Genomic DNA, 72,089 nt, shown 5'->3' with positions numbered 1-72,089 from the left:
GCGTGGTCAATATACCGACACTTAGACGTATAGTTAGTTTTCAATCCAAATATTTGAACTTCTACATACAATATTATAATATTTACAGCAAACTAAGTATAGGACGTCAAAAGTAGTCTGAACTTATAAGCAATTTTTAATATTACGAAATCGGACATAAAGTAAGTTATTTTTAGATTATGCATGGTTTGTAATCATACTAGTAGTCTATTGCCAACTTCTAGGAGATACACTCGATTCCAAAAATTGACTTACATATGACGATTTGCATAAATGTGGTATACCACATAGCAAGACACTTTTTACATAAGGGAGGCACTAATTCTGTTATTACTGATTTTTAGAATTTTCAAATACATGATTAAGTAAGTAATATACAAATTTATAATTAATAAAATAGTAATTAAAATGGGTTTATTTAGTAAAAATCAAATAAATAAATTAGAAGAAATCTTGTGGAGGACCATGCAATAGTAATCAAATTCAATTTTAAAATCTAAACGCCTTTTTTCTAGAAGAAGGTGAATCAATAGTTATTCAATGTTCATTTCAACGTCCCTAAACATTGTTTAATTTAAATGTGTATTATATTATTAGGTATATTTGTGTTCAAACAAGTGTAAATGAAAATTGTACACACCTATCAGCTATGTAAAAAAAAAAAATTGGCAAAGAAAAATAAATGAATATAATTTATTTAACCTCACATGCAAACGATATCAATCCTAATGAATTTATATCATAATAATTAATAATAACTGTATCTATATAAGCAAGTATATTTAAATGTTTTGTAGGCCTGTGAAAAGTCCAATCTTTTTAATATTTTGATCATGTCTTAAAAACATTTTTAGTTCATTATTTTCTAAACATAATTTTCACATAATTACTATAAAATATAATTTAATTAGATGGGTAAACCAACAAATTGTATTTAAATACTAAAACACAATTTCTTAATAAATTAAAATGCAATAGTTTAGTATTGGTCACTATTTAACCAGTTTCTTCTATTCATGTTCACAAAAGAAAAAAATGATAAATTAATAATAATAAGATATTATTGAAAAAAAATAAAGCTATTTATACGTACACTGACGTGGAAATGTAGACAGTTTGAGAGAACTCATAACTGTTTACTGCCGGATATTTTATTTTTAAAGTAAACACAGTACTTACAGTTATTTTAGTCTCAGATTTTAATTTTCCATAAAGTATACATTATTTGTATTCAATGTTTATGAAAAATTAATTAAAACAATTCGATAAGAATTATGATATAAATATATAAATATTCATATTCATATGAATACAACAGTTGTAAATTTAAACAGATTTATCTAACGTAAAATATACATTTTTCTGCACTCGATAAAATGCAACATTTAATTTAAACTATTCTCTTGGCAAATATCATGTTGACGGCGCCTACCCTTATACTTAGACATTTCAGCCCCTGTATCGTTCATTTCTATATCACCAACTACTTTTATAATTATTCTCATCTACGCCGGCCGTTTGATGCGTTTCGCCAATTCAGACACTAGCTCCAATTTTTGAGCAATTTTGAAATAATTATGGGAATTATAAAAAACTAGTTGATTTGAAATATTTAAAAAAAAAACCCGTTTTCTATAAAAATAAATAATAAACATTGTACTTTCAAATATGTATTTCATAATTCTATGTTAATTTTTCCGTGACCAAATAAACTGTGTGACATCGTATGCATATTTTAAAAATTACCACCAACCGTATTATTATGCAATTTAATTTCAATATTACCTACCTCTTAAATTTATTAAAAATGTTGAGGTTATCACTACTTATAAGATGATGTTTAAAAAAATTATATAGTTGTTCAATGTTCGTCATTATTAACTCATACATGGAAATAAAAATGTATTCTCTAAAGCTTACCGCATAACACTTAAGTGCCTATGTGTACTATTTATTATCAAAGTCTAATTTTCAAAAAATAACATTTTAATGCCTTTAGTAGGAACTAAAAATTGTATTTGTTATTATTGTTTTATTATTTGGCGAAATTTGGTTCAACTTACTTAATTTCACCTAATTACCAACAACATTATATAAATATATAATGGAATATACAGATACACCATCCTTAGAAATATAGAATGATCCCGTATCATTTGTTCAAGATAATTGTTCGTATGAAATTATAATGTGTGTTCAATGGCTTCCTCAATATTCCTTCCATTTAAAAAATAAAATATTACAGTTAAAAATTTAGATCTCAAACAAATAGGGAAGACGTTGACAGTGCTACTGTCCTGTATTAGTATAAAGTGTAGATGCAACCACAAAGGGACCAAAAACAAAATTAAACATCGTTTTCAATCATATTAATAATATTGTGACTGCCATGATATGGTTATCGGACCAGTACCACTTGTTTCGTTAGGTACGTAGTTTGTTGAAAATTCATTTAGGTACTGACAAATCTCAAATATCATCTGCAAATAAAAAAAGAACGGAGAAAAACTCTATTATACGTTCTTCGTAGGCGTTTTTTTACGACCACAATAATAAGATATGAACGACAAGTCACGTTCATAAACGGCGGAGATTGTGTATATAATATGATAAATGATAATTATATTATCATAACATGATGTTCATATTTTTCAGTTAGCAATTTTTCAGCTTGAATAAAGCTTTTAATTGTAATACGACTATTAAAATGCCCTCTTTTTCTTACAGATAGATATCTAAAAATATAATTTCAACAAAGTCCATTTTATTTATAAACTTTCAAAATTTTAGGTAAAAAAAATTTGATATTTAAACGAAAATGACTATTTTTCTTTTGGCGATTTTAGTTATTATGCTGTAGTTAAAAAAAATATTATTCTTATGGACTTTACACTTTTGGCCTTTATGTCCAACTATATTATTATTTTATATACACAACTGAACAATGTATAAAAGTAACATTTTAGTATTGAGACTAAATCTATTCTATTTTTATCACTGATTCCATCGTTCTTAAGTTAAAAGTACAAATTTCGTTCTAAAGTGCATGGGTATTAAATAATATGTTTAACAATAATAAATGATATTACAATAATTAATGATATAATAAATGCGATGTTTTGACCAGAATTAATTCAACATATTCCACCAACTACTACTAATAGAAAAACAAATAATTATTGATAGTAATAAAAATAAAATATCCTCAGATATAGAGGTTATACACTGTCCCCATTCGGATGCATTTATATTTATCAATGAATTCAAATTTTATTCTCGATATCCATTTTAAAATGACTCACAAAATGACAATATGTAGGTATTACAGGTTTCATCGAAGCTATACAGCAGAGCGAGTTCTTTGGTTATTTGCATTCGCTTTTCGTATTGCAAGTCATGCAATACTTGCAATGTGCAGTAAGTTTAACTCGTACGAATAAGCTTTGTCGGGATATATTATGCAGTAAAAGTTTGAAGTTGGACAAGATCGCAAAATATCTTAACTGCATGTGTGTGTGTGTGCTGTGGATATAAATATTTATATTCAGATCAATTGCGTGATAAGACATTATCCTGTCGTGTCAAATATCAATTAATTCGGATATTATACACCTAATAGTATTATATAGGCACGGCGTACCTATATTTCTATCCTCAAAACATGCTCAGACGTATTTACGACATGACATGCAGCTGACGTCGGTGGATATGATTTATTAAATATATATTTAATATTAGTTCGGTATGTTATACAGCGTGGGGATCGGTGGGCGCGTTGGACGGGTTAGATAACAAATTCACCGCGCTGGTCGCCCATATCAATGAGTCATTAACAATGACGTATATAGTACAAGTGAGATAAAACCAAGTTCTGAGATACGAGCATGTCATACGTATTGGCCGATTACTTACGCATTGTATATTATAAAACTATTTTTTTCTAAAACGAAATTAAATTTCTTTTTGTAAGTCTATAACCGAACAATAGGTACCCAGAATTATCCCGACGTAACACGACCGTTATTGTGGCTGTTCTCATTGTAGTCATATACGTGTGATAGTTATTAAGTTATAGTACTGGTGATATTTTGATAAATTATACATTTAGTACTAGTATTTAGGTTACCTATCTTATTTGGGAAATAGAAATTAAATAATACATTTTTGAGCGTTTTAGATCCAAATTATCTAAAAACTAATGAAAATACAAATTTAAAAAATTATTTCACTAAAATAAATAATAATAAGTACCATTATATTAATTTAATAACTATGATTGCTAAACAAATCAAGTCTCTAGTATTAATGCAGTTCCAATAAAATAAAAAAACCAAAATAAAATAGATTTTTATTTCCATCAAAATAAGACAATATACCTAAGTACAACACTTGAAACTGTATAATACATGGATATAAAGTGTAGAAAGTAATAATTATACAAAACAACACATTGACTAGACAGCAGTTCGACATCATAATGATATTAATACGTTAATTTATTTATTTTATTGTTATGTATTTATTATTTAGGTAGTGTACATATTTAGTTCTTGGGTAGTCAAAGATTTCCTAAAAAGAACATAATGCAAATTATTCATACTCCAAATTTCTAGTGCTGATGAGTGATGACTGATGAGGTAGGTACCTACCTTATAGTGCCTTGACGATGACATTGTGAATCAGACCAAAGAGATGGCGTAACTTTCTCGAAATATTGTAATTGCAACAGTTATGTAGTAGCTATAATGACGTATCACTATTAATTAATAATTATTATATTATATACCAATAAGCTATGAGTTATGACTAGCTGGTAATGTGTTATTCGTAATAACTAATAAGTGACACTTAACATGTTAACTTTAAATGTTTAAATTAACAAAACAAAATAAAAACTATTTGTTCAGTACTAATTGATGTTAATATATAAACATTTTAAGAAAAACATTCTGTTTTTGACCATGAGACACAAAATGTGTTTACTCTTAAAAATAATGTAAAATCATTGAGCTAAAAAATTCCCTTGAAATTCTTAAGTGAGAAAATACTATTTAGGCCACACTTATTTCATCTCGAAATCACAAAAATATTAAGAAAATTAGTTTATCCAGCCTAAAAAAGAGCACCTCGAATTATGCTACTTACGCCCTAATTAATTGTGAGTATTACTATACGTACTTAAACTTGTAGACTACTAACAAATTTTATTTTTTGTTCATTATTCAGCTCTATAGGTATTGAAAATGTATTTCTTAAAATCGTTGGAGATTGTAGTAACGTATGTTTTGGAAAAGTATAAGATTTTATTCTCAACAGTGAAAGCTGCAAGTATTCGTAGTTTGAATAATAAACACAAAAAATGCTCTATTCGAGTATGATTTATTTATTGTGTGAATTGCATACCTACGGGTAATTCTATATATGATATAATAGGCAAATATTTATGGTAAAAATATGATAATATAAGGATTTTGCGCGTTTCACTGTCACATTATTTGGCACCAAAATATTTTAATATCTACCCAAAATAATAATAAATTAATTTCTACGAATATTTTTGCTGTTGTTTATGTTCCTATCGTTCAACTACAATCCGTTTACGTTCCAAGACTTACATGACGATGATTTAAATGTAAGTCAAACTCATAAGGAATATTAATAATGTCAATACAAGACCGGGTAGTAGTCGAGTGTGTTGGTGGCAGCTGGTAAAATAAAAATATTATACAGGGCCGTACTTAGGAATTTACCGCCCTGGGGAAACAACAAAAAAAAAAAACGCCTTATTATGTCAAATACAAATTTAATACAATTTCAGAACACCCCTTTGCTCCACCTCCTAAATACCGCTATTATATTGTAAAATACTTTTATTCCAATACCTATGTCATAGGCATACATTCCAGGATGCTTGAAATATCTATACAATTTACCCAGAGGTTATTTTTGGTTACCGTAAAATGTTTAATACCGCGAGTTCTGAGAATTTTAATTTAATATTATATTGTGTGCACATTTATTTAAAAGTCATTACAGCAAGTTGAGGATGTATTGCTGATGTTAAGTGTATTTTTTTCAATGTAATATTTTAGGTATGACTAACGTCCTTCCTTTTACCATGATTTATTACATTAAGAAAACTTCACTATTCAATATTTACACTACATCGTAAACTAGGGCCACTGACTTTCCAATTAAGCAACGTACTGTATGAAAGTCATACTTTGAACGAGTACCTAGTTAATTAGTCATAACTTATGAGCGTTTAAAGTTTTAATGAGTAGTCGAAAAACCTTTTTGTGTTGAGTCTTGTGCCACTATACCTACACTTCGCTCAAAGATAAACATGTAATATTTAAATAAAACTAAAAATGTATGTAAAAAAATATGTTTCATAAAAAATAACTACTTTTTGAGTATATTTTAGTGTCTGCCTTTAAAATTATCAGCCTGTATTCGCTCTGTATCGCTCTGCTGGCTGTTACTATGTGTAATAACTAATATATCGAATACTTTTTTTTAAGAAATGTGTTTTTGAAATCCGAAATCTCGTGTATGAGTAAATAAATAAAATATAAAATATATACATACACACATAAATATATATCAAATAAATTACGGTTACACTCGAAAGTTGCACTCGTGCTACATATTGAGTCATAAAATAATACGATGTGTAATAATATTTGTATATACACGGTGTACAGTGTACCTACATGAATTATAATTCGTAAGACTCAGTGGTGTGTATCCTATAATCAACAAGTTGCGCAAGCAACACCTTAAAAACGCGTGGATGGGTATCTGGCTTAGGACGATGAGAGCGAGATGTACGAAGTTGATCCAGGAAACGACATGTCATCGGTATAGCGAGACAGTAAAAATAATAAACAAAAAACAAATAACAATACACCAAATGTGACTACCTAATTTTTAGAACATACGTAAGACTTATGTAGAATCTATACCTATGGGAGAATAGAATAGTCAAATGTTAGGGATCCCCAATTTTAATTCCTTAATTTTTTGGAATATTTCAAACAATACTTTCCTAGTTCAAAATGTGTTTCATAAAGATTCGAATATAAATATTTGAAATCGAAGAAATTTGTATTAGATAAAAAAATGTAATATTTATATTTTAAGGTCATTTATTTTTACCCAATATCGTGTAACCGCTAATCAAAAGCAAATTCACTATTTTTTTTACAAACAATTTGATTTTTTAAGCTAATAATCTTTGTAATTGATACCTTTAATCAAATAAAATAAAATAATAATTTTTTTAAAACTTTAAAACTTATAATTTGACTAAATATACTAAGATAATATCTATTTTCAAACAACAAATAAAATACTTTTTAATACAAAAATGATTATAATATTTTTTTTTTGAGATTTATTATTTTATGAAAAAATTTTACAAATAAAATAAAATTCATTCAAATTATTTAGAAAAAGTTTTTTTTAATTCGGTATCTGCATGGTCTAAATTTTTTTGGGGGCATTTTTTAAAAAATATTTTAAGGTCATATTTGCATAATAATTAAAATATTTCATAATATATGAGTTGTTATTTTTGCTGCGTCCTCTAATAAATTTGGTATCTACTACCCAAGTAACGTCCACGGACCATATCGTATTGATACAAATAATCTATATTTTATTTTGCATATCTTTGCATATTTTAAGCATTACATATATTAAATTAAAAACATGTTTTGTGGTTAATGTAAAGTCTCGACTAATAAAAGTCTATATTGTAGAATATTTTAAAGAAATTAAATGCATATTTTTTTTCTAACATAATTAATACACCATTTAAGATAATAAAATATTTTTAAATCATATAAATTCAGGCATACATATTTTCACCAAATATTTATTTTACTATTTTTTACATAAAATATAATTAACAACATATTTTTTTTTTTTTGTGCGATTTATATTTTAAATTTTAAGCTTTGTATGGTTTATTTTTTTTATTCATAATATATTATGATAAAATGTTTGGTGGAGAGTAAAAATTTCGAAATTTTAATAAATGGTTCTTTCAGAAATTTTCCTAACAGAAATTTAAAAATCTCAAAAATACAAACGAAAATATTTTTAAAGGCATTTCAAGTTAAAAATTTGACAAAATTGGATATTTAAACAAAAAATAATGATTTTAGTCGCTTTGCTGACATTAAATAGTATCCGCTATGGCTGACGCTTTATGTTACTACGTAATACGTCTATTATTATATTTTTCTATACACATGATAAACATATTCAAAATGTTTAGTTTAATTATTTGATCAATTTATCAATAGCACACCGCGGAGTTATTCACTTCGTTTTTTGGTATTTTATATTATGAAATTATATTATAATGAGTATGTGATTAGTTTTCGGCAAAAAATGGTTTAACAAACCATATTATTATAAAAAAAATAATGAAGCAATAGTATAAAAACGTACTACATTTGTATTAGGTAAAATATAAGGTAAGTAACTTAAAATATAAGTAATATAATAGAGCTATTCCTTAAGGGTGCCTTTTTAAAAAAAATTTCTTTGTATGATTTTGTAATTTTTACAAATATGAGACAGAGAGTTATAATATTTATATTGCATACGATTATAATTTATAACCATTCGCTTTTTTAAGTATTCCAGATTTCCATCAATTATATTCAAACAATTGTTTTTTGATAGTAATTTATGTTTTATTATTTTACATATTAAATGTCCATCTAAAGGCTGCATTAAGGATGTTGTATGTCCAATATATCAATACTTTCGGAAATGCCGTGAGAATTGTTTTTAAAATACACTAGATGATTTCTCATCAAATACAAAGGCCTAAGTAATGGTCTGCCTTAACCTTCTGGTACTCGTTAGATAATTTTTCCATCCATACGGTTTTTTTTCTTTAGAGCTTACAATAATTATTTTATGCCGTTTAAAAGTCATATAAGTCTAAGAAAAAATTTAAGAGCGAGCCACATAAATTGTTTTTAAGGAGTTTAGAATAGGCAACTTTACATAGTTTTTTTTATGACAACTAAGATTCGTTACGTTTCAATAATGAATTTTGACGTACATTTACAAGTTACTCTAAGAATTTAGATATCGCTTTTAACTTTTTAATGATTTCGCTATCACTAAATGTATTCAAAAATATGATTTATATTTCCTGGCATTATTTATTTATTTTTTTTTTTTATTGATCTGAAATATACATCGACAACTAGGCCATTAGTACAAGAATTTTTTGGTCACATTGTTAGTATTTTAGTATTTACATCATTACATTAAATTAAATTGTACAATTCTGTTTTTTTTTTTTTAAGAATAAAATTAAGTTTTTTACTTCCTGTGGGTTTGGTCCTAGTGCTTGGCAAATTTGTTTCGGAGATGTGGTATTGATTTCGATACTGGTTATATTTTTGACATTCTGTGATGATGTGATTGACCGTTAAAAGTACATTGCAATATTGCATGAGTCACATAGTGGAGGATCGCCTTTGTTCATCAAGTAGCTGTGCGTTAGGTGTGTGTGTCCAATTCGGAGGTGGCTTAATATGGTTTCTTCTTTTCTTTTGAGTTTAGGATTTTTCCATGGGTTTATATCATTATTTTTAGCATTATTGTATTGGTACGATATTATAGCAGTCTCTATAGCTGTAGAATAATTTTTTTTTCATAAAATTTATACAATTATACGGAATTACGTATACATTTAAATCAATTTTATAAGAAAAATGAAAATAATAAAAATCAAAAACATAGTGAAATAAAAATAACAATTGACAATAGCGACAAACAATACCTACAAATAGTTCAAACAGAAAAGACGAATCCGTATTAAACAGACTAAGAATATGCCACACAAAGCTAAAACACTTAATGGCCAAAGAAGGCCCTAAAATATGTATCACAAGGAAGTTATAATTTTTTCTGAAAAATCAGGATTATATTAACTAATTTAGTAATATATATTTAAGAAAAATTTGTAAAAAAAATGTTAACACACTTTATGCTAATAACCGCTGTTGTTGAAGCAAATACCTGGATCAAAAAAAAAATATTTTTTTGTTTTTCGAACCATCAGTGCTGAGTGCTAAAATAGGAGGGTAGGCTTTGAAGGTACTAGAATTATTTATCGTGTAAACGAGCTGCTTTTTAGTATAAGATTTTGTCATATTGTTACCTAATTAAAAGTGTCCATATTTGACATTCGAACCGGGCTTCGCCTTTTGACCAGTCAGATTGTGAAAATTATTACGATGGTCTCTTGTTAAACGTGTTTATAGTTAACGTATACTTTTCACACTCTTACTGTCGTCCCTACCGATTAACTGAGTGTTGGTATATTTACATTAGTGTTACCTATTGGTTTACTTATATATATTATATATTATATATTATATATTATATATTATTATCATTAAGTTAATTTTTATAGGAAATTGAACATTCAGCTGATTATATTGTGAACCGGAATGTATATTTTCTGATGAAATTTAAGTACTTATTCTACGTATTTGGCAACAATATAAAACAAGATATTCGCATATTGCATAAATGTAGTTTTATTTCAAATTATTTATCTCATTTTCGTTAAATAATTAGGTAAAAATTTAAATGTTGAATATAATTTTCAGCTTTTGTCCAATTGTTTTCATTAATAGTCTATAACATTTATATTTTGTTTTAGATTCTGAGTGGAGTGAATTACAGTGATGTATGGTTTTTAAATTTTTATTTTTTTAAATCTGTCATCACGTTTTGGGGCCTTAAAAGTGCTTCGATTTTCTTCAACAGCATCTTTTACGTAGGAAAGTGAATCTAGTTGGTACTTAGAGGGATCAGAAGTAATAAATGCCTAATAGTTTTCAAAAGCAGCAGGGAAAACAAACATGCCATCAAGGAAAAGCCGGAAGTTTGCGACAAAGTCGATTTTGGTCTATGGTGTAACTCTAAAAAAAATGACCGTAGATACATTCAATTTCCACCGAATGTTCATATCTGCGTTTTCTATAGACCATTAAATTCTAAAAATATTTTGACTTGTGTTGAACTATTTATAGGCATATTAAATTGTCGATTATTTTTTTTTCAACTTATGCCAGTAAAAAAATTTTCATCAAAGAACTTGAAAATGTTATACAACGTTACTTGTAAATCAAATGTGGGATAGAAAAGTTAAATCCGAGTTAAACCAGAAGTATGATACGAATAAATAGTGCACATTATAATAAGCCCGTGGGTGTCAAGTGAGGTTGGGAGGGTACAAGACGAAACAATTGTTCCTTCTTCCAAATGAGTTTAGTTCAGATGGCCCAAACATTTATATTGACATAATAATATTATGATGTAATGTAATGATTTATAATTTGTACATTTTAGACTTAAATAATATGATATTATAATATATATGATAGGTTTCTTTATAAAAAAAGTCATAGTTTTTTAAATTATATTCAGCCCTTTCTCTCCCTAAAAAAATGTCTGCGTACACCCAGGAAGTTTATAACTCTTAATACATTGGTAAAATACAGCCACAAATGTCTGCCACGGGTTAAACGGTTTAAATAATGGTAATCATAGTAAAACAATAATAATAATTGTGAGTTGATAACACTGACTTTAAAAATAATATTATCATAGTAAGTGATGGTGTATGTTGATAATAATACTATACTATACTATATTATAATACTCCACAGTCCATCAGGATACAGCTGTTTGTGCCGCGTTACGTAACTCGCTTTACAAATTTATAGTTGAATTTGACAATCTAAGACAGTAGTTCTCAATCTTTTTAATACCGTGACCTAAATTTCCCCCAAAAAATCTTTCGTGACCCACATTGTTTCACTTTTCAACAATTTGTGAAAAACAAAATTTCTATTATATAAATATGTATACATTTTTATTAGGTATTTTGTTTTTTTATGGGTTTAGAATTAATATGAATAAAAGTATAATTAATATAATTAAAATGTACTTTTTATAATGAGGTACCTAACATAAATATCTTGGAATTTATATAATCCAAAAAAATGTTAACGACCCACCAAAAATTGACTGACGACCCACACTTTGAGAAACGCCGATCCAAGACTATGAATATTGCAATTAGAGAGGTGGGGGCACAGACTTAAACCAGCTACGAAATCTATGTCGAAGGACGGCTTGCAAGCATTGACACTGAAAAACTGAAGAAAAAAATGTTTAAAAAGCTGATTCGTCGGCAATACCGCTAAGTCCGATGCCGGATAAACCACCGGAGCAAGTGGGGCATACACTGTGGCCTCGTCACTTTGAAATATAGTTGGGGCCTCAGATATAATGGACATCGAAGTATCATAAATGGTAATATGGCATTAGCAATAAATAAATAGCAATTTATTCTAATACATACAGGTGACATACCTACCAACAGTGACAGTTTTCAGGGAAACGTCGACCACAGAGAAACATTTTAACACTCACCATATAATATTATGTTTAATTTCTCTGGACAGCTAAAGATTTATTTACAATTTTACACATCATAATTAATTGTGAATTTGTATTTTTAATAAAAATAAGTAGGTAAGTATTTTAATGGAGTTTTTTAAAAAATTCTCAAAATCTTTTGCGCCGGGGTTTCTATAGAGTTTTAATCTTCAAGAGTTATTTGGTAATGGCTAAGTCGTCGAAAATAGAACTTAAAAAATAAGTAGAATAGTCAACTTATTCCAGGGAGTGGTCAGTATACTCGTTAACGAAGGAAGATCGTTGGAAACGCTGAGAGCTTTTAAAAGCTTTTACCTTGAATGCTGAGCTAAACCTCTGATTAAATGTCACGAATTAAAACAATAAATGAGCACTGAAGTCTACCCATTTAGATACTAATTCAAATATACCTAAACATATTTCAAGTTTGTTATTTAATGTACCAAATCAAATTGTTAATACTACAAGTCTCTAATAAAACCTACAATATTGTACAAATAATTATGACATTTAAAATTTTTTTTTTCTAAATTTTCTCGACCTAGTTCAACTTTCAATCCTGAAAGATTTCTGGACATATTACGCAGGTACATCATAGATCACACGAAACGAGAAATTTTGAGCTCCCACCAAGATTCGTCGTGCTTGAGAATGTACCCTTCTGACGTAATTGCGTCCAATGTATTATAATATTATAAGTTAGGTATAAATATTGTAATATGATGTGAATCGTGTCTCGAATAAAATTTGGAACGGAGTTAGTAAATTTGGAATTTAGATATCGTAACATAGTATTTTGTTTTATAAGTATTTACATTTTTTCCACATAAGTTGAAGTTTTTAAAAAATAAAAATGTTTTTTCTCTCTCATATTTTTTAGGACTTTCAATATTAATATACTTATACTATTGGAGTATGGTTAAAATCGTTGGGTATTTTTCTGTCAGGTAAACTTGAATCAAAACTCAATGACAATAATACATTAGCTAGGGTCAATATTAATAAATCATGTCATACTATTACGGCAATATTCCGTTACGTGATCGGCTTATACCGAAACGGGTAAACATTAAAAATACATAATATTTTGTCGTTTGGACTTTCCGTCGGACGCAATATAATTATTTACCTACACGTAAAGAACACGAGCCGCGACTAACATCATAACGATAGGTACCTACCATGCCTTTTATCGGGACTCGACTTACAATCTCCCCTGAAAATCAACACTTGTACCCGTGGTTTCGCCGCAGACCAGTTGCAAAAATGAGCGTTGTTCCGGTTCTGTTAGATGTGAAATATATTATATACCTACGTAAATATACGACAGACAATAACAGACACACACACTCGCGCGCATAAACATCAAGCGTGTTATGTCACGAGAACTCTATATTATATTATATTATTATACGACTGCAGCGGTGTTAGACGAAACGTTGTTATTTAGTCAAACGTTCTAATAAACAACCCATACTTTCGAATTGCCTGCAATAATTATTATTACGAGTATATTGTTGTTTGTGCCGCGCGCGATTGTTTTGATTTGGTCAGAGACAAAGCCTTGGTTGGATACTGATTAGTACATCTAATCCATAGGTAGTGTAATGTAGGCGAACAAATAACAATGTCAAACAGTCACGATGAGAAAGCGAATTGATGCAAGTCCCAACGGTCATTTGACTAAGTTTTCATCGAAAACGCGGCCGCGTTAATAATATAATATATCATATATTATACTAGATATTGTGGCGGTTAACCTACACTGTGCTGTATAATATTCTGTTAATATTATGTTTAAACCAACATTACAGTTCTAACTTGGTTTTTGGAGGTTCACTTGGTAATTAAAATATTATATAGGTATACGGTCTTAAACTATACCGCGTGGCCCTGATCCAATATGCCATTAACATTAATACCGAAACAACTACGATATAATATTAAAGTTGAATTCGACACTCCGGTTAAGACGCTTGTGCGGCCATTATCATGTGGTAATATTGTTTTGTATCTGAGCGATTTTCCAGTTACCTACGGCTATCGCACCGAGATCGTTAGACGTATGTTTGTAATAAATAATAAACAAATCAATTCACACCACGCTGACAGCACTGCTACCTAATCACCGTATCATAATATTATCCGACGTGAAGTCTGGTGAGAATTTGAAAACGTTGTACGCAACCAGTTAGGTACTTTATAGTGTACCTAGCCACCTGTAAAAATCCCGAGTCTTTGATCCAGTCAATATTGCTGTCTACCTTAGTCGCTAACACATAGCGAAAAACTCAAATATTTCTATTCCTATTTTATTTAACTGTGTTATATATTAAATTAGTTTATGAGTTAGGTATCACTACAAAATATATATGTCTAAATGCTGTAACGTATACCTACGTATATGTATAATACATTATAAACGAATCGACAAATACACGCAGATGTGGATATGTGATATAATACACAAATACAAAACATTGTAAAAATAATATTTAAAGTACTAAAGTGTCAGGTTAAGTTAGTGTAGTATAGGTACGTAAGTACAAGGATGAGCAATGGGTATACAAACAAATTATAATCAGTGACCTGCATAGTTAGTGAAGAGCGCGTTACAGTGGTATTTGTATGTATAAACATATTTTAATTTTAAAGTTCCAGTTTAATGACAACTCAGTTAAGTTGTACAACGATTAATTTATTATTATTTTTTTTTTATTATTATTATTTACTATACTAGGGAAACAAATAAGAAAGACTGCCGTGACATATTTGAGCGTAACCGTAGTTACGATAGTTACCACAGTTAACAGCTTATAACTACGAAATTAGACTCAACAAATTTAGCATTAGCATTCAAATAAATAGGTTTATATAAAAAAAAAACCAGAATACTCGCTCTGCTGTTTAATAGCTTTCGAGCATATCTATATAATCATTGCAGATATGTTTGAATTTGAATTCCAACTTATACGAAAAACGATTCTGAGCAGAAATTGCATCAGTGTCTATTTCTAAGGACATTATATGATACTCTACAATGTATCATTTATTGTATTATTACTATCGAGTATTATAATCCAACATCGACGTAAAATGATGCGAGTAGGTTCGAGCCGTTTGTGATGTAAGGCTTAAAATATTTTAGTACAAGCATTTTGTCGATTTAATTGTGAAAACGTGTTAACCTCACTATTGTTATTTTTCATGTAAATACTCAGTTTTGTCATAACTTCACCTTCAAATGTTGAAAAAATATTGGGCGTATGTGTTATCAATGTTTTTTTATCTACTATAAAATTAACTTATTAGAAACCTGGTATCAAATGTTCAAGCTTTTTGAATTAGAAACAAAAAAAATCCAACATATATAATGTATTTACCTGAACCTATAACTAAGTGTCAAAATACTTCGAAAGTCACTTGTTGCATAGAAATTATTCAATAATTGTTAATATAACCGTTTTGTGTAAATTACAAGTTAGACTGCTCAGAATCAAAAACCACTTTACAGTAAAAGTAAAACCAATTTATTCGTCGGTTCAGTATCTGAATTTACAAAATACATACTACAAAATAAACATAAAAAACAATTTTAATTACCGTGATAGTGTTGCTCATTTTTTTTTTTTTAATTGAGTTAAGGTTTCAACCTCAGAGGTTATTAGCATGAAGGTTATTAGTCAGTTTTTATTGTAGAGGAGAGTATGATTGGTTTGGAACACGTGTATATGGAACGAGGATTTGTCACTAAAAACCCGAGTGATCACCCATCCGGGAGCTAGTGACGCCAGCCGATGCTTGACCTCAGAACACGTGAGTGACTGTGGTGGTCACCCACCGTGCCACACCCAGCCACAACAGTTTTATTATTAATTACAAATAGGTACTACATTTAATAAAAGTTATAATGATCATTGGTATTAGGTAAACATATTACAACTTAAAAGTAATAATCTAACAAAATATAATAATATGAGTAAATATTGGTTATAGAAAATATTTTAGCTGCATAATTCTGATTATACCTACTTATTATAAATATAATGTATAGGCACTTAATACGCTCATATTATATAATAATAATTAGTAATTTATTTTTGTTATATCATTATAATAATTTTGATGCGATCGTCGATTACAAAAACTTTTAATTTTTCTAAAGACTATTTCAATTGAATATATTATTCTTATCATTTTGTACATCTTATTCTTTAATTTAAACGAAATAAGTAATAATTAAAATTTCAAAACAACAAAAATTAAAAATTAATTCTTTGTAATTCATTACGAACATTTATAAGTAATTAGATCAATATAATATGGCATTGTTTTTTTTACTAAACCTGTTAAATGTAGGACAAACACATAGTTAAAAATCAATTAAAATGTATTAGGTATTACTTGTTAATTACTATAAGAGCAAGTTATTGCTCAATTTATTTGACAGTGGTAGTTTTATTAAATTCCAGAGAGTCATTTGTGTGGGAGGAGTTAATGTAAGTTTCAATAATTTGATAAGGCATTTATTTACTTTTTCCATCGAGATTAAGAAATATAAATTATTATTATTATTATTACATTTCGATCATTACACATATTATATATTGCAATATAAAATACTGGTTTTTCAAAGATACAGGTTAGTTAAATGTTATAAAATAAACGGAGAAAAGAAATAGAAACATAAATTATATACTATAGGCGTGTTAACAAAATAGAACAATAACCATTGACTATCCAATGACCACTACAGCATAACATATTATAATATATTGTTACCTATATTATACAATAGTCGCTCGTAAATTAAATTATTATATCGATATTCATTTTATGAAATGTAACAGTTTTTCGATGATTTTTTCTTTGTCAGCTGATTAAATATTATATCAACATTGAAAGTATTGAAAATAACATAACAAAGGTCATACGACTGTTGGATAGCTAGTACTGCTTTTTTTTTAAAGAAAAAAAAGGGCGGTATCTTTTATACTCTTTTAGTCGTCGGTTTAACAAGTCGCGTATTTAGAACAAATGCGTTTATTTACCACTCGCCGACAACTTTCGAAACCCATAGGTATTTCAACGTCTTAAAAACGATTGTGCAATGAGAAATTGTCGGAAATATAATGTGTTTTTTTTTTTTGTTAGGTATTAACAGATAATTTTATCAAACTATTACGTTTTCTATACGAAACTCGCACTTGCGCTCCTCTGAAAATCTAGAATATCCCTATTCTCAAAGTATTTTTATAGAAAATTATAAATATAGATTATGACTGTCAGACTATGTGATTGCCTTAAACAAGCATTCAAAGAACACAATACCACGATAATATAAATGTATCACTTAAAGTGATTGTCAAGTGCTAATCGAGAGAATAGAGAAGGGAGTCTACAGTTTACGGGAAACTATACTTTTTTGCAAACATAATGTAGACTACTAAAAAAAGTATATTAGGTTTTTATTTGAATTTCTAAAGTTGTCCCCCAAACCTAAGATATTCTAATCAATTATGAAATCCTAATAGATGTTTCTAAGTCTTTTATTATTTCATAGTTTCATAATATTGTTTATAATATTTTAGCCTATAGGGAAATTTGGGGGGGGAGGTCCACTTTAGAAATTCAAATGAAAATCTATACTTTTTTTTAATAGCTTTCAAGCATAGAGTTTTGCATTAATTAATGTTGTTTATGCACTAAAATATATTTTAAAAATATCTTCACATTATGTTTGCAAAAAAAGTATAGGTTCCCATTTGAATTTCTAAAGTTGTCAATCCAAAACCCCCCTAAAATATTGTAAGCAATTATAAAATTATGAAATCATAAATTTTGAATCGCACTATATAATATAATATATATAGGTATTCAAGTTTTTTTCTTATATAATGATGATGTGTGTTGACAACTTATCATTGTTAAGCTAGGTACACCAAAAACGACAGTTTTCCAGTTACTACAAAATATGAGAGTGAATATCTAATTTAAAAAAATAAACTTTCGTTTTTAACTAAACATTATTAATATTTCCCTAAAAATTTATAACTCAATAAAATTTATTTATTTTCTGAAATAACTTTAACTTAACTTAGTTAACTAACTTAAAATACGTTGTTAAAAAAAAAATTGATAACATTCCCAACCCGGAATAAAATAGACCATGTCGTTGCGTTGTGTACATACTAATAATTTATCACAAATTAAACGGCTTTTAAATTAAAAGATTTGTGTTACTTACTGTAATCACTAACAATCGGCATCAGAAATTACATAGATTTAAAAATATTTAATTTAATGGTGAACGTCAGTAACCAATTACATTATTATACTTCACCGTTATACATACGATTTATTAATAATTAGCTCGATAAATGCTCTCACCTATTTTTCTTTTTAATGGTACATTTTTTTTTTTAATTTTGATTTTAGAATTTTGATACAACTAAAAGACCATATTATAATTTCAAATTTGCATGTATTTAATGCCATTTAATAAGTATCATGTGGCGATACAAACTTATTTTTTATCAAAAGAGAACAGTTGTAAGTAAAGTAGGCATTGGCGCTCGTAAAAGATTTGTAAACGTAATAAATAAAAAAGGTACATAATAATACTTATAAATTATAATGTATATTCGGCCTCATTAACTAGTAATTATCAATTTTTAAAATCAACGTAAATTCCACTATTTTGTCCATTGTCGGAAATATCAAGTAGACCTCTAAGACAAAATCGTTGATGAAAACCTCCCGTAAATGAAGTACTCTAAGTATACCTCGAGGTATACCTACATTAAATTCCAGGAACTATTTTCCAAATTAAAATCAAAAGATCAACTAATAATTATATACTTATCAAATTATAAACATCTATTTTTGTTTTTATAAAATTTGATGTTGCATAATTATTAATGTAATACTTTTTAAAAAATATTAGAAAGTACCCATATTATATAGTTGAAAAAAACTTAAAAAATAATTATGTACCCATTTATCTATTTTAGACTTGATCGGAACGATTAGTGTATTGATCATAAAATATGTGTGTACGTGTGTGTGTGTGTGTGTGATATATCCTTTTAGAACAGTTATACATTTATTATTATAACTTATAATGCTTCAATATATTTTTTGATAAGAATGTTTTTTTTAATGTGTTGATACAAATTGTAAGTTCGGCTCAAAAGTTTGAAAATGCAATACAAGATCCCTCATATTGTTTTTTTAGAAATTCAAATAATTAAAAATACTTACTAGGCATGATTTTTTTTATGAACATTTGAAGTACAAATTTTAACAAAAATCTTCAAAATGACGAAAATTTGAAAATTATTTGGTATATGTTAAAATATATAAACTTCTTAATTTTCATACCTAAGGCTTGAAAAAATTTAATACGAGATTTCTCATGAGTAGTTCTTACTTTGACTAAAGAAAATGTTTTAGTGGATATGTGATCAATTAGGAATTTATAGTAACAATTAAAAGTGGAAAAAAGCCTCGAAAAAAGGTTTAAAATAGCAAGTGATTAATCGATAGACATCATCGAAAGAAGCGTACCATAAGTGTGCGTATAGGTGTCGTTCAATTTTAATCGAAATAATTAATATTGTAAATGGGCAGGTATACAACTTTCAAGCAGAAATTACATTAATTTTATTACAACGGAAATATAAGTGTTTCCTTTTCTTTTTAAACGATGCCTAATGTCTGCGCACCCGTACACAATATATTGTATATTATATATGTGTATGACGCCTATAATGTAACCCGTATATGTATATGTACTATAAAAGAATCGCCAAGAAAAAATTTCGCCAATTTGTCAGTTGATTACCCACAGACTGTTTAGTCGAATGATTATTATTTTCTAGCGTATTTTTCTGACATAACAATATAACTATAACAAATCATCATCTTAGTTCCATAGAGTTACACTGTACCCGGAAATTCACGCTTCTAATGATTTAAACGCTTTTTACAACTATGTATACTCATACAGGCAGGTACCTCTTTTCCACGGTGAGATGATGATGGGTACCTATCACATATTATATTATACACTACACCCCACCACCCCTCATTTTACGGTGTAAATTATTACCGGTTGTTAGTCTATTATTTAAACGTTTGAATAATAGAGTACTTACAAATGTTTATTATATTAACAAAATGAAAATATAAGTATATGGAATTGGTCAATATATTTTGATAATCAAGAACTAAGATATACTTACTTATATATATCTACTGTGTGGTAGGGCTGCATGAGAAGCCGGCGGACGAGGATAGATACTCGTATGTGTGTGGGTGCGAACGGACGGCGGCCTACACGCAACTCGTCGCGTGCGAGATTGCCCGAGATTGCCCGATTGCGGCCCAAAGTAAATTTTTTACCTTATCACCTCTTCCGATTGCAACCCGTCCATAGTAGGTTTGAAATACTATTTAAGTGGTTATCAAAACTAAATAAATACCCGGATTGCGTCCGATACGTATTTTGACATAAATATAACCATCGTATTCAAAATTCATACGATCACCAATATTTGGCGTGGTAATTTCCAATGGTATACGGAAAAAAAAACCAAGGAAAAAAAACCACGGAAAAAAAACCAAAATAAAAAAACCGACGGAAAAAAACCAAAAGAAAAAAAAACTAAGGAAAAAAAAACCAAAATGATAATATAATCGATATTGTACATCAATTTGTACATCTCCATGTATAATATTGTTTTCCGACATATTTTAAGGTATACATATAACCTTTGTGACAAAGCTTGTCTGCACCCTTATTTGATTTAATAATTTCCATATTTTAAAATATTAAATCCTGAACTTAAAAAAAAACAATTTGCAAGACACAGGACACAATAACACAATACAGTAAAGTCACAGTCAGCACAATGATCAATAGTGTATTTTTATATGATCTTCATATTCCCCCAATTTCAACTATAAATCTTGACAGATTAACTTGTCACTTGTCAGACTTGTCTGATTATATTGTTGAGTTATTTTTAATTTTCGAAACCAATAGTATATCTACAGCATAGAGTAATAGGTCTATGATCTACAGGGAATTTCTCAAACTAAAATGTATGTAATAGCATACATAGTGTTTTGTATTATTATTATCTCTATTATTATATTACAGTCGATATATCACTCATAAAATTGATACTTGTAAAGTTGGGTAAGTGTAACACCAAAATGTGACTAACTTGCTCAGCTTTGAAAATTGGATAAAATAAATATAATATAATTAATTATATAATATTTGAATGTATAATTAATTTATATATAAATTGTATTCGTTATAATATTGATAACACAGCAATAGATTTTATATTATTATATTTTGTGATTATACTAATTCTCTGATTATATTATTATCATTTTGGTTTTTTTTCCTTGGTTTTTTTTCCGGGATTCATTAAAGATCCATTAAAGATAAAAATAAACAAATAAACTGTAAGACTGAAAGGTTGCTAGCGGAACACGGTTGTATATTGGGCTGTTAGTGTCGTTTGTTTCTTCGTTTTATAAAGTTTAAATGATGGAAATTTACGAGGGGCTTAGCAAAAAACATAAACCGATATTAGTAATATTTAAATAATTTCGATTTCATAAGTTATCAGCAAAAGAAAAATGGTGTTGTACAAATAAAAGTTGTAAAAATTTTGTCAAACGATACAATAAAGAATAAAATTGTAAGTTTAAATACCTATTGATACAAATACATCCATTCAGAAAGTATTTAAGACACAAATTAATATACTTGCCATGTATTTAAATACTTTTTATAGGTATTTTAAACTTGTTTTATAATAATTTTGAAATACTCTATTATTTGGTAATTAAAAGTTGTTCATAAAATCAGACATTATTAATTATTAATTTTCTTATAGAGGTCTCAGAATTCGGTATATTTATAATAAACATAAACGAATACGAGACATATATATTTATGACGTATATCATATTATAATACAATGTTTAATTTCAAATTTAAGGTACAATATAATATATTGTACTACTATAATATAAAATTATAAGGTATTTTGTGAACCAATGACGTGTCTTTGGGCGCAATCGGGATACTTAGATTTGGGAAAAAATACGACTACCAAAATTCGGGCCGCAATCGGGCAACTCCGGCGGGTGAATACTTACGTTAAATTATCGGTAGCCATGTAAGAGGGAGTGGACTGTATGGATAGGTAGGTTCAAATCTTAAGGCTAGATATTTAAAAGTAAAGGTGATGAGTGTGAGGTACCCTTAGAGTAAATAAAAATCAACAACAATGTTTTTTTATGGAATAAATGTACAGAACAATGTATTGTTGTGTTCTGCAAATGGTATGGCTTACGTACTAGGGTTAGTGACCTAATATGAGGAAATTAATAACGGACGTACTGATGGATTGGTAATTGTCCCGGAGCGACGATGGACAGCAGGCGGGAGGCATGTGACGAATCGACAACTCCTCCACTGTTGGCTCTGCGCAAAGACGGTTCGGCAACACCGTCTCCGTGTCGAAAATAGGTTAGGTTAGGCTAACCTAACCTAGGATTAGCGCTTTGACTTGGGCGACGCGGGTGCGAATGTGGTTCGGTCGCTCGGGAAAAGACGTGAGGCCCGACGAAAGCGTGCACGTTTCGTTTCACAGAATCACGGGAGACGGCACAAAACCAATACAAAATTAAAGACGACGACGACTGACGTGTTCGCACTGCATGGCTCGGCGGGCGAATACAAAGTAGTAGAATGGACGAGCGGAGCTCAAATCGCACGGCAAAAAATCGGCCGGACGGCATCGCAAATAAATAAAGCTGTGATCTCGGCAAAGGCGGCTGGAACTCGAATCGTGGACGCAACGAGTTGATGAGCGCTGAGCGGCTATGAAGGCTCGGGTGCAAGGAACAGAAAAAGATGGCCGTATTGACGGCGACGGCGCGGCGCACCGGTTCGCGACAATGAGCAACATGCAATTAGCGAACTTCCAAATGCCAAGACGGCTGGAAAACGACAAAATGGCCGGCGACGGACGTCAAGCTCGATACATCCGTCCCCTCTCCGGGGATACAAAGGTCAGGTTAGGTTAGCCATTAGTGCCAGGATGGCAAACGTTACGGCTCGGGACGTGACGCACACGTCGCTCGAAATTCAAATTTAATTTTTTGTATCAAACATCTACTTCTTTTTTTTTTTTGCGTAACCACGGAAAAGTGGTGGTTTGCACCATTTTTGAAAGACTTGCCCCTAAACATTATTTTTAAACTATTTACTATTATATAAACATGTGAAATTTTCGATTTTCAATAATTCTCAATAAAAAATTGTGATTCTCCAATATGCTTCAAAATTTAATGATAGTTCCATATAAGGTGTCATTACTATAGAATTATTCAAAACATTGAACGTAAATCCACAATAATTTTGTATTATGGTTTAAAATTAAAACAAACGATTTTTTACAAAAACATTTGAAATTCAAATTATGTGTAAATTGAAGTCGTAAATGTTTATAAAGTACAATTTATTAGCATTATCATTTTAATGTACATAAAATGTACAAATACGATAAAAGTTAATTCACTGCGATAAAATATATGCATTATATATTTTAGCATTAGTAAATCTATTATTTTAGCTAAGTATAAAAATGTTATTAGAATATGCTTTTCAAAAATTGTTCACACATACATGATGTATTCATAACATGTATATAACTACAGGTAAGTACTAAATAAAAAAGATAAGGTAATGCTATATAATATATAATTGATAATTTAATTTAAATTCTTAAAACCAAAATGTTTGTCTGATTTTTAAACGTGTAAATGAAATTAAATGTATTGTGCTGTGGTGTGCCTAATTCAGTAACTCACATAAATTTAATTTGAAATCATTTATTTTTAAATTTGAGCGTACAATCATTTTATTAAGTATACGTCATTTAATATAATATCGTACAAATGGCCGTGGATATATCTAAATTAATATCTTTTATCGTTTATTCAAGGCTAAACTAGTAATTTTTGTTTTGTTAAATTAATTTTTGTTATAAAACTTGTTTAGTTAAATTAATTTTTATAAAATTTACTTAGTGATATAAAAGAAATAAAAATATTTCACCACGAGAATTTTTTCAGTTTGTTTTCAATTTTATATTACGATGTGATTACCTATATTTTGTATTCATTTATTTATTATATAACATATTTATATAAACTTTATTTTTCACATTATTAGGTCTTTTAAAAATTTCTGTTTGATGGGATTTTTTTGGGCTCACTAATTTTTTATACTCAATAGAAAAAATCTTAAAATCAATAACTAAGGAAAAAATAATTTATCATAATTTCCAAATGTATTAATGTATGCATCTATCAACATTGGGGGATCAAGGATCAAATAAGTCCCCAGCTAACAACAGATTTCTTCAACCAAAAATGTTATCATTCATACAGTATGTAAATTAATTTACCAGAATTTTTTACTTACATTTTATACGGCTATAAATTTTATAATAAATATTTTTAATTTTTTCTTAACTCGTGGATCCTGCAATGAAGTCTTGCAATATGTTATAATATAGGTATTAATATAAAAGACATGGAACAGCGGGGAGGCTACGTAATAAGCCAAATCGAGCATATACTTAACAATCGTAACCTTCATTTTCAGGGTATAACTAGGTACATTAAAAGCGAAAAATATGAAGTGAAATAATATTTTCCGAATGTATATCACGTTGTGTTTTTAATTTTTATGTATAGGTACAGCTTGTACGTGTTTGATTTTCAAATACATATCATTTTCGTTTTCCTTATTGGTTTATTATTATACCTGTAATAGTAATACTGATTATAATTATTAGGTAACCGCCTATCTATTTACTTGCTTACAAACAAATATCATGTAAAATATAATTTATCGAGGAAAAATAATATTTGACACCATCATAAGGACAAAATATTCACGCTAACAGTAGCTAATCCAATTAATTTTGCCATACCAATATAATACGCCGTAACGAAAACGATACAAATTAAATTAACTATTTCAATACAAGAATACGTATATTACTCGAGGCTCGTTCTGGACATGACGATTGATATATATATGTGTATATACGAAGTATAACACAAAATAAAGAAGTATCTAACCTAACCTGCGTAGGTTTACTAAGATTATAATTTGCGGCCAGTGGTCTACCGAAACAAATTAAACAAATAGAATAATATATACAAATCAATGGCATCGATCCATTGCCGTAACACTTAATTATTGCAACTGTAGAAGACCCATCTATTTTAATAGTGTGAAACATGTTACATGTCAATAAATAATTATATATTTCAATACAAGAATACTTGCATTACTCAAAGCTTATTCCTGACAAGACGATTGACTTATTTATGCGAACTATGAAATATAACACTGAATGTAGAAGCACCTGTGGAATTATTGCCCTCTGGGATTTTCCTATAAAGCCCATACAATTAAATTAGAGACCACATTAAACTCACTTATAAAATACTTATTCAACAAGCAGTGTCATTACTCAACTTAATTACCATATAAAGAATTAAAAATACTTAGTTTTACTAATCTTCATTTATTATTTGTTTGTGCACTTTTATTTAAACACAAAAATACTATTATTTCAGTGCATACGCATGTTCATAATAGTAGATTAAAAGAAAAATATTAATACAAATATTCCTAAATTTAGGACTACTTTTACACATTCAGGACTATATTTTGAATTTATAAAATTCTGTATTAAATTTAAAATTAATTTGCAAGACGTTTATAGTCCCCTTAGTTTTAAAATTAGTGTTGTCGATACCATAATAAATCAATTGTAAAAATATATACATAGTTCGTAATATAAATTATGATTAAGCTGACATTGTTAAGATTTTCATTGTATAAATTTATTTTATTTTTTCGTTTTTTTTTTTTATTTAAAAGTTTACAAGTTTCCACTACAAAGGTTATTAACCAATAATTTTTTTTTTTTAAATAAAAACAGATTTGATATTTATTAATCTACCTTACTATGAACTTTAATCTCTTTAAATGTAAATTCCACTTGAATGCATGAATTAGAAAAATATTTTTTTTATTTTATTAAAAAACTTATCTCCGCACAGCAATTGGCTTGAAGATGACCAACTCATTTTGTTAAAACGATAATTTTGTTTGCAGTATAACTGTTGTAGTTGTAAATTTTATTGAAAGTAAAAAAAATAAAAAACCTATAACCTATATAATTCTAGTATTGTAATATAGTATAGTATAATGTCAAAACGTATCTGGGTTGCAACATTTAAAACTGGTAGGATTATTATAATAAAAACTATAATAAATACCAATACTCATAATATTACAGTCCTGTATCAACGTACGTACCATAAACGTACATTAAACGCGTATACCTAGGTATAATAAAATAGGTTTAATTTTTGGCCAATAATCTTCCGAAATGACTTGAAACCTAATACTATAAATTTCAATAAATTGTTGTTTCACTTGACGAGTGCAACTTCAGCGACCTATCTATTTAAGCATTGTGGCACAGGTCAATATTTTATAATTATATATATTACATAATGTCAAATTAATATCACATGAAGAAACAATATTTTCATAGTTGTGTACATACCGATATAATATATAATAGTATAATAGTAATTAATAATTATGTCGTGGTCAAGCGACGCGCAATTATTGATTACCAATTAAGAATTTTCTAACCGCGGACAAGGATTGTATATGTTTGGCAATCTCCGTGGACATATTTTCCTCGCACAAGCCAACCATTTCGTGTTTTCTTTATCAATATAATAGTATTATCATTATGTTTATGATTTTGTATGTTGGTCGTATGACATATTTGAAATTTGCATTGATACAAATCAAAAACTCATCGCAAGAAGTTTTATTTTTATTTTTATATTATTTTCCAAATGTTGTGATTAAGTGTAGGTACAGTTTATTTTTCCTTCTGCGGTAGACGTTATTAATGTATGATCAGTTACATTAGTACGTATAATACAGTGAGTACTTACCGATGATTTGCCATAATATTTCAATAAAGTATTGATAAAAGATTATCAAATATTCCGGATAGGATAAATTGATAAGACATATCTATACAGTGTATACACAGCTTAAATGGTAAAAATTACTTACTTGCGACAAAATTATGCAGGTATAACTTTGAGCCCCTAAAATAAAACACGTACCTACCGGTATTCAATGAAAGTACTGTATATTTAAAACTCGAAAGAACCTACTGAATAAACATTAATATTTAATGTATGCAACAATTTTTTATGTTTATAATTTAATTCCTATTTTAAATGCATAATATTTTGAGTGCATATTTCGCAATTTTTAGTATGTACATATGCAACTGTTTTATAAGTGTACCGATATTCTACCTCCATTCTCTACATATTATTCTTGAAATTGGAGGTACGATCGGTCACAGAGGCGATATGGCATAAGCTCTAAAGTTGTGAAAATTTTATATTGCTTGCGTCAAAATTAGTAGGTAGGTTAGGTTAGGTTAGGACATAAGGGCAAATATAAAATTATACCGAATATAATACGGCAAAAGCACCAACGATATAATAAAGAAATATATAATTTGCACCAATATTATTATTTGATATCTTATGGTTGATTTTTAATTATATTTTATATGGTCCGAAATATTTAAAATTGGCAATGAACATTATTGTTAAGTAAAATAATAGTACAAAATAATACAAATAAATAAACATTATAATCATATTTACAATACAAATTGTCTTTTTAAACTGGTTGATATTTTAATCCCACATTTTTCAGATAAACAATTCGGCTTACTTCACCAAGCTAGTATTTCTTCCATTGCAAAATAATGCACTCATGAGATGTCTTTAATTTTGGGACATAAAATTGGTCTTTTAAATGCCGTTAAAATGATTCAACTTAATTTGTAGTTCGTATAGTATCAATATCAAAAATTTCAGCCACCATTTCGAGGACATGTACTAGAGCCAATATGTATGTCTAAAATGTAACTACTGGACATTTCTCTTAAATATCTATACTCTTGTAATGAGATTCATAACATGCATATTCATTTGTAATTGATTTTGGACACGGTTTATTTTTTGCTTATCTCGTTTTGACTCGTATGCCATCTACTGGTCGCTGATAAACCAACGAACCATCGCGGTCATGTCACATATCAGGTTGACTGCCACAATGATTTTTGATACTTTTTACCCTGTGCCGTGTGTACAAAATTGTGTACACTCCTTTACTTACCATTTTTCTTTCCGTGTACAGAAATGTGTACACGCCTGTACTGATTTAACATTGGAATTAAATATTGTGGTCCCTAGGACCAGTTTGTCTACTCAGCGAAGATATCAAATGGATATTTTAATTAACAAAAAAACAAAATTATAAAAAAAGAAGTTTTTGCAAATTATCGTTTAAAATTTGTTGGATAGTATAAAAATATTTGTTTATACAAGTATGGAGATTTGTTCGTGTACAAACAAATGTACACATGGCAGTCAACCTGATATACTGAGTCAGTGGCAAGCGATGCAGCTGCAGCGGATACTGCTAGCTATACAGAAAACTGGTAAAAAACATTTGATCATACATTTTTATGTTATGATTAAGCAATATAATTGGATCAAACAGCTGATAACCGTTCGAGAGTTTTGTGACACGTTGGGCAATAAAATACGTAAAATACCTACACGGGTAGTGGCACCTGTAGTAGAGCGTGTGGGAGTGGAAAGGAAAGAAAAGTCCGGTATAGGAGTAAAACGATAAAAATGCCCTACCCCCTCCCCGTAATGTATGGTAAAAACCATGATATTATAATTTATTTTTACGTAGGTACCTTGCTGCAGCAGATACGCTGCATCGTGTCGGACCTTCGGAAACGGTAAAAGTGTCGGGGAAAAAATAACAAATTTGGGTCGAACCTGCGTGGCGAGACAACAACCGATTTGAAAACGCACTCATATACCTACCCCTACCCACATCATAATACTAATTAATCTAAAATACGTCTGCGCAGGTACGCTACACAATATTGTGTATGTTATGTGTGTACAGTGTTCCGTACCTATACGATCGTCGGCTAATGGGGCACACTAGGTTTTTTTTCCCATACCCGTCTAGCAGTGTTATATTATATATTATTTACTTTCACCTCGCGTATCATACGTAGGTAGGTAGGTAGGTACATACGTATAGTGTTATTATTACATATTGGTCAGTTTTCCCCTCCAGTCCGGCACGCGCCGACCCTTCTACGGTACCAGAGATCCACTGTGGCTTTAAACTCGCACATTAGGAACAAGGTGATACGTTGTTAAGTCATCGTCGGTCCTCGTGCTTGAAATGTGCTAGTGCTGCGAGTGCGCGTTGACGTTAATAACATCGACACTGCAACTGAAAACCGCGTTTCCGTGTAAACACCGTCAGAAGAAGTAAGTAGCACCGTGATATTTTTTATTTTTTTTAACATTTTTTTCCGCACGCCCGTACATATGTATAGTAGTTGGGTACGAGAAAATCGTTACAATAATAACAAGCCTTTTTGTATTTACCAACGATGGCGTTTTTTATTTTATTTTGAAGTACTCGAAAAAAATTCAATTGCATCATAACATATTATTATCTGCAGACTTCTATTTTACCTGTACCCAAGTAAACGGTGAGACGAACTTTTTTTATACGCTACACGTTTTACGAGTATCTGCGTATTTCTTGACAGTCGATACGTCGAAGGAGCATGTAACACATTTTTATTCAAGTACCAGTGCAACTTCTTATTAGGTTAATAATTTTTCGATGTATGTTGCGTGTATACGAGTCGTCGGATTAAAATATATGAATCAAGTAATAATTTACATATTGTACGTTTTCGTATTTTAATGCTATGCATAAAACGTTAGTTTGATTCCAGTAGAACGTGTGAATAAAAATAAATCTATTTCTATACGTCTTATTTGTTTGTTTTGATTACATAGAAGCTGTAGTTATTACGCAAATTGATAAACATAATAAGACATTTTTTACAACGCTAATGTTTTATTTAAAACTCGTTTAATATGTTAAATTCGTGGGTACTTGTTACGGCTAGAGTATTTTTAATATTTATTTAATTTATATAATAATATAATTATCTGCAGTTTAAAATCGTTAGATTTTTGTGGTCAAAATTTAGCATAAATTATATGTTTACGCACCCTAGAGTTAATCGGCATATATTTTGGCCATTGATACTACATTTTCATCCTATTATTTAATTATTATTTTGTTTTTATCCATATAATTTGTTAACTTATTTGTTGTTCATAAATATTTTTCGTCGATTTAGACACAATACATTTATAACTAAATTTTTTCAAATGAAATGATTATTATTTGTACAACTGATACAGTCCATACTGTCCAATATAATAGGTATCTAATGTTTCTATAAACGTTTTAGTTTGGATATAAGCATAAATACGGCCATAAATTAAGTACAATTATTGCATATACTATAGACATAATATAGATTAATGGTACTTACAAATGACAATGTTTAAATAATATATTATTATGCACATATTGCATTTTCCTGCCTGCATATTTGTATAGGTATGCAGGTTATGTATCGATTATGTACAAGTTCAAATTGTTAGTAATTTTAATTCAATTTATTTCAACATCATATAATTAAAGATAACAAATATATTTCATCATTTTTATATGAAAATAATATAATTCAAACAAAACATTTTTTTGATAAGGTGCATGTATTTTTGTAAAGAACTTATTCAATTCGTTGTTAAGTTGCTTACTTATAATGTTACTCGGTAGTTCGTCGTTATTTCGATTTCAGTACCTATATAGGTAAATGTCTCGGTATACGTATACCTACATATCATTGATGTTACTATTACAATAGGTTTGATTAATTACACTGTTCAACGATAATCTACAAATCTTAAGTACATACCCATTATGACAATAATTTTATTTCAAGTTCGTTACATTGAATAAAAAGTACTTACCGGCGGCTACACTGTTTAATTAGGAACGAATAGTTAGCACATCAACACACACACAAAATTATGTTATTTTTCATTCATCTCGAACGATTAAAACACTCAGAGTTGTGGTATTCAAGGGCATATTTTCTTAAAGCGTTCATGGGTATTTACTATTTTCCCATGGTTATTTAAGACATTAATGATATTTACATGAACTGCTGTAATAATATACATAATAATATATAATATTATATGTATATATATATTATATTTTAATATATTATGAGCATCATAGTATATAGGACATATAAGCGTAAACCTGAATTAACGAATCGTAAACGAAAATTAATAATATCATTCCTATCGATCGACGTCGTCGGACCCGAACCAGGAGGAAATATTAAACGATTTTGAAAGGGAAAGCAAAATAACGCAAAGCGAGCGAAGCGCGTGGCGGAGGGAAGTGCTAATGACGTGAATAAGTAATAAGTGAACCGACTGAGTAATACTCAATTTTTACATAACAAGAATATATTATTATTATGCTTTATCGAATACCGATAATCTGCTCGCAATAGTCGAAACATGTTTTAACTAACGCATGCCTGTTCTGTGTTTACCGTTATAATATTATATGTTACTTTATGATATAATTTTAATGAAAAGTAGATTTTTTATTATAATTTTTATAATTTTTTTTTTTTGTTATTACACAAAATTATTTGTTTAGTACAGCCGATTCAACAAGACGAAAATCGAAATTAAATACAAATGAAATACTAACTGGTTAGGCACCTATATAATATAATATAAGTATACCTACATACATTTTTAATATACAAAATTCCATGTAGGTATGCGATAGAGCTACTCACTAATAACTATATATTTTAAAATAATTTAATAACACGTTTTTTGTTGGTTATATAAACTTATTTTTTGTTGGAATCTATAGCTAACTCTAAAGTGAAAGAGGCTATACCTATTTTAATTATTATCATATTTTATACATTTTGTAACCAGATATGTGTTACCCTATACACTGGTAGGTATCAGTTTTTGGAGTGATACGTCAAACACATATCAGATTATCAGATTATATTATAAAGGTATAATCTACGTTGTGATGAGCATAATATTCTATGGACACGACTTCCTATAATAAATCGATGAGACACTATTATTATAATAATGTGAATGGATCGTTTGTATAAATTATTTAAAAACGCATCGCCTCGGTTTCACCGAGTTTCTCATAGCTGCATTCGTATGCACTACCTATCTATCGAATCATTTTAATATAGATAACAACTGTTGTTTTTTTTTTACATATTTTCCGATTGAAACGAATAATAATAATAAACTACTTGTGATTTAATGATCGATCACATACACATTTATGTATACAATCTAATGTTCTAATTGGTTTAGGTGTATATAAATTTATTATTATCATTACCTATAGGGTCAGTTTGAGGTAGATAGGCACGCGCGTCCATAAGGAGGACGAGTTACTCAAGGTACACGTTTTAATATGTGTAAAAAGGAAAGTGGATTGAAACTGAAATAACTGTTATATCATAAACACTGTAGGTCGGTGGCCAGTCTGAACCTTCTCTTATGTGTGTGTTGCATTTTACTTTCTATTGATTATTCGTCCCATCGTATCGTCCAGCCACTATATATATATAATATTATATATTGATCGTTATGTCGTATTGACGCTTCGGATCTGCCCTGGCCTGTCAGTATCTAATATTAGATTCGTATTTTATTCAATTTTTGCCACCCACATCATATCCCGAACTTAATAGAATATATTGTCGTAGGTTTTCTCTTCGATTTTGAAAAAGAAAAACCGTACAAATGGTCTAATGAGTAATATTGTATACCAACGTTAAGTCCAGTTATATATAATAATAAAATCATAATATGCATTGGAGCACTATCTCAATCTAGTATAATATGGTCATGTGCGACGTAATGAGGATTTCCTGTTCGTAAAAATTCACTTTTTGATATGTCTTATAAACAATCACCCGAGGAAACAATACGTTATTAAAGGTACCATGACGTACTTATTCAAGTTTATATGTATATTTTTACAACGAAAGTTCGTCCGGGGAACAAGGACATATTATACAATGTAATCTGTGTTTAATTTATGATTAGTATACACACGCGCGATATCAATCTAACTATTATCATTTGAAATTCTAAACTAGTTTTCGTTTTTTTTTTAATTTTCATGTTTCATGCAGCACGGACATTACCCAATAGATCGAAAGCTCAACGTACATATAACTATATTATTAAAGTATTCAAATCGATCGCATATAAACAACTAATTTTTTCCGCTCTGAATAACATGCATCATAATATAATCATCATGTTGAAAGCTTTTTTTAAAAAATATAACGAAATAACGAGTGTACCCAACCTATAACCGTACTCCCTTCCTATAGATACTAGAGTTTACATATTCCAGTCTAGACGACGTTCCGAGAATCTAGTTCCCTGGCGGTTAATTTAAAAAAATATCAGTTTCGAAACGAATGAGATTTCTTAATAATATTATATCAACATTATTATAATATTTTAATAATACGTAGTGTTTTGAATGAAATTATAAGGTACCTATACAAATATTAAGAAAACAAAACAAAACAAAAAAATCCGAAATTATGCAACTGCGCGTGCTAGGATGCATAACTACAAGATTTGAATCTTTTTGGTCTCGCAACGAGATGCGTTTTTATGACGTTTTTATGTCGTCGTTGTGATATGTTACGATCGTTCAAAAATCAAATATAATCACCGGTACTTGGATGACGTTGTGCTCGACCAACTAATGATCTATAAAGCTTATAAAGTGTCAATAATAATATGTAATAATTATATTGTATGCGGTCGGACGTAATATGATATTATTGTTTTAAAGGGTACGCCGATATTTTTATCACCATATGTTGTGGGTGCTCTACATCGTGGTTTCCCACGGCCGGGCCTTTAGTAGTAGATATTATATGTATCATAATTCATAATACAAAAATTATATTATTCGCTTTGTACTGCACGCTCGCATTAATCGGTGTGACAAAAAAAAAAACAAAGCGAACCAAACCGAACGCGTCTACGATTTCTATACTAACGTTTGCCGCCCACAGATATATTATTGCTAGATATACCTACATGTATATAAAGGCGTACATTGTATATCGTTGCCCTACAAACATGTCAAGTCCGGGGACCATATTATTATCATTTCTAATATAGACATTATATATCTATACTATATTATAATAACACAACTGCACAATTATTACACGCCCCGGAAAATTGCGATTTACGCTCTCGTCATATTATTTTCGTACAATTCTTACAAGCTGTAGGTACCTATATAATATATACTATTGTGTAGGCCTCCGTTTACTATACACTACAACCCACGCACACTTTACCGCCATTCATTACATTAACTATAATATTATGTACCATATGATATTATAAATATTTGTGTGAGAAAATGATTTTTTCGGTTGACCCACGCATAAAAATCGACAATTGTTTGATTTTTAGAATTTTTTTCTCATTTTAAACCCGTCTTTTGGAACCATGTTTTTAAAAACGAAAACCCATCAGTACCAATGATATATATTGTATAGGTAAATAAAAAAATGTTCAACGCAATAATCATACTCACGGTTATAGGTATATAAATATATAATATCATTCGGTAATAAGGAAGTATATTATGTATCTTCTTTTCGACGCGATTCAAGTTCCTTTGTACGATATTTTGGAGGTAACTGCCTAATTGTATTCTAAGTTAAACTAATATTTACTTAAGTTATTAATTAATAAGTATAAACTATTTATAATTAGCTTGTTATAAGTTTCTATATTAATTAATTATTCGTGTTCAGTCTTGCGATATTCGCAGAAGGTTTTTTTTTATACATAGATAAAATCTTTTAAAATTATCGATCAACGAAACATTGGCAGAGACAAAAGGCTGATAATGGTATTTTGATCGGTCCATCAATTTTTTTTTTCGTTTTCGGTTCGTTAAAGTCTCCGGTACACTGCACAACAATGGAAACTATCGTTGGCCGTATATTTCGTATTTCGTCGGAATCGTAACCAACACGCATTTCCGATATATTATAGACACTATACAACGCTATGTGGATTTCATTATTATAAGATTTACCTAGGTATCAGCTCACAGCAGTTTAATATTATACTCTCGCTTTCGTTTACACCTTGCAGTGTATATACGTTTGGCACACGCGTGCTTATTATACACTCCCACGCCGCAAATGTTACGAAATCACGCGACGACGTTATATACTATAAATTATATTATATTATTATCATCATTATTAATAGGTGTTTGGGTTCTAAGAAATAAAATAGTCATACATAACGGTCTACGGTAAAATTAAATAGCGCGAAATCTTCACCGGGCCTCTACATAACCTGTGTGCTTCACTACGGCTATTGACCGGCTACTAATCGTGCGTAATTATAATATAGACACGTCATATTATTGCCGAAGTCGTGTTTGGACAATCAAATTATTATAAGCTTCCCGCGAACCCTTGGAATAAATTCTAACATTTTAGCAATACGTTTTATTTTAATAGGTACTCACTGGCGCCATATTATTTTAGGCCTTTCTCGAGTTGAGCCACCTCGAGTAAAAAATAAAAAAAGGGCATTCATTTTATTTTAGTATTCACAAACCCACGAATTCATTGTGACACTCGTGAACAATCGAAAATCTTGCCCCCATAAAGTGCCGCTGTTGAGGTAGTTAAGCTATTACGTTATATAACGTTATACTCGTATATGAGTGACGTCATGCACCCGTGCCAATCCGTTACAATAACCACATTTGCATCAAAATATTGAAGTGACCGTTTCGTAGATATAGTCACTTATAATAATTATCATTTAGAGAAGCATAATGGTGTATAACTACTTTATTTTTATATTATTATTATTATTAGGCATGCACCTCTATAATACCTACCATCGATCGTTTTAGATAGTGCACGACCTCGTCGCTTTTTCTTAATACATGAAGCAATCGTTTCGTAAAATTCTTCGACGACTTTGAAAATACAAATTCTACCGGTTTTTCGACATTTTCTGTGAACAAAAAACATCATGTACCTATTCATTTAACATCTACTATTATTATTATTATTTGATAATATTTGTTCTGGCCGAATGCTATAGGTATAGGTCATGTTGTCGTGTGTACTTTCTTACTCGAAATTTACCGATTTTATTGAACGATACGAGATCTCAAACACTACGTTGATTTCTGAAAAAAAAATTAAAGTCATACAAATTTTCCGCAAAAACATTTATGCTTTGTTATGTATGCCAATACATGCATATCTAAATCATTCCTATCGACTTAAAAATATTTTTAAATCGAAAACACGTCATGAATATAGGTATACATACATATTATTATAATAACTAAAGGAAAAAAGTTATTAGCAAATTAATAAAATTGTCTTTCAATAAAATATACATCGTGTGGTCTATCCAACTCGGATTTAACTTATAGAATCGTGATGGAGTTTTGAATTTTAACATGGTACCTAATATTGTGATTTTTAATCTTATCTACTAGGACTATTGTGTGTGGTTTAAATTTCAAACTATGTTCTTCGTTATGTTCAGTTAATCTTTAAATATTTGGCACCCAACTATATATGACGTATGACATACGTATGCTTTACAAAATATGTTTTCTCTGGCTACCCATATATTTTATGTGTTGTGCATAATAAATGCTCTTTTATGCAACAATCACAAAATGTAATACTTATTGTTAGTTTATTTGTCTTATTGTTCAATCAATTTATATTTTAGTTTTAATATAACTTCTGAAATAATATGTACAGAGGTACTATCAGATATATAGGTACTTCCTAAAAGTGTATAGGTACACGAAATAAACATTTAATTTCATGACTCGCTGCGGTCAACACTGTATATATAATATACCAACGAATACGAGTGATCTTTACTTGCAGTATTACTTTCACAGAATATATTAAACGTAAAAATATTTTTTTTTAACTGTAATTGTTATGTGCATTGTGCATACTTTTTTACTTCAATAAGATAATGAAGTCCTTGATTTTTTAATGGGAATGGAAATGATGCGAAGTTGTGACATATATAAACGTAACATGTATTATACAAGTGCGGCTTATTATAGTAGAAAGAAAAACACAAACAATAAAAACGCCGACGAAATGGGATACAAATTAAAATTATCCTTCTGTTTCCGTAAGCAATTTTAATTTATATACTTTTGTCATTTATTTTTTTCAGACCGGTATTCAAAATGATGTTTAAATACATGTGTTTGGTTTTGTTCATAACGTGGTATCAGTTAGCTGAATGCCACCCTGCAAGCTCCAACGTCAAGTCATTAGATTCCATGATTGAAAAGGTAAAATTTGGTAACCAAATATAAAAAAATAATTAATTAAATAATACTCATTCTCGCAGTATAAGTAATAAGTATAATATCGTAAAATGTATGCATCTTGTTTTCGACGTGTTTCACGTTTTTTGTATGATATTTGGCACTAACTATAAACACATGCTTATAACATACTATACTCACCGGGGATTATGATCAATGTAATATTCAATTTAATGTATAATAATATAATATTATCTATATACACGTGTGAACATATTTTATTGGCCCCGCACCGAGGACAAACTACAGTACGCAAGTCCGACTGATTACCGCACAACCCAAGGCAATCTAGGCATTACATTTTTCGAAACCTATTTAAACTACAGCTACTTTCATTATATTTGTATATTATATTATTATATATATTTTACATATATACACTGTTATCTCATCCACAATAAAATAATGACTTAAGTGTTATACCTACTTAGGATAACACAATGTATATATACAATGGCGTGTGTTTTAATTATTATTATCATGTCAGTTACCTAGAATACGTAGGTATACATAATATTATTATTATAATGGATAATTATTGTAACTATTACTGGTAGCCCAGACATGATTATCATATTATTATGTTATTATATATTTCTTGCAGTGCCACTGCATACAGCTCAGTGACGGCAATACCACGACATATAATATTATGATATTATAATACATTATGCGTGCCTCATCCTATACGTTTCGTAATGATGATGACGATGATCGATGATGATTACCGTTCGTTTTACGAACATTTGTATTTTTACACGTCACTACCATTGTATGTACCTACATAAAATACAATCATAGGCATACTATGGTACATGTGTACATCAGTACATCAGTACTAACCATATGTACTCAATATACCTATAATTGTGGAATATGATTCGTACAAACAATATATACCTGTTATGTATCTATATGATTATATTCAGACCATAAAATTTACAACACACACACACGTATATAAATGTAGGTAATTTGTTATAATCCTAACCTAATCATACCCGATATGATTTAGCGAACATTGAACAGCTATTTCTCTGCAACGCGGGTTGCATGTAAAAAACCGGATTTATGAAATGTTTACCCTATACCTATGGGCAGCTATGTAGTAACTTTTGAAGTTAATGATATACGCATAACCGTTTGTTAGGTTTTGATCCCCTAGAGGCGATATTTTAAGAGTCACGATTGGTTTGGATGTTTGGAGTAATTAAAACCGGTCACAATAATCAGCGAAAAAAATAGATATAATAATATTAATAGGTAAATTGGTTCAATTATTTTTGTAGTACCTACCAATCTCTTATTTACTTTCCATCATAAAAAGTCTACACATAAGTAATATACACACTAATACAACACTGTACCACGCCAAATCGAAGAATAAATAGGCGTTGGCGACGACCAACTTCATAATACTATATTAAAACGCACAGCCATAGTTTTTTATTCATCGTAGTTATTTTGCTGATCAATAAACATCCAAACACATTTCGTCGACATATATTTTATACTTTGGAATTATGCAATCATCATCATCATCATCATCATCATCATCACTATGTTATTACTTTTTCAATTACCAGAAATAAACTATTACATGTGTGTCCTATAGGTACGGTTACAATACTGACATGTAATCGGAAATGTTTATACGTTTAATGATATTTTTGTAATTAATTTTTCGATTGATGAGTGTATTACTATAGGCATCGCGAATATCCCATTATTGTAGGTATTATTGTGGTATTATTATTATTATGGCGGGCATCGCACGAACACGCGTAAACGATTTCCAATGCACTGGTGTTGTATGTGTGTGTCGTTAAACTAGCCAGTAAAAATTAACTTCCACTGCCGTAACTGTAAACAGGTAATACAAACAAATCGCTAATTAAAATTCGTTATTTGCAATAAATTTGTTTGAGTTTTTCAAGCGTTCTTAAAGTAGGTATATGTATACACAGCATACTATATTATGTATGTGTACGTATATTGTATTGCACCCTTTCTATATTATTATTGTGTTACGACACCGCTGCAGCGATTTCGCGTCTCTCGAATTCGTTTTCGCGTCTCGACGAACCGTCGTTTACCTACTTGTTGTACCTACTACACAACTTTTATAGTAGTAATACGTATACAATTATCATAATATATCATTAACTATATCACACGACACATGCGCGCACTGTCACGTGCACTGAGTTACATAATAATAATAATAATAATATAATCGTAAAAAGTATGTAAAATTACACTTCACGTACCTACTTTACATCGAGTCGCCAGCGACGTTGCAGAACATGATATATGGGTACAGTGCACCGCGTATAATATTATTATTGTCGTGCAGTTGTTGGCTCGCGTCGTTTTTTTTTTCTTGCATTAATATTACATACATATTATCATATTATAAAATATTATAATAATAGTATGTAATTCGTACGCGAGCCCACGCTCTCGGCGTTTATCGAAATATATGTAGTGCACGCTCGTTGGCAAGCGCAAGCACGTTTCCGCCCTCGCGACAAACGACATTTTGTATAATATAGGTGTCTACGTGATAGGTACTCGCGAGTAGCGAACGGCGGGGTGGAGGGTGCAAGTTCGCAACACAACGATACGTCGAGAGGGGCGTTTATTATATTACCGTTATTATCGTCGTCGTCGTCATCGGGTAGATAATATTATACCACCTTGGTAAATGATAATTATAGGTAGGTATATAATACAAACGACATATGCGACCGCGGTTAACGGCGGGCGAGTAAGCCTCGACGAGAGTGAAAGCAGTCGTGTTGTCGGTACTTAGTTTTTTTTTTACATCGTATCCCCGGACCTCTGTGAACGCCGACGAACGTGACAAAAGTTCGGTCTGCCATGCGATATATTATTATCAATATATATTATTTACAATATTCCCCTTCAGGTTTAGGTACGTCGTAACCAGCTATCGTATATACCTCATACGACCGCAGTATAATATGTTCTACGAAACGATATCATCTTAATTTAACAACCGATAAATAATATTATGCGGAGATGAAAATAATTTAATGTTGGTGTTACATGAAGGCTTTTTTTTTACATAAAGGCCAGGTGGCCAGGTCTTAAACCGTGTTCGCTGTTCTCGAAATGTCGCGTACGGCGTACCAACTATCCAACTGCGTCATACTTCCGCGTATGTTATACGTACGTTTTCTACCAATCTAATAAATATAATAATTCATCGCTTGTGTATCGCTGCTCAGTGCTCGTTGTCGTTTCCGTATTATTTTAATTTTTAATGTCCTCTCGCATACGAAACTAATACGTTGACGTAACATTATTAAACAGCACAACCGCTGCAGGATTAAACATATTATAATACCTATTATCGTAGGTTACGTATACTTATCGTCCGGTCGAAATTGCCATTCGGTCCGGCGTCCGGCGTTTAACACGATCGTCATATGTCACAAGTGCGCAAAACCATGGCAGGTATATCGATTGATAAATTATTATTATTTTTATTATTATTATTATTATTATTGATGATTGATATTGTCGGTCGACCGCCGCGCCGGAGTGGGGTTCTGAAATAATTCCCGATGACGAGTGTGTTCGTCCGACACGCAAATATTATAATATTAGGTCATGGGATCTACGTGGCATGCCCAGCAATTGCAAAGCGCATAACTCCATAATATCGTTATAATATACGATATACCTACCTATGCCGTATATATACATCAGACGATATCGCCAAGTGAAAAGAATTTTTGCGACTAAATACGTTAATAATTATTGTGATGAAATAGTTGTCGTCGAATGGTCATATTAACGATAATAATGTAATAGTGTATTAAACAAGTCCGTTTGAATTTCAAGTAAATAAATAGGATGCTACTAGATGATACGCCTTACTCGGTATCAACCTAAATACCAGAATATAAGTATTATCGCAACAATAAAAAAATACTTACATATTTTAAACATAATATGTAATAACATAGATAGATATTATGTTCCAGACTAGTGTTTACACGTCAAACACAATGATTTTAAAATAATAAACAAGAATAACAAATAAACCTTAATGCCATACCTTGCCGTTTGCACATCGTCCTTTGTATATTATTGTACGGTGTAAGTGTGTACCTAACATTTTTAATTTAAAATTGTTAATTTTTTGACACTAACCCAACATAATAGTACCTATTATTATTAATATTAGATTACGTGTGTTACGTACGTCCACTGTAATGAATTTCATGTCTTAGAACAATGGACGTACCTGTTTATAATTTTATAATTTTTCACGGTTAAATATTTAATAATGAATATAAAAGATATACCTAGGTATACGTAAACAAAGACCAATGATGATTGTTTCGTAAACTAAACACGTAAGTGCATAGAACGAATACCCACCCGTGATTAATACAACCTATTGGGTAAAAAAAAAATAGCTAAATACTCATCACTGATCAATTAATGCATACGACAATAATTATTGTAAAATACGGAACGCGAAGTGGCAATAATAGTGAAGTGCCACACGTGGTTAGATCACAAAATAAAATATTTATTCTAACGTCATGGTTGAATTTAAATGTAACGAGAGTCTCAAGGACCATTATGATACCCTCTGTAGAATTTTAATTCAACTTTCGAATGACATGTCTTGAGCATTATTATTTCACTTTTATTTCGTATATTATTATATTTTTAATATTCAAAAATATTAATCTAGCTACAAGATGTATAAAGCTTGCATGTATATTATTATACTGTTTAGTAGTGTACTGCTTGTATTACTTGTATTTAAAACAAAACTTGTACATTTTTACAAGATACAGTACGTTAAATTATTTTTAATTTTGTTAACTCACAAACGGTAGGTATTTTATAAAAATTGTATTTTATAAAAAACGTTTCTTAATTTGATTTATAACAAAATCAGAAAGAGTTAAAAAAAAATTAATATGTTATAAGTATCTATTGTCTATTGATATATTGTAATGGTATGAATCTAGGTGACATAAAATCACTGTGTATAATGTTTATATATATGACGCAGGTAATAGTAATTTAAAGGTATAGCTAGTAGGTATGTAGGTACTTACACATTAAAACTACATTTCCAAGCAACAATCAAAATGCCATTGAACAATGGAAATCAAACATTACTTTTAATTTTCATGAAGGTACTTTTTCTCTAGATGTAAGTACATACAATTAGTGGTCAGCATCTATAGACACTGCAGAAAAAATGTATCTTTACTTAAAGACAATTGTGTACTTGATGATAAACAAAAACCATATGTAAATAAGATTTAAAATGACAAAATTGTACTTTACAGGGTCTATCATTAATTTTACAAAATTGAAAAATATCATCAGATAAACATTGATTTTTAAATTTTTTTTATTTATTGAAATACAAACTCTGAATGACAGTTGTTAACTGTGTAATAAAGAAATATAATACAACTAAAAACTAAAGGTAAATAGCTGTAAAATAATGTATAAAACAAGTATAGGATACATACAAATAAAATACTTAAGTATAAGACTACTACAATACTATTATTATAATAAGGAACTATGAATTTAGGATACATTTATAGCTTCATTATAGATACTTTTAAATTTAATTAAAATTGTTTTCTATTATAAATTAATATAATTTCATACACAAATTAAACACATATGTAGATATATTTTAAATTAAGCAACCCATTTAATATATCTGATCATACAACTTTAAATAGAAAGTTAAGTTATATAATAAGTTCTGTAATGGATTCAACTCTTGGAATAATGGTGATATATTATCTTACGAGAAAAAAATTGTTACTATGGTTCTCAGCAACGTACCTACTAAAAAAAACGTATTCGAATCAATTCAAATTTAAGAGCACAATTTTAATGAATACATTATATTATTATAGTAATTAAGTATTAATATTTTTACACCTAATATAAATTATAACAATTTAAAATAAACCAAATTAATTAAAATGTCTAAACTCTAAATACCCACAGTAAAAGTAGCATTTTAGGTAGGTATACAAAATAAAATCATTGTAAAATGTCTCAGACAATCGCTTAAATATTACTTATGCATCTGAGTGTTGTACAATAATTCTATTAACAGTAAACAGAAAGTATTAAGTAATTATGACTTATAAAAGTACGTTTAGCTAGAGCAATCTGAACATTAAGAACTAGGAACTAAATTAAAAACTATTTTATATGCACTTTCATTTCATTTCAGAGTCCCGTTAGGAGTAGGAGTCAGGTAGGTACTAACTATGATTAATGTGCATATTATAATATAATAATAATATTGTTTTGTATACCACATGAAAGAATTGTGGGAAATAGACATGTTTTCATCGATACTTAATATTATGAACCAATAATATTTTTTATAGATAACAAAATTGTTGCTGCCTACACTAACCTGCTAGAAATTGGCACATTTTAAAATCAAAACAAAATATAGGTTGTTATGTTTTTAATACTCAAGTTCATAAATAAAATCGTACACATAGGTATTATTATGTTTTCGACCAACGCTTAATTGAGATTTGAGTGTATTGATGATTAAGGCCAATTTAATTTTAATTACAAACGACAGTTGATCGATATAGCATTTGTATTTCATAATAGATAATATACACCTCCTAATAATTACCGTATAATCTATCTCATAAAATTCTGTGGCCATGTGTCTGCGTATTTAGCCTGTAGGCATACATAACATAATTATATATATATATTATCTAATATAAATTATAATAACATAATGTAGCCAGCTGCATGCCTTATGATCTATGCATAATTCCGTATACCTACATCATTGGCAATACATTAAACTTACCCGAGTCTTAATATCAGTCATTTATTTGTATTGCACATGTGGGAGGCAAGAAAAAAACTGCAACTTACAATAAATGTTATAAAGTATAATATTATGCATGTAAGTAGGTAATCTATCTACCTAGTATGACATCCATGTATAATAATAATAATAACTAAAACTGTATTTTAAATCGATTTTTTTATGAAAAATACTCATTTGTTGTTTTATGAACATTGTGTTTCCCACACAGGAATCGGAAGCATTTTTATCTGTTGAAGCAGAAGACTCTAGTCATAAGAATGTCAGAGACAAAAGGACGATCGGTTTCTTAAGGCAGCTGTTTCCAAATCTATCTCAGGTAAAATTCAACACTCTTTACATTTTAATATATTGACCAACCTATAACCAACTCAATAACTTTCACTCTCCTATGCGCTATTAATCGTTCTGATAATTATTGTTTAGCCAGTTAAATTAAAGAAAATAGGTAGCAACCAAAAGTGAGTTTTGATAATACCCCATATTTTAACGAAAAATTAGTAACTCGGCGTTTTAATCAGAGAGTTCACGGATAATTTTGTGAAATGTTATTATTGTATTATTATTTCGATGTGAAATGCTGACAAATTCTCTAGAGCGTATCAGTCATTCGTGTAGCTTTTGCGTTACACGATACTGGATTTAAGAAGCACTCTATATGATGTAATTTCGTTCTATAAAATGTAGGTTATTAATGTTTGAACAAATTAATTAGTAACGCAGTTCCAAACGTTGTAATCATTAAATTAAAATATCAAACATAGTTAGTGTTATATCATGGCACGTCATGACCTATATATTCAGAGCTGTGTTGAAAACTTACGTTTTTCAGTTTTTTATTTAAATAACAATTTCATTATATTTGTCTTTACATATTATTCATATAGGTTCTTATAGATGATTCGCTTTGACGGGCTTCGCTCAGTATTTTGTTTCAAGTTTTTTAGTATAATATAAACACCCATGGTCGTCAAAAACATCGGCCAGACTTGTTTTAGGATTAGATTGAGTTTTATCCACATTTTTGTCGATAGCAATGAACGTGTTTCGAAAAATGTGTACCCATTTAAGAATGAATCCTGTCAATTATTTATTAAAGTTGACATTAGTACATGAAACCGGAATAGCATAGGACATACTTTCTATGATAGGTACCTCTATTTGATGAGATTAATGATCGGTGGGCTCGTAAGATTATGGATGAAACATTATTGACCTATAACAAACGACCGAACGAGTGTTGCAGAACGTCAAGTGTAATTATTAATATAAATTTTAATATTTCTGTTTCATCCGTTACATTCGAACCATAGATATGAAAACATTTTCGTGGGTTATATCGTTCGACAGATATTCAAGTGTTCTGGTTAAAGGACAACCACATTTTATGCCAAAACCAGTATATGGCTTACACCTGGACATGCGATTTTTTAAACTCTTACGACACACGCTTATAGTGGTTATGTAAATTGTTATTATACCTACATATTACATTATTCTAGCCATGCAAGCCTACTATACAAATATACTATAATTTGCTTAAGCGATTCGAACATAGAAATTAATTCACACTCGCGGATAGCTATATTCAATATTCGGTACCTACGTAGTACAATAAGTACCTACTTATACCTAATGGGCAATGGCTACTACCTACACTCGTGGTTTATGCACATAATTTAATAACGGTTTAAAACAATAACAGTACGATCGTTTGATGAATATTTCACATTCACCCTGAACAATAGCCCCGAAGTATGTTAATGTTCTCATATCTCACAGACTCCATTTCTTAACATATTTTCTTAGATATAGGTTGGTACTCACTTGTAGTTATTATTACGTGACTGTATCGTACGACAAAATACACACAAGGCTTACACATGTTAGTCCGTTAAGCACATATAAACATGTATAAACATAATATTACTATACATAACATAAATAAAACGAATAATGCATTGAACTTGTTAACTTCTCGAATACATTAAGGAATCTATCTGCTTTACGCTTTGAAAACTTATAAATGCAATCTTTACGACACAATGATATGCACACAAACCCATGCACAATTGCTGCCATATTAATTTTAAGGCTAACGACATTAACAAACCATTTTGTCCAGACAAATTTTCTCCACCATTGAAAAAAAAAATAGAATTATAACAAAGTCTCGTTTATTATAAAAATAATCTTTTGTTTTATATCGTATTTGGGAAACTGGCTAACCATGAAACATCGCAATGATCAGAGTGCGTATTAGTCAATCGCACGTTAAACCGTTATAATAACTATTTGTCTTTGTATATGATCGGCAATTCTGATTAAATATTAAGATACCTATCGGTATAGTAACAACAACAGCAAGGACAAATAATACTTCGTTTTGAAATCTGTTAAAAAGAACATGACCAGAAGCCAGTTTAGTTTATGTAACTGTCTATGGAGCATTATAATAATAGTAATAATGTATGGGTACTGTGTAATTTCTAAAGAATAGCCATGACATTAAAAAAAGTTTGCTACTTACCTCTTATAATCATAAAAGGCAAATGTGATTAGAATCAGTATATTATATTATTTAGCGTCCAATAGGCAACTGTTGTTGAGTGATTCGTTTAATAAAAATAAATGTCTACTGTTTCTTAACCTATTTTACAATTTCGAATTAAAAACAGTTATTATCAACGAAGAATTGTATCGTTTAATGAGTTGTATATGGATTTGTAATGTTTCGTTATACTTTTAGATTTTTCAATAGACACTTGATAATTTGTTTTCTGACCTTATCATCTAATGAATTGATTTTAAAAAAATACAACAGCCAACAGGGTTTTATTGAACTACTTAAGTCCCAAACGACTATTCAATTGAATTATTTTTAAGAAAAGTTCGATTATAGGTATATGAAGTTAAACATTACACGAAATTCATCTTTCTTTTTTTTCAATATGCAGATATAAAATGAGTTTTTAGTATTGCGTTTCTCGTTAACGGTTTTGTTAGTCCAAGTCATTAAAAAGCTTAGAAAGTATAGTGGCGAATTTATTACCTAATGAAATACAACATTTTAACGGCAACGATCACAACAATAAATAAATGGATAAATATGGAAATATTTTATAACCGTAATACATACACGCACACTCGAGCAATTAGTAGGGTGACTTGCAATTTGAAGATCATTATTATTTTTTTACTAATGGCAATGATGACACAATTTAATTCAGCTGTTTCGTCGTATGGATTAACCACGAACGTATATAATGGTATTATACTAAGTGGGCAAAACAAACAATAATGTACTTGGAAAAGAGGCGAAATACCTGTCCAACGACTGTATGTATTATACAACTCGTTCTTGACGAAGACACCACAGACAACGTCGCTATAATAGTAGTCTGATGACGACAGTCATTTATACGAAGATGTTGGAGAAAATTATCCTACCACGTCTATAATGTATAATGTACCCATAAAATAAAAACGATTAACCAACAATCATCGCGGATGATACTCTACTCCGACTATACGTCGACTTTCTAGACGTATAGTATAAGTAGATAGGTTAGGTTAGGACTGGTACTTTACCTTACTGCAGAAATCGAGAGGTACGTATATTTTTTCCTTTGATATTGTATCTTGGATATGCCCGATGTGACAAGTTGATTTACTAATCATTATATAGCCATTTTTTTGCATTGAAATCCAAAATGTATGTCAATGATTAAAAAAAACTTAACCTTTTTTTTTTTAATGTCCCTATCGTTTTAAATAATATGACTGTATAGATTTAAAATTATGTAAAATATAAACATATTCCAACATTTACCGAGAAAATAACTTCGATAGAGTCGATAAAGTGATAAGAAACTAGCAGTATAATAATATTATATTATTTACTTGCTTGCAATTTTTATACATGTCCATATTAAATTTGAAAATATAGTTCGAATAATTTCTTAGGCCCTATAACATCTACACAACTCTGTCATATAACATGCACGGTATCTAGACATAATTAATAGTTGTACAACGGTGAAGTGCCGATATCGACTTTTTTTAACTATTTATACATTTGTTCGAGTAGTAGGAGAATTATTAAAATAAGTATCATTATTACTAAATATTACTGTACGCGCACATGAATTGAGATGTCTCAACTGCGCTCACGTAATTCATTGTTTTTGCTCGCACGTAACATAGTAATAACTAATAATAATACCAATGTATGAGAAACCTATATTAGATTATACAGTTATTAATTGGAATAAATGAGCTTATTGTCGAATGTGTGTAGAAAAGATACCCGTCGACGACTGTGACCCAGCGCGGAGGTTTCTTCTTTTTCGATATTTTAATTTGTATACGATTAATACAAGTATATTATTAAAGGACTGGTACATTATACTCATTTGAAAATATTGTAATTTTTAGCTGTCACTGAAGTTAGTATAGGTATTGAAATGCAAACACTTGACGGGCTAGGCACTGCCAGGATCGCAGTCGACGTTTTCGTCGTATAAACTCGATGGCGTTAACATCAAACATCCCAGGCATTAATAAATTATCGCCACGAAAACTTGGCTGGGCACCTATATAATGATGACCAAATGACCACCAATTATTCAGTATTTTTGAAAAGTTTTATCTCCTTTAGCTAACTGTTAGGTAATTACAGAGGGGCTTAATACATTATGGACTATGATCTACAGAAGTAATAACAATACTTTTACTTTTTAAATCTGTACTGAGTTTGTAGTATTTATAGACAGTACTGATTAGTTTTGAAAAAAATAAATAGTTCCGCCTTTATTAGAGATATTCATTAGGTATTTTGAACTAAAATATTTTATTGGGCACTTATCGACTTAAATTTATGTGCTTGAAGTGACAACATTATAGGTTAAATTTACAAAAAATTAGGAGTTTTTTAAAAGTGTAATAATACATTTAATTCAGCCCCGATTGTATGATTATACCGGTGCATATTTCTTCAGTTTAGCCATTCTTCTACTCTAACACCTAATATATGCATATCTGAACAAACGGTTTATTCTTGAAACATACTGGCAAATTTCTAGTCTATCGATTTTTTTATTTATTGCTTCTTATCAATACCTATTTTAAGTGTACACTATACAATCGTCGAAACGACCATACCAAAACTTATGTGGAAATAGTGCAACTACTACGCGATATGGTGGTTTTATACGAAGTGATTTAAATATTCGCCAGTGTTGACTGTTTCGCACACGCCAGTGGCTATAGAGACTTATGATAATGCGACCGAGTAAAAGGATTGATCCTTCATATATGTATGTATAATCAATGGTAATTGCTGGTAACTGGTATATAATATAAAATATAATTGCTACCTATATGATTATCTTGCCGTGTTACACGGGTATTGGACAAAGATTGCAAAGAATAATAGGCATTGTTGGGCACGTCCACTTAAATCTCGAATTAAACGATCGTGTTCCTATTCGATACCTATATTATAATACATTGCAATAATATTATTAATCAGTATACACATAACACTTGAGCTCGACGACTGAGTAATAGCTCCAGGACTGCAAGATAATATACAGTGTGGGTTTTCTAACTTACTGCAGGCGTTCCATTTCTCGGACAATTTTGATTGATTTGTATACACAATATTATAATCAATGGTCCGAAGCATGACATTTTGTGTAACTACTAAAAATCTGTCTCATACTTGATGAGAATAAGATCAAAATATTCTTTATTTTTCTGTTAATTTTCAAGTCCATATTTTCTATAGCAACATTTTCAGATACCTACTGTCGGATAAATGTAGTAACCACTTATGGGTTTAAAAAACACTTGGCTGAGAAAACGATTTTCACACTTTGAATTAATCCCAACACTATTGCCGGGTTGCACGAACAATCACTAAACATTTAATGCCTCGATGGTCCTTTAAACATGATTTAGTGGCCCATGATTAGTCCATTAAATTTTATTGGACCTTTAAATTAATACATTTTTCATGCAACCCGGCATAAGTCTTAATTCAGGTGCATCATTACAGTCGTTCAGTTCTTGGTGCCATATGATTGCAGGACATTTTTAAATCATTATCAGCCCAAGCCTGTAGTTATAGAGGGATATTACCAATTTGCTCCAAAAAAATTAATTTTATTTGGGTACAGCCTATTTGCGTCAAAATAAAAAAGTATGTTTTTTCAATAGCAATTTGCGCCAAATTAAGCTATGTGAACATTTTCAGTAACGACTTGGTATAATACTTTAATGTATACTATGTTTTAAAAACACGACATAGTTGTTTTGTTGTAACACTTTTAACTTAAATTTATTAGTTCTTTTCATAAATCTACAGATTTTTAAGTTGCTTTTGTATATTATTGCGTAGACGGACTGAAAACAAGTTTTATATCACTTTTATTATGCTGTGCGGTATGTAGGTACTCCGTTATCGGATATCGTTATCTTAATTATCGAATAAGAACCAATTGCAGTGTGATTTTATCAGACATTCGTTACATTACACTATATTAGTAGGTACATAATATTCTCGTCTGTGTTTTTTTTATTTTAATAAGTATAATTAATGAAAATGGAATATACGACAAGCAATACTAATACTATTTAAATTTAGTAAAATGTCTTATTTCAATTTTTTTTTAAATATATGTTGTGTCTTTAAAATATATGAATTGAACCAAATCGTCAATGTTAATGTTCAAGTAAAATGTATACAAAGGTAAATTTGGCTCAAATGGATTGTTAGAAGAAAACATACTTTTTCTATTTTGGCGCAAATAGGCTGTATCCAAAACGGACAAATTTTTTGTTTGCACAAAACGGCGATGCCCGTTGTAGGTTGTAGCAGTAACAGTAAATACCGAATGTCGTAGTATGTTATATAAATGCCTAACGGGTTATAGTGATAAGATTTAAGATATCAACATTAGGGTTTAAATTTTTGCTCCCTCACTCAGACCATATTTTAGCATCAGAAAAATTTAATTTCATTGTATAACAGTTTATTTATCCATCATCATTTATAATATTTGAAGGTTTGGTTAATTTCATTTCGTTTACTAAAGTAAATAAGCTTAATAAAAATAAGCCACATTCCCTCCCTCGTGAACTCTGCCGTGATCCGTTCATGTCACCGTATTAGGACGTCTAGAACTGATTTTCACTAATCTTGTTAAGACAGGCAGTGCTCAAACGACCAACTCTGAAATAATGTTTGTGCTAATATTTGATACATAAGCACCCCCCCCCCTCGAGTTATACAGCTTGTACCACCGATCATGTGGCTTAGTTGAGCATGTGCTCCAACGTAGTGCATTCTTAAAGCCGCACTTAATCACATAATATTTTAATGTTTTTATACGGTGGATTTGTGCCTATACGCAGGTACCATGTTGTCCATAATATACTGCGGGTACCGATAAAGTTATTAAAATCAGAAGTAGGTAGGCATATATCACATCATACACGATATGCGCATTGAGAAATGAAAAATAACAGACCGACAGACCAACCATACTATTGACGAAACACATAGTATTTTAGTTATTTTCAACATCCATGACCTAAGGATCACCCTAGTGTATATGTGTGTTTGGGGTGTCACCTGTTTTTCTAGATAGTCGACCGAAAGATCCAACAAATCACGCGATTCGTATTCCGCGTGATCGGCAGGCTGGTGCTCCGGGGCGGCGGCGGGGCTGGCGCTGGTGCGGGCGGCACCGTTGCCGGTACCGGTACCGGTGGTGAATCCGGTAGCAATGGTGGTCGGCGGATATCGATCACGTTACCCACGTTCCCGCCGTCCACGGATGACGAAGACGAAGATGCTGCGACGGTCCTGCCAACAGCCGACACGTCGTCCTCGCCGGCCTCGCCGTCATCAGACGCTGACGCGTTTGCATCAAGAATAGCGGAACCGGCTTCATCCGAGGTGACCGCCACCGATTCTGCGCCGGCCGCGTCCGTAGACTCGGCCGCACCCGCTGATTCAGCCGTAGCGGCTGACTCTGCCTCCGAAGTGGCGGTCACTACCGCTGACCCAGCGACTACCTCCGCCCCGGTCACCACCACCGCCGCCAAAGCCGCCCCGGTAACCAGCGCCGCTCCGGCCGCCGGATCAGTCTCCACCACCACCGTCGCAGCCGCTGCCGCCGCCGCTGCAACCGCTACCGCCAGCGCAATCAGCTCGCCAACCACTCAAATGGTAAATCCCGAGGACGGCCCATGTCGGTGCATGTTATAACTGCAGTACAATATATTATTGTTATTATTATTTTAAGATTATTATTTCTAATAATATTTTTAGACGTGATAATATGATATGTTATGCTAGTTAAAACAATAACAATAGTGGCGTATTAAAGGCATGCTTACATCATAATTTATAATAAAATAGTGTTAAGTTCGTGCGCGTCCGAATATTTAAAGACACAGCTAAATGCATGTGCCGAATGAGTTAATACGATAATATTGCGACAAGAGTTTTCGTTTTTATGAGGCCGAGGACGTTATATACTTGCTAGGACAAGTCTTGGAAACAAATTCCATTTTTAACACTGTCGATATGATACATACCTACACCGTATTTGGATAGAGCTGCAATATTTTTAACCGATTTTCACTTGTATTCAATGGACGAGGGCAAGTTTAAAATTGTTGTCCATAATATTTAACTGTTGTAAAAAAGAAATTATATTTACACTGATATTTTAATTATTCAAACAACACAATTGCATAGCTCATTAACGCATAATTAAAATTACCATTCAAATAGTATACAATATATTATTACAAATCGAAGAAGAAACTAATTTTAAAAATCCAAATAATTTATCCAAGATGACCATAAGCGCACTACAATATTACATTTTTCCTACAATGTGTGATTGGCATTATTTTAACATAATAGTTAATGTTCTTTGGTACACTGTAACATTATTAATATTTTACACTATTGTTTCAATACAAATCATCCAATAATTACATGGAAATATTAGTGATCTATTCTTTCGAAAAACTTTTATCCACATACTATTCAATAAGTATTAATTTTTCATAGGTATCATCCACTACATTTGTATATTTCTTCTCTTTCCGTCTTACAAACGACGATCTACAATTTTTATTTCACGTTTGCGTAGATTACGATGGTATAAAAAATAATTATTAATGTAAACCAATAGCTTCAAATCAATACCATTAATATTATAAAATAAAAATCGATTATGTAGGTAGCACTTTTTTTTTTATAAATCAATATTCAGTACTGTTTGAACAAACCAAGAAGTATAGTATAAAACATAGATAACAATAATTGATGTCAAATAGTAAGAAGTAAAAAGATATAAATACTTCATAAAAAGAAAATACGAATATTATATATGTTTACAAAAATATCATTGATTATTCTCATTAAAATAGAATCGCACTGTATCACAATTACAATTTATGGATTTAAGACCATGCCCTGTGAAGAGATTAATATTAATCGTCGTGTACCATACCAGACTGTAATAATAATAAACATAATGTCAACTAATAATAAAAAGACAGAATTAGCACAAGAAAAATGTTTTTCCTAAATTTCGGAGATCCTTACATTCGTGCTTTTAAGATTTTTATTTTTCTGGAAAATACTTTTCGAGATAATTACCAGGCAACACCCATACGGACAATTTATTCTTATACTACGTAACTTTAATAATAACGACCATCATGGTTTGCCGCTATGTGTCAACGTGTGTCTACCTATAACAGTGTCATCGTGAGCGGTGGTGATATGATACAATTAGGTATTTTAAAACATATTAAAATTGTGCTTATTGCAGTAGAATCATATACCAATGTGCCATTATATCATTTTATCACCATCGTGTGGAAAAACAACTATTTCAAATTCTCCGTTTTCTATAAATTTAACGTATCGACCCAACTGTACCTATTATTATTTTATTAATCCACCTTCCGTTACGCTGACGTGATCGGTATTCGTATTATATACCCGTTAATTTGACATCTGTACTATGCATACGCGCGAATAAAGCGACACCATTATTATTGTTGATGTTGCTGCTGTTGTTGTTGTTGTTGTTGTTGTTGTTATTTTAATTTGCTTTTTGTATAATAATATAATATTTGTATTGTAATGTTTTTGATGCCGCAGTAGTTGTTATTGTTATATGGCTGGTGAAAAACTGCTTTTTTGACAGTGTATGCGTTTAAATGTCGTTAACTAATATCATTAAAATCAGTAATAGTACAGAATTGTTTTATAAACGATTAACAATATTATTATTATTAACACTGGCGATCGCATCTTGGTCGCGATGAAACGTATATACGATTATAATGTATGAGTGAATATTGATGCCTAGCTGTTATAAGACATTGTATGTGTGTACAATGTACATGCTGGATAATATGTTATTTGTTTATTTATTTATTGCATTTATGATCAAGGCCTTTGGATAGCATTCTATATGATATTATATTAATATAGTAAATCGTACTTACTAAAAATCACATAGGTAATTAAATAAATACACTAATTAGTTGCATGAATTTATTAGGAGAAAGATAAACAAGTTGTGTGTAAGCACCTATAATTTATACATTTATAATGAGAATGAAGGATCTACAATAGTTAGACGCATTAGACAACGTAAAGGTTCATTGAACATAATAACATTATTTTTGATTAAGCATGTGACAATGAAGAAAGATAAATACAAGAGGGTGAAACAGGGAGGGACTTTAAAATTAATTCGGGAGTAATAGCTTTGGAGAGTTAATAGATCCACCAAAAAGGCCGATTTCGATCAACAAAGGAAGATATTCCTAACTGACAAGCTTCTGGTCGGTAATTGATGTTTTCATAGAACTTAGCATTGCTGGGCATAACACGTTACGGCGCAGAAGATTAACTTCTTAACCTGTTAGAAATGATTTATTTTAGCTTATATTTTTCAAATTTATAGTATTACTATTTATTATAGTAATATTATTTTATTGTATGTATCATATTTATATATAATTAAACTCAACACTGTTATATGATATACGGTGACGTTTTTATAACACGGCAGTTCACTTTTAACAATTACATAATCATGATTTTAATGCTTTTGTAGAGTTGATTGCATTAATTGTTTTTGCAGGAAAATGATTATGGAGTCGTACTTCATTTATGGTTTAATTACAGGTTTTAAGTTTTAACACCAAATCGAATGGTGCGAACGTCGTTGGCAGAAATATTGAGTTTTTACTTTTGACGGTTTAGAGTTTTAGACGATAATATATTATATTTTCACACTATGGTACCTATGGTAAAAGCATGGCATGAGGTGCAGTGTACAATGTTATAGGACGTGGCATCGTATTTCTCCACCATAGTTATCCATTTATACTAGTTGTAAATTAATGTGCGATCTGTAAATACATTTCATATTTTCACGTTCCGAATATCGTTCGTGGAACAGTGCTTAAGGTCGGAGGAGCAAAACGAACGACAAATAAATAAAATATACTATATAGATACAAAATGATTCATTAAAGATAAACTATTTTTTTTTTTTTTTTATTATAACTGTTTTTACATTTTTTATTTCCAATAATTTCTTAAAATAAAAATCCAATTTCTGAAATTACAAAGTTTTGATTAGAAGTAACATTAAATACTTGAACCCAAAAATGTTTGTCTAAAAAATAATACTTCCAAAATGTTATTAACACGAGCGTTTTTAGAAAATGATTGTGTACTGTTTACCTAAAGAAAATAATAATAATTATGATCACAACAAATCTTTAACAGCGTTGAATAAGGTCCCCGACGATGGTTAGCACGGCACTCCTAGTAAATACCTACGCATGCTTTTTGGTTGATTGAGAGATATTAATGTACATTAATATTATATAACTGTGCATGAGACAATCATGAGAGATTTTCACTGAGGTTTTCATCACTGTTATTATATTGTTATAGCCATTGGACTCAGATAACACAGTCGGCACCGGTATCGTAAAGAGGACGGCGAGGGAAGTTTCGACAAACGAACCAAGCTCCACGAAAAAACGGTCACCGCTCACAGACACTGGTAAAATATGACGGAAATAAGTATAATATTACAACTAAAATATTATATTATAATGTTGATAATTTATTTTTTTTTATTATTTATTTCAATAATTAATTAGGTGAATGGTAATTAGTATATTATTTTTTGACTATTTATTTTTATGTGTGAACATTAATATTGTAATAAAGTTAATTTATGTATGATATCCTTTTTTTTCTTTCATTTATTTTTTAATATTGCACGTGGATTAAGGGTTACATTCTCGTTAGATTGGTAATACTCTGTACCGCATATTCTAATACTTCACTGTTACACTATAATTTAATGTTTACTGAAGAAACCGATAAAAAGTATTCAGTCTATTATTCTTCTTCAGGATAGGCACTTTTATATTGTTGTTATTATTATTATTATTATTATTATTATTTATATCAAAGTTGTAGTAAGCTTAAAATAAATTGAAATCCCTGTCTAGATTGACTCTGAATCGCAGTTACTCGATAAATTAAAATATTTTCAATCATTTAATCGGTTCCTTGTATCGTTTTCATCGGTAACCTAATACTGTAATCGTACTGCAGTAGCAACCTGTTGTGATACATTATACTAAGTATAGTAATAGTAAAAATAGCAATAATAATAATAACAACAATAATAATAATATGATACGACATGGGTCCGGAGTTAAACCATTGAAATCGCTTTAACGGCACTGCTGTTTAGATGTCCAACTTGAATTCGGTTCGATTGAAAACTCTCCGGCCCATATTCATTTTTATCTGCCAACGACTTTTAGTCAGTTGGTGTAGCCAGGTGGCTTAGATGTACATATATTACCTAATATTAAAATTATATTCGAGAGTAACTGCAAGCATGGTATTAAGTTCGATTTTCTTGCAAATTTAGTGATACCAGCTGTATTGGAATAAGCCGGACGTTATTCAAAGCCACAACGGTATATCGAATACACACTATATAACTGCAGGAAAATCGAATTTAATTAAAAATCCAACGTTACAATTGGTGCTGGCTGCCGTTTACAATAAGTTAAAGAAAGAAAAAATGTCTTTTGTACTATCATAAAATGTCACATAATATTATAATAATATATTAGTTTAGTATTAGAAAACCAAAAACTTACATTTATGATAATCATTAGGTTGAAAACGATTTGTATGTAAATATAATATAACACGAGTATTGTGTAATCGTTGTACCTATGTAATTATAATATTTAATATTATATTAAATAGACTTAGGTAAATTAAATTATTTCTTTTACATATTCGTGTTATTTAATTTTCTAACTAGAAAAAAATGCTTAAATATTAATAACATTGTACATTGTAATAATAATAATAGTACCTAAGTAAAAAGTTTCTGAAATAATATGATCTCTGTATCAGGATAATGTACAATAACACGTGGTGTATGATACAATCGACCGTTGGTAACTCGAACTGTCCTGTGGGTATGGCACATAAACGTCGTACACGACGATTTTAAAAGGGTGATTTTGAAATCGGTATTATTCGAATAATATTAATATCTTAGTTTGATTTACCGATAGTCGGATGTATGCAACCACGACTGTCGGCTGCTTTGTCGTGTCGTTCATTCGATATGATTATAATATTATTATGATGTCCAAGGGCGCCTGCTGTGGGTCAAGTGCAGGCAGTGATCGAGCCAATTTATTGGGTAGAAACGCGGTTTGCCATTGTCACCCAAAATACGGTGGGCTGGCGAATCACCCCCCTCCCAACACATAGATATACGTTGTGCGCCCTTGTGAACATCGATATATTATAATAATTAGTACATTGATATAATATTGTATTGTCGCTCTAAATTTGATCTGTGCGCATAATACATGTAAAGCTGCGCAGTGTTGTCGCGCCTATTACGCGTGTTGGTTTACAATACCGACACAGAAGACCATACCGTACTTAAAACATCAACCACGGTTGCACACGAAACACGCTCACGTTGTGAGTATTTTATGTATAGCACGCTTATTATTATTATTATTATTTTCACCTAACGGATACTATGTACATTATATACACATATAATATTGTCCGTATCGCGTTATACCTTTACACCCGCCCACAAACGCTTAATTAAACCACAGTAACTCTATTACGTGCCCTCGCCGATTATACTACGAGTGCTTTCGTAAAAAAAGTAAAACAAAAAAATTACCAACGGTACGGCGGCGGTGGCGTATTGAAACGGTCTGTGTCGATATATATATAATATGGTATAATAATATGTGTGCTTAAAGGTGCGTGCTCTCGAGTATTGACGGTCACACGAGATATTTCTGTATCCCTTCTGTGTCCGCAGAAAGAAAAATAATAATATAACAGTCTGGTATGGTGTTGTGTTTCAGATAACGACGTGTCGTCTGACAACGCTTTGTCGTCGAACGCCGGAGACGACGCCCAAGCTGAGACGGTCGCGGACGAAGATCCCAGGAACAAACGGTTCTTGTTCAACCTGCGTGGAGGAGCCGGAGGTGGATCCGGCAACTTTTTATTCGACCTGATCCGAGTGAGTGCAATTAAATATATATACTTCGTTCTATTTTCATCATAATATGATGTAGGTTACATACTTTTTTTCTTTTCCAATTTTGCTACTAAACCGCGAAAACACGACCAACTGTTATATGTTTTAATAGCATCTAATAAACAACCCAAAACGAAAAAAATGCTTATTACCTATATACCTATGTATAATATGACGCTGTGTACACATACCTACTACTTGCGTCCCGAATTGATAAGAGCAAATAACTATTGTGCATGATCAGCTTTCGGAGTTCGAACGCAATATGACGACAGTCTATAAGTGTTAATTTCCACACTATGAAATTTCGTCCGAGTATATCATACTGATTTTTTTGATTACTGTAAGGGCAATGAGACATTAACTAGTTAATAAGTCTTGGATAAGTGGAGATTAATTTATTAACACCTTTTTCACTAATGGAAAACAAGACTCTTGAACTTGAAAAATATTAGCTTCTCTTGAAATAATGGAACTCACCTAAATTTTGGAGTCCCACCTCCCAAACTATCAGTTTTAAAATAAATAACTACAATTTACGAGTATATGTATAAATACCTATGCTAGTAACGAATCCTTATAAGCCATTTATTATTATTATTTATTATTAATCATGTAATCAATGTAATCATTTTTTTCAAATAAAAACAATTTAAATTAATCAAATTTATTTTAAATTTATACATTAACTATATTTCATAAAAAGTAGATGAGCTCTGCTATCTATATCTGTCACGATATTGGGATTCTTATCAATATGTTTTTGGGACGCAATAGTAACACGCAGGCGCACAGTCTAATATAATATAATACTGTACAACACATTATTCTAAGCTCTTAAATACTCAAACCCACGATTTCAACATTTTAATATCACCATCACGTCATCACTCATCACACTAATTCAACCGCACGCATGTGTATTAATACTCACGAATGTAGAATCTTGTGCGATTCTGAAATACCCCAACTGCAATATGAAATGTACAATGATACCTACGAATCCGATTACCGTATTTTACAAGCTTACAACTCGTCCATTGCCATAGGTTACTCTACCTACTAAACGTCATGCAAAACGACGTACCGATTGGTCAACTATGGCACACTTTATAATAATATTTATTTACTATGAACTCACCACTACTTTACAGCACAACGTTTCCGAACGAAAATTAACGATAACGCAATATTCTACACGCATTAGCCTGTTTCATTGATATACTATCACTAAATCTCCGAGGCAGTTTCGATAACGTTTCGCTACAAACTTAATATTTAATGTATCTACTGTGGTTGTACGAGGTTCAATTCTGTAGATTCCACATTTTGATTGTACGGGTAACAATTAATACAATTACAGTTTAATATTGCCAATAAATTGCGATTATAAAAATTGCAGTGGGTCAACCGCTAATTAAATAAGAGTCCGCTCAGTGCCTCAGTATTACCATGTATTATCAATTATCATACGTTCACCGGCCATCTAACAAGGCCAATATTCCAACGAATTCTTAAGAAAACCGAACGCCCACTTTTTAATAATAGAATATCGTGTTTCATTTGTTTAAAATACCCACCTATAGGACAACTTTTACTTGAAACCTGTCAATTGCATTACCTACAATTTATATATAAGCTTGAGACGGTTTTACGGTCAAGTTATACAATGAACCATACGTTTTATTGGCATTTCTAAGGCGTTAACCACATTGAGTAAATCTCAGCTGTAGTACAAATAATAATAATTAAATGCAGAGCGAATTTGGATAAAAAATTTCAAGTCTTAGGTATACCTAATAAATCAAATTGTTTAGGTTTGATTCTCGAAATGAGAAACTATACTGGATTAAAAAAAACGCTTTTTGAATAAAAGATCTATGATAAATTGGAAAATAAACAGTTTGAAAAAACCAAAAATATTTGAATCTTCGACTGTAATTCTGTGCACTGAAATTCGATTCTATAGCAACTAAATATTAGATTACCGCTATGATATGTTGAACCATTATATCACAGTTTACTATCGTTGAACAACTTTTCTATGTACTTGTTTGTATATAATATTATATAATATTTTTGTATATGTAGAATTATACTAATAATAATACATTTTTTCCCCCTATTAAACGAAAAAACAGTATAGAAACGTTTAGATTAAAAGAATTCATTTTTTTTAAAATTATTATTACTATTCCAATTAGATTCTGTCTGTACAATTGGTCTATTAATAATTTTATAATAATTGTAAGTATTTTAAAAATACTTTCAAAAAAACAGTTTCAATACACAATTGATTTTATTTAATAACGTGAGCAGAGATCAAACATTTAGAAATCTGAAGTTATGATAAATTGCCATGCATGTCAAGCTGATAAATGCGACCACGTTCATAATTCCGAGGATCTTTCAAAACGAACTAATTAATTCAAATTTTAAACATGTGTTCATTTTAACATAAAGTATTGTAGTGCTAAAGTAACAGTGCAATATCTTTAAATGACGAAAGTGCAGTAATTCAATTTTTTTCATCGCGTGTATGAGTGAAAGGTTATTTTACATTCTTGAAAATGTAAAATCAATTAAATGATAAGACCTAAAAAATGCTGACCTATATGTAAGCTATTGCACAAATGAGTGCAGCAATCGGAGGTGATAAATATTAAAATACGATGTATCACTAAACGGTCATTCTGAATCTCCCCATATTATAGCACCAATACGTGTAGGTATACCCATATTTATGTAGTACGACCGCGAGATATAATTTGGTTATCGTTCTGGTCATCGTGGTCGGCCACCTGGGGAAGGTGTACATAATTATGTAATATAGTTTTTTGTACCATAATGATTTAGTTTGCTCTCGTCGAATGAAATATTAACCCTTTGTCGACCTCGTTACCTATTAAATTAATTAGCGTTTTTTATGTGCTCACATACTTAAACAAGAATTGTTTGAATTGCCGCTGATCTAAATAAAATTTAGTAAATTGTATCCTACGTTTGATTAGAATAAAAAACAAATCAATGCACTTGTTTTTTTTTCAAATACCAAACCATAATTGAATAGTTTTTTTCAACATGTGTCTTACACATAATATTTAAAAATTTTATTTCTCATACAACGCGGTCAACAAAGGGGTTTTTTCTTAAGAAAAAAGAAAAGGTCTAAAAAAAAATACGGTTTGAGGCAAAAAAAGATTTTTTGGTTTTCAATAGAGGGGAGCGGACAGAGCAGCTAGGGCTGCCGGTGGTTTCTACAGAGTGGTCGCAGGCACCGACCCAAACACATTAACACTCGCACAGCCTCTTCAATATCCATCGGTAAATAACTTAATTCCTAGTCAAACATTTTTTTTAAATTTTTTTAACATGTAGTTCCCGAAATTAAAAAAAAATCATTTAAAAAATTAAGGACGACACTATATCGTGAACAATATCACTCCACCCCAATAATAATATACAATGTAGGTTATAAAACACGGTTTATTACACTAAAATTGATTAGGTACAATACATGTTGTTATAATACCATAATGCACCGAGGTCAATATAAGACATAAATAATCATTTAAACTTTATAAATTATCGTTTTGTTAAAAAATATAAACTCGTTGGGTGTATGATGGAAGTCAAGTAATCGCTTCTACTTTCACTAACCACTATTATGTAATAACCCAGTGCAATTCGTGACATAAATTGTCATCGTTCGTTAGTGCGTCTAAAAAACGAGTCACACTTGCCAATATCAAAACTTATAATTATGTATATTATTATAATGCATCAATTACATCGGCTACATCTGGTTTGTTTTAAACAACAATTAAACAATATTTACTACTTATAACACTATTGATTTAAATTTTACGAACTGCATTATGACTCCGTCTACTTTTATGAATGACAATATCAATACACATAACTGTTTTTTTTTTAGCAGTGGATGTAAAATATATACATAACAATAATTTCGACAGGAAAAATGTAATTAGTTTTTCAAATTCATTATCCAGTAAAACGGAGTGGACTTTTCGCCTTTGATATCTGACAAAATCCATATACTTACCATGATATAATAATTGATTTTTCTGCAACCATACAAATAAATAAACATTTAAATTTGTAAAATGTATCTACATAAGCTACTTATTTTATTTTGTACTCGAGCAATATACCACATAATATTATACATCACAAAAAATATCTCGTGGGTACATATCCACACATTTGTGTCATACGTTGTGCAAACATTCAAAATTATACAATGTGTTACAATAATTGAACTTAGAACTACCTATACTGGATTAAAATGTTATCTGAAAAATGAAAATTATTTTAACCTAATATTTCAATATAACAATATGCCCACTAGCCATCACACGAACGCTCTCAACTCTGATTTGCCTATATTATTATATATATTATAAATATAATTTATAATAATTTATATTGTAAATGTATGTAACTAAATTTCATATATATCCATATAAAAAATCTATAGTCATCTTTATTTTATTATTCTCAGTTTATTAAATGATTTAAGCTTAATCAAAGTATAGGTATGATTTTAAAAATATTCGTATAACATTATGTACTTATAAACAACATATTATGAGATCATAAATGATACTCAATTTTTTTATATTTTTTCATTAAAATTGAACAAGATGGCTTAATGTTATCATTGATTGTTAAAATGAACCAATACCTTTACATGCGTTATACATTCTTGCTTATCGCGTCTCACGCCTTATTCATTGATAATAATGAAAAAACAATCGTGCTGTTCAAAGATTTTTTTCAATGTTATTATTATATTACCGCACGAGCTGTGTACAATTTATCTAAATACATTACACAAATATGAAATATATTATTTTAGATCCGTAAGAGTTGAGGGTGGTCTATATCAGCCAAATTTACGGCGAGATCTATAATATAATAGATATTATTATGTTATAATATTGCATTGTCGATATTTTTAATTGATTACGATACAAAACTTTGCTCTACCTTACTGTATAGTGTGCATACACTAATTATCCAATTCTCGACCAAAATTATCAACGCAGAAATAAAATAATTTCAGAGAAAAAACAAAATACAAAACACAATAACCAAAACAAATTGTATGCTATATATTAATAATTATTATTGTATATACCTAGCAATGTAAATTATTTTATTATCACCGAGAAATGCCAACTATGATCCTTTTTTCTGTGTGTTTTGGTCCCACGACAGTTGGTGGCTGGAAGCGGGGCCAATCAAGATAGAGACGAGTCATCCGACTCGGTGCCAGCCGAAGGCGAAGCCCAGGAGGTGCACGCGGAAGTGAATGCCAAGGAAGACGGATACAGCGTCGGCGTACCCGGACCACTGACGAGAATATTCGTAATTGCCAACAGGGGAGTGGCCAATTTGGTCCAAGACTTGATACTGGTAAGTTGTGAAGATTAGGGTTTATTTAAAAGCTTCACCTGCGAACTCGAAGGATAATGAAATATATTACATTATAATATTATACGAATTACATATAAAGTCATTATTCTTCGCTACAGCACAACAATTAAAGCAATTGTACATTTTGAACTACTTTTTATCGAAATCATTTTTTAGTTTTTTATTTCATACATTCTGAAGCAGAATAGTTCTCCGATGTAGAATGCCAGGATAATCGAATTTTAAACAGTAGTTAATTAGTCATGCTTCTAAGTGTTTAAAGTTTGGATGAGCGGAGCATCGTTCGTGCCAGTACTAACCCTGTGTGGCTATGCTATACTTCACAGTCCTCTTATCCAAAATTTAAATACTTAGAAAACTCATAAATAATCTAGGACTCGTCCGGTATTTGATGTTCATGCATCTGAATTCTCAAAAGATTACAAAGTTTGAAACAATATGAAAACTAGTTCAGTTACAATTTTTTTTACAAAACTTATAAATGTGCAGAGCATTCATCTCTAAAATATATAACCTTCGACAATATTTATAGTATTTTCGGTGAGCATAATGTAATAAAGTACCTACTTATCAGATGCATGCACGCCCAAACATATTTTATTATATTGTATTCGAAAGTAATTAAAAGTATATCTTACTAAAGGCCGACGCAGTCGAAATATTATGACGAAACTTGAATAATAGTAATAACAATATTATTTAATAAAAAAATATTTAAAAAAATGTTCGCCCACAAAACAGGTGACGGGGTAAATGTTTATTATTACATGATCGAGTTACATAAATAGCTATTAACAACCGTCATTGTGTGTTTTTTCTTTTCAGAGATTGGCCCAGACCACCGAAAGAATAGTGAACTTCAAAGCCAGATTAATTACATCCCTCATCTAAGCAAATATACAAGTTTGTGTAGTAAAATGTAATTTATTACCTGCAAGCGGCGTATTTTAGTCATGACTTATGAGATTAAATCTTAACTTAACGTTTGTTTGCACAACCATAAACCTACGTCAAGTTTTTTTATAATTGACACGATTTTTTAAAGTATGTGTGTAATTATTTCCAATTTGTGTTTTACGCATCAATCACGTCGTGACGCCCACACTCACTCTCGCACACACACACACACTCATATTCATGCACATATCCAAGTATTCTACAACCAAGTCACAACTTATTGAAATAGCTGACATATTACGTTCAATTTATATTTATTTGTTCAAAAATGTTGTTCTATACCCCATTTAAACATTATACGTCAATAACAATTCCATATCTTCCGCACAGTCCACAACTCACTTTGATAGCTTAACTTTTGCAAAACAAGTGCCAAAATACAAAATATAATTTTAAAACCACCATACCATAACGATACGTCATAACACGCGATCACCAATTTGTAATTAAGTAAACCTAAGTAGTGTACTAATATCAGTAGGTATTCGTGTTAAATATAGGTACACAACTTCACGATTTAATCGGCACGTCATATATGAGATACACAGTGTACCTCCAGCTGGTATTTATCGACATTAAAACACTGATTTCAGACTATTGTAGTAATTTAATTAATCAATTAAAAAATCAAAATCAAAATTATGTAGGTACTCATATATAATTATAATTAGTAATAGGTATACAACTGTAAAAACATTATCATATAAATACTTATTTTCCATGTAGTATATTATTTTTATTTATTAGACCCATGAAATACCTAAGTGAAAACTTGTCCACTGTATAAAATAATATTGGTATCATTTTTTTTTTACATATTATATAGGGTTTAGGTAGTTTTTTTCTTGTATTTTTAAGTTACAGACAAAATAAATAATTGCTCAACAATTTTGTTTATGTATAATATTATATATATAACGCATAATATGTTATAATGACGTAAGAGTATCATATTATTTTAATAAGAGACACATTTCATCCATGTTAATATAATTTACCCATACACATTATACATACCTACTCATTACTCATAGTATAATATTGTATACTAAATATATTATGTTCATTTTCTTCATAAAAATATCTTCGCGGGGTGTTCTCCTATATAAGTAATATCGTACAATTAGTCTACTGCGCCATATCGTAGACTATAATATACTTGTAACTAACATATATAATTATATATTATAACATGATAAATAGAGAGGTGCCCAATAAATTTAATATTGAAGTACACTCAGTACTTAAGTCACAATAATAAAATGTACCTAACATGCTCATGTGAGATCTATAAACGAAAACCACAAAGCATTGAAGCCCTATTACGTAGGTCATCTCTTCTTTCATTGATATATCGTAATTGTATTATTATTATCTTTTTTCTTTCATAGTTATTGTAATCATACTTAGAACATGTGATACTACATAGTCATGGTTATGCTGTTTATTGTTTTATACCCATTTATTATGTAGATACCTATACGTATATCAAATTTTCCGCCTTTCGTTGAGTCATAAGTGCAATATAATACTACTAATAATAATAATATCATGATTATTAAAAATAATGAAAATAAAATAAGGGCATGCCGGTCCTTTCCAGTTTCCACCAAAAAAAAAAAACGATTCCCAGATTTACGCATGATGTTTTTGCCAATAACGATAGAGGTTCGATTCTCGTTTCCGCCAAAGTGTCTATCTTTATAAATACGTTTCCGATAAATATTGTTTTTTAATAATTTAATAGCGCAAACATGTAACAGTAAAAAATTATTGCATATCATAATTAACAGAAATTTGTTTTAATAATATATTTAATAATAATTAGTTTTTTTTTAAATGAATTTATAATTTCACAGTAAATATGGTACAAATATTAATTATCATAGTAAGCAAAGTCAATATATAGTAGCATTTCACAAAAACCTAAGTAAAAGTAATGATTAAAAAACACATAATTAAAAAAAAACGGTTGTAGCAAAGGTTTAACCTATACTTGTTAGTAGTTTCAGTTGACTCATATGTTTTAATTAAAATTTTAAGTTTTGTTAGTTGAAACATATTATGAGTTATGACCTACTAAAAAATTAAAATTATTGGTTTTCAAACTATTTTTGGCAGAAACGAGTGTCTCCCGGTAAAACAATAATATAAATGCCGTTTCTCCAACTATCGGCTCGTCGAAAATCTAGATGTATAAATGTTGTAGCGAGAAATATTACTAACAATAATAACATTAATATAAACATAATTTCAATCGTCGATCTATCATACTACAATCGGTTAAAAACAACAAAACAGACTCATAACGAACCGAAGTCGAGAACCTACTTACTTTATTATACTTGTCTATTGCTTTAGAATCAAAATAATTATCGGACGTTCACGTACAAGGACGGTGGACTTTTGTTTTTCGCCTTTTTTCGTGGACGTGTAGGTGACCAGTGGTGTATGGTGTACGAGTAGTGGTTTGGGCGTCCAGGCCGCTGCTGTGGGTTGAGTTTGTTTTTTCCGACCCCTTCACAACTCAAATACACATATGCATACATCACTAAGTATTCCCTTTCAAATGAGTTTCATATAAACTATAAAGTAGTTTTCAAATGGCATGTCCGTTTTCTGCAGTACAATATAATATTGATTTTTTTCAAATATATTTTCATAAATTATATGCCACGGTCGATAACACGTTAATTTCCGTCGAATTAGCTCCGTGCCATGAAATTATCCCTAATATTCTTGTTTTCTATTTGCGTTTGATCCTCGAATATTACACAATATAAAACTGAAACTGATACATACTTACATCTTACCTACTTAGATACAATTCTAATGCATGTTGTGTGCGCATGTATTATATAATATTATAATACTGCTGGTTCAGTCGTATTTAAATTTCCGGATATTATAATATTATGTAGGTATAATATATTATTGTATTTCACTTAATTAAGCTATAAATCTGTTTGTCAAACCATGATCATTATATTATTATTATTTTATGTGTGTATTAATTGTGTAAAGTCGTTAGTTGTTAAGTTAATTATAATGATGATATAAATATATAATATTAATTGATTTGTATAGTGTTAATGATATGTAGACAAGATTGAAATATATAGTGATTTTAAATTAAATATATTATATTATAATATTCAAAGACAATTTTTTATTATAGTATACTAGTTCATTTGTCAGTAACTATTTTTTCTACAGTGACGTGTGGTTGCAGGGGGAAATCAAGAGGATTTAACAATCTCCACCCCTGAACAAAAAGAAGTATTCGTGGACTACTGGACTAATAATTATGAAAAAATATAACTTTATAAATTACTTAGAAATTGATATTTATCTGTTTTATCCATTTTGCCTTATCAAATGGTCTCGATTTGTTGATATTTTTTTCAAATTAACCTGCAAAAGAAATATTGCGAATCATTTAGATGCCAAGTTTTGAAAAATGAAATGGGTCTTAAAACGAGATTATTAAGTTTAGTAAATGATTGTGATGGATTTTCCGTTGTACTATTTATTTTAAAACACTAACACAGCCTAAACTGCATTTTATAACTACATGTATCTGTGTCTCAATAGATTTATTTTCCTTATTAAGGAATATTTAAATTCATTAAAATACTTAAATGATCTCCAATAAAAACCGTTAGGCGTTGATTTTAAAAATATTCTAAAAATAAATAGTTTAAGAAATACTACCAGACATTTAGTGGAAAAAAAATAGTTACCATTATGTCAACCAAGAAAGTAAATAATTTGCACACATAGTATAAACTCTAGTCTCTAAAGTAAATTATGATATTTTAACTATTTACCTATATTTACTTTGCTGTTCACAGCAACTGCTGTAAACGCCTGCAGTCATCCATCATTGTGATGTATTATAATATTTAGTTTTTCTCAGTGGTTACGGGTCTGCATCCGTTCACAGTTATTATTATAGTATTTCATGTAAGTAATAAAATATTTATAAATATTTATTTCATATAGTCGATTGGCACGACGTTTCCCGTGAAAAATTAAATAATGCCATTGAAAATCTACCAAAATCCAGATTTCCCCTGCTTAAACTCCGTTAAACATTTACTACAAATATTTTTTACATAGTTATTTGGATAGTTTTGATAAAGTACAAAAAATAGGTCTAAAATTATATTCTTTGAACAATCTTTTATACAAACAAACAAATATTCATGAGTCAACAAATCCCCGAGTGAGCCCCTCTTTATAATGAAACACTTTAAAATGGCGTCGAGATACAAATCCTCTGGTACTTATAACATTACCTTATAACAGTACCAAATTTTACAACCATGAGTGTGAAGTGATAGGCTTAGCTGTGCCTAAAATAATTTTGGAGATTAGTCTTAAATTGAATTCAGACATTGTGCGATGGGCTGCACACGAATCCGGCGGACGAGTGTATATGTGTGGGTGCGCACGGACGGCGGCCTACACGTAACTCGTCACGTCGTGTGAATACTTAAGTTTAAAAAAATCGGTAGCTCTGTAGGCGGGAGTGGACTGTATGGGTAGGTACGTTCAAATTTTAAAATATAGATGATGATTGTGAGGTACCCTTAACGTAAATACAAATCAACAACAATGGTTTTTTACGGTATAAATGTACAGGAGACGGCACAAAACCAATACAAAATTAAAGACGACGACGACTGACGTGTTCGCACTGCATGGCTCGGCGGGCGAATACAAAGTAGTAGAATGGACGAGCGGAGCTCAAATCGCACGGCAAAAAATCGGCCGGACGACAACGCAAATAAATAAAACCGTGATCTCGACCCTGGCGGCCCGAACTCGTTTAGCGGACGCGACGAGTTGGTAAGCGCGAGGGCTCGGGTGCGTTGAACAGAAAAAGATTGTCGTATTGACGGTGACGGCGCACCGGTTCGCGACAATCAGCAACATACAATTAGCGAACTCCCAAAAGCCAAGACGGCTGGAAAACGACAAAATGCCGCGGACGGCTAGCTCGGCACATCCGTCCCCTCCCCGAGGGCGCACAAAGGTCGAGTTAGCCGCCAGCGCCAGGTTGCGATCCGGACGTGACGGACACGTGGATTCAAATTTAATTTTGTACCCAACAGAAATTTACCAATAGTTAAGTACCTACAAGTAATATAACCACGGTTGAGTTAGATCAGATCAAAATGTATTAATAATTATGATATCATTGTGCCTATAATGGACATAAATTATATGTATTATTAGTAGTAACCTAACTTGACGCTATTTTTTATGTAGACAAATCGTCGAGAAGCTTTGGGGAAACCGGAAAACGCATTGATACTGTTTGAAAGTTACTTGCTGATAACTGATAAGTGACTACATACAAATTTGCTGATATAGGTAGATGCCACATTCGATATTATGTTTTTACCTAATTCATTGATTTTAATATTTTTTTTACGTGTTATATCGAAAAGAAGAAAGGAAAAATGATTTGAATGCATGATAAGTGCTAGTTGGGTACTTGGCCTATACTTGAAGCAAAACATGTTTTAAAATTAATTTACACAAAGAAATCAATAGCTTTTAGATTGCAGAGCCAAAACATAGTAATCTATATTAAACTAACAGGCAAAGAGTCTATGTGTATTAGTGTGTAACCCCTTAAAATGGTTCTGAAATTTGATGTATATAGGTTATCCAATACCCGAGGATGTGCACCTCGAATTCAATTTTTCAAATTTTAATTTTAAGGATAACAATTAACAATATAACACGAGGATTTGTTAGCTCACGAAAATCGAATAATTTGTTTTTTTGTATAGATTTCCAATAATTACAGAAAATAAGAAGTTATTATAATTGGATGTAATTTTAAACCGGTATTTCATACTTGATCAAAACTCCAAATCACAGTGTTAAAATTATGTGTAGTTTACATTCAACAGAGTTTAAAACTGGGTAAATCCACTAGCATTGTTACTAGGAATCTGCTAGTAATACAAAT

At 30.3% G+C, this 72,089-nt stretch overlaps 1 protein-coding gene across 3 annotated transcripts; it reads left to right on the top strand.

Annotated features, from left to right (window-relative positions):
* Positions 1–29,845: 29,845 nt before the first annotated feature.
* LOC111029869 (glycine, alanine and asparagine-rich protein-like) lies at positions 29,846–66,663 on the top strand. Of its 3 annotated transcripts, XM_022309088.1 has the most exons (9): positions 29,846–30,027; positions 37,945–38,065; positions 45,208–45,315; positions 52,648–53,235; positions 57,013–57,124; positions 59,502–59,662; positions 62,900–63,004; positions 64,925–65,122; positions 65,969–66,663. In XM_022309088.1, exons 2-9 carry the CDS (start codon positions 37,958–37,960, stop codon positions 66,032–66,034), a joined length of 1,446 nt encoding a protein of 481 aa, XP_022164780.1. In that variant the 5' UTR covers positions 29,846–30,027; positions 37,945–37,957; the 3' UTR covers positions 66,035–66,663. The 3 variants fall into 3 exon arrangements, with proteins under 3 accessions (XP_022164780.1, XP_022164781.1, XP_022164782.1); XM_022309089.1 differs by lacking the exon at positions 62,900–63,004 and having other exon boundaries at positions 29,850–30,027; positions 64,913–65,122; XM_022309090.1 differs by lacking the exon at positions 62,900–63,004 and having other exon boundaries at positions 29,854–30,027.
* The last annotated feature ends 5,426 nt before the right edge of the window (positions 66,664–72,089 follow it).

This window comes from Myzus persicae, unplaced genomic scaffold (assembly GCF_001856785.1).
Source record: "Myzus persicae strain clone G006 unplaced genomic scaffold, MPER_G0061.0, whole genome shotgun sequence".
Classification (NCBI taxonomy): Eukaryota; Metazoa; Arthropoda; class Insecta; order Hemiptera; family Aphididae; genus Myzus; species Myzus persicae.
This window is presented reverse-complemented; position numbering and strand designations above follow the sequence as displayed.

What these genes read in the sequence shown, in the direction of transcription:
- LOC111029869 (XM_022309088.1), top strand. Translation starts at nt 37,958, where the DNA reads ATGATGTTTAAATACATGTGTTTGGTTTTGTTCATAACGTGGTATCAG. An exon ending in TTTTATTCGACCTGATCCGA is followed by an intron (nt 59,663 to 62,899) that starts GTGAGTGCAATT and finishes GGTTTTCAATAG; the next exon opens with AGGGGAGCGGACAGAGCAGC. An exon ending in AGCCTCTTCAATATCCATCG is followed by an intron (nt 63,005 to 64,924) that starts GTAAATAACTTA and finishes GTCCCACGACAG; the next exon opens with TTGGTGGCTGGAAGCGGGGC.